The sequence below is a fragment of the Camelus bactrianus genome, chromosome 18 (genome assembly GCF_048773025.1).
Source record: "Camelus bactrianus isolate YW-2024 breed Bactrian camel chromosome 18, ASM4877302v1, whole genome shotgun sequence".
NCBI lineage: Eukaryota > Metazoa > Chordata > Mammalia > Artiodactyla > Camelidae > Camelus > Camelus bactrianus.
In genome coordinates this window covers 33538420-33606771 of record NC_133556.1, presented here as the reverse complement: position 1 = coordinate 33606771, position 68352 = coordinate 33538420, and the positions used below count along the sequence as shown (strand labels likewise).

The 68352-nt window shown below is 38.2% G+C and overlaps 1 protein-coding gene across 11 annotated transcripts; it reads right to left on the bottom strand.

Annotated features, from left to right (window-relative positions):
• Positions 1-13296: 13296 nt before the first annotated feature.
• ATF7IP2 (activating transcription factor 7 interacting protein 2) lies at positions 13297-64149 on the bottom strand. 11 transcript variants are annotated; one of them, XM_074346764.1, is made up of 13 exons: positions 63750-63889; positions 62770-62920; positions 62570-62685; positions 50380-51236; positions 49162-49286; positions 45296-45430; positions 44595-44693; positions 40784-40944; positions 26030-26103; positions 24862-24923; positions 24356-24422; positions 19615-19700; positions 13297-19014 (listed from the first exon to the last, which is right to left on the bottom strand). In XM_074346764.1, exons 4-13 carry the CDS (start codon positions 51224-51226, stop codon positions 18601-18603), a joined length of 2070 nt encoding a protein of 689 aa, XP_074202865.1. In that variant the 5' UTR covers positions 51227-51236; positions 62570-62685; positions 62770-62920; positions 63750-63889; the 3' UTR covers positions 13297-18600. The 11 variants fall into 11 exon arrangements, with proteins under 11 accessions (XP_074202865.1, XP_074202868.1, XP_074202871.1 ...); XM_074346767.1 differs by lacking the exon at positions 63750-63889 and adding an exon at positions 64064-64116 and having other exon boundaries at positions 62570-62920; XM_074346770.1 differs by having other exon boundaries at positions 50389-51236; positions 62570-62920.
• Between the last annotated feature and the right edge of the window lie 4203 nt (positions 64150-68352).

The following is a 68352-nucleotide window of genomic DNA, read 5'->3' as shown; positions in this document are numbered from 1 at the left end:
TAGGCTTTTTTTTTAGGAACAAGGAGAGATTTCCCAGAAGCCTTACAGCAAGTTCTTCCTCACGTCGCTGGCCTGAGGATTCCTGTTTTCACGCGCAACCCAGTCACTGGCAGATCAACCACATGCTTAGCATTGACCTCCGAGCCGGGGGTCAGATTCCTTCGGTGAGGGGTAGACTTATGAACCACGCGCTCTTAGGAGAGAAAAGAGGGGCTTGATTGAGTGAGGGAGGCAACCAAAGTGTCTGCGAAAGTCCACCCCTTCGCTGCCTGACATCCATGCACAACTCCTTCAGAAGTTTAAAAATTCTTATACATTCATAAGATGAGCTAACCCCTTCCCAGGAGGTACACACCCCGAAGTCACAACCACGCCAGGCTCGCTTGGTGATGAGCCAGCATCTTCTCTACCAGGGCCGGGGGCCGTGGCCCATCATGGCCCATCAACCTAAGGTAAGTCCTAGACTCCCAATGCACCCAGTATGGAATAGGCGGAGAGGAACAGGATGCCTCCAATATATGTCCCCTTTGGAACAACAGATGAGCAGAATGAGAGACAATGCCCAGTGGTCACAGCTTCACTGCTGGTTACAAATACCAAGAACACCCATCCCGCGATGAGATCAGTGGTGGTCAGTGCAGGGCCCTTGGTTCCACTCAACGGAATGATCTCTGGGCCACAGGCCTCCCAGGCCGTATCTAAGACGGGCAGTGGGGAGAAGGCCCTTCCCTCCTTCCTGTGGGCACGAAGCCTAGTGTCTCAGAAGCACCTCAGGGTTGGATGGTCAGGTAGGAGGTTCTGGGTTCCTTTGACCAAGCAAGGCCAAGTCAGCCAGAGATCTTATCTGGATTTTTTCTTTTTTAAACAACAAACATTTATTACCACACAGGTTTTGACAGTCAGGAAGGAATCCAGTAGTCATGTAGCTGGGTCGTTTTGCTTTACAGTCTTATATGAGGTGGACACCATCTTTGAGCCTGCGAATTCCTGTCTCCTGTCCTGTGCCTCTGTGTCTTCGAGCCCTCAGTCCAAGCTGCGTCCCCAGGCTTGTCCCTCTGTCTGGTGAAGAATGCGAGGGGATCTGGCGTATCCTTTCCTGTGATTCCATACATCTTCCCTTCTGCTCAGTTTTTGCCTCCACACCACTGATCCTTTCTAGAACAGGGCTTAGCAAACCACTGGCTTGCTGGCCAAAGCCTGGCCTTTTTTTATGGCCTTCAAGCCAGGAGCGCTTTTCCACTCTAAAAGAGTTACAAGAAAATTGCAAAGAAGAATACGCCACAAAGACCTTATGAGGCCTGTGGCGTCGAAAATATTTACTGGCCCTTACACCCAAAGTCCACCAGCCCCTGGCTCGGAATCTGGCTCTCATCCCTGCGCTTCTCCAAATCGCTGGGCTCTCCACCAATTTAGACTGCAGGCCTCAGGCAGAAGGAGGCTCAGGAAAGCCACATTTTCTTCCATTTTTGTGGTTAAATGGATAATCTTTGCCTTTTTTTTTTTGCCTTTTTCTTGCAGGAACCTACTGAAGACTTGAAGAAGCTGGACATGGTGACATCCTGACGTGTTTCTACAAGTTTTTCTGATATGACATCCACGGGTACGTGGTTGGTGTGAAATGGCTGACAGTTTGAACCGGAGCTAAACCGTGGCCCTCGGCGGGAATCCAGCCCACCACCTGATTTGGTAAACACAGCCACGCCCACTAATTTACATATCCTTCCAGGCTGCTTTCAAAGGCAGAGTCGAGTGGCTGCGGAAGGAGACCCTATGGACCACTGAGCAGTTCACCAGCTGGCCCTTTACAGAAAATTTTGCCAAATGTTTTGCCATCGCACTGCCGGGGCCGCTGCTTCCCAGCCCGGAACAACAGGTCCCCGCTGCCCTGTGCTCGGCCACCTGTGTCTGAAGCTTGTCCCACCCAAATTCCATATTTGTCCAAGGTTGTTAGTCACAAGCAACAGTGACTCTGGCTTGAGATAGAAAGGAATTTATTAAATTTATTATCTCTGATTGAGATAGAAAAGGAATTTATTAAAAGGAAATGAGGTAGCCCCCGCTCCCCCCCACCCCCACCACTGCCACGGATCCTTCCACAGGACACAGTTTGGTAAGGAAACCACGGTTGTCACCACAAGACGGTGCCACTTTTACCGAGAACTTGATCGTGGGTGCTGCCCCTACCTCTTCAGCCTCAGAGCCTGGCATGGTGCAGCTGATTGGTGAAGACGAGAGGTTAGGGAAAAATTAGCAGGCATCTTTCGGTTTCTATAGTGGGAGGTAAGTTCTGTAACCCACCAAGACGCAGAGGGAAGGCAGTGCGCCAAACAAAGGAAGGAAATTCAGATGCTGGGCAAACAGGCACATGCCTGCTCGGTTCCCAGCAGGAGCCCACAGGTGAGCTCGTGCTTCCCAAACGTTACTGATCCATATCCCAACGATGTGCTCTTTGCTTGTGCGTGTGTTAGTCATGGAACGTTTTTCCTTAAACGAACAATTTTTTTATATAAATACATTTACTCAAAAGAAAAAAAGTAAGTTTATAATTTATTTCAAACTTTGCATTTATACATGTTGAAGATCAGTATCAGCTGTTGTACGTGACCCAGTTAAAAACCAGATACGATTCAAACTAAGAATGTACTAAATGCATATTTCAAATGGTTGTTTGCAGGAGGTTTTAAGCCTGAGGACTGCTCTTTCCTAATTAAGAAAGGAGGTTAATAACAGGTGTGTAGGTGTTAAACGAAAAGGATTAGGGCCATAGCTGCTTGACGTAATCACCTCTTACATGATGTGACCGAACTCAGTCGGGTACCACTGGGAGATTTTGCCTTGTAGTTTCCTGTTGCTGCTTTAAGAGATCACCACAAACTTAGTGGTGATTTTTAATCTCACATTTCTGCAAGTCCAGAGTCTCAAATCAGTTTCAATGACTGTCAGCAGGGTTCCTCCTGGAGGCATCTGGGAAGAATCCATTTCATCTCTTTGGGAGCTTGTGCCTTGTCCCCTGTCTAGAGTCCACCTACATTCCTTGGTGTACGGCCCCCCCTCCATCTTCAAAGCATCTTCTCTTTTCTCTGAACTTCCGCCTCCCCATTGGAAGGACCCTGTGATTAGGCTGGGCTCACCCTGACAATTCAGGATAATCTTCCTATGGCAAGATTCTTCACTTAATCACCTCTTCAAAGTCCCTTTGCCATGTAAAGTAACATATTCAAAGCTCCTGGGGCTTAGAAGGTGGACATCTTTGGGGGGCCATGATTCCACCTACCACAACCCCCTCCAATCTCATCTTTCTACGAGTCCATTTGTGGGGCATATAAGTAACATAAGAAAGCATGACGCCTCATGTCCTCACTGGTGTAAGGGATTTCACACGTGTTTTTGTTCCTCCCTTGTCAGATTTGCCTGAATCTCCTCTCTCTGAGCTGGGTTTCTGCTCTCAAGCTGGCCTAGGAGGATGTCCCGATCCAACAGGAGATTAGAAATATGTATTTTGAATTATCCACACCTGGGTGTAAAATCAGATGCTTCCAGCCTCCAAGAAAGCCCATCACACCCCATATTCTGACCCGCTTCTGAGCACAATTCCTGCTCAAGCTTTTGGGCTTGCAGGGACCCAGGCAGAAGGGGCTGGCCCAGCCCCCGTGTGCAATCCAGCACAGATGGCCGGCGGGAGCCCTGTCTCTGCCAGGTGTCTGGAGCGCACTAATTACAGAGTCTGGCTTTAAGGAGCTGAGTTTTCTGAGTCATCGCCTGGAGGCCAGGAGCTTTCATTTGTCTCTTTCTGTTCTGATCACTGCATATCTTGCCTCCACCCAAGGCCAAGACCCAGTACATCTGCAACCCACCAAATCCTTCCTGGGAGGCAGTGTAAACCAGAGTTCCAAGCTGACTTTGCAATTAGGAGCCAAGAAGCTTGAGCAAGCTACTTAGACTCTTCAATCCTCATGTCCTGATCTGCAAAGCGGGGGTAACACTTATCTCTGAAGATGGTCCCTTGGTCTCCCAGTCACCCAATATTTGTTAAGCACCTACTGTGTGCCACACACCAGGCTAGGCACTGGAGACACAAGGATGTACCAGACAGAAAAGCCCCACGCGCTCTCGGCGCTTACACTGGAGTAGAGGAGGGCAGACATCAGCTAGAAAAAAGATAAATAAAATTATAAATTGGGACATAGTCTTTGAAGGAAATAGTGTAATGTAAAGGGAGCAACCCGGGCTGGGTGAGGACTCACTGATGAGATGACATTTAAGCTAAGACCTGTATTAGGAGAGCGGACAGGCTGAAAGGACTGGGGAGCGGAACCAGTTAATAAACACGGTTGTGAGGATTAAATGAGATAATACATATACAGGACTTGGCACGGTGTGGGGAACCTTGTGCTTCCAGAGATACCGAGAACTCCAGTTCACAAAGCACCTTCGTACCAATTGCGTCATTTAATTTGATTCTCAGGACAACCCATCAGAGAGAGAGGGCAGACACAGGAGTGCCCATTTGACTGGTGGGAAAGTGATGAGAAGACTAGTTAAGTACAGCAAGGAGGCAAAGCCATTCCCTTTGGTCTCTCTTCTCCCCCGAAAGCTGGCTCCTTTGATTGACTGTGGACACTTGCAAGATAGCAGTGGATGAGTTAGCTACTGCTGTGTAACAGCCATCATGCAAGGTGGCATACAACAATCAGTGTTTATTGTTCACGTGTCTAGGATCAGCTGGAGGCTGGATGGGCAGCTCTGCTGATCTTGGCTGGAGATGCTCACAAGTCTGGGTGTTGGCTGTTAATGCCCCTGTTAATGAGCTTGTTCATATGTCTCTTGTCCTATATCAGATTGACTCAGGTATAGTCTCACGGTGATGGCACAGATACAGGAGAGCGTGTGGAAACATCAGGCCTCTTAAGGACTAGGCTTAGAATTAAGATACCATCACTTCTCTTTCTTCTACTGACGAAGCAGTTTACAAATCTTTCCCAGGGTCAAGGGAGGGGAAATCACCTCCCTCCTTCGGTGAGAGGAATACAAGAATGAGGGTGGGGAGGTGAGGAGCAAAGAACTGGGGCCATTAATGTAATCTGTTACTTTAGGCTTCCAATTAGGACCCTAAAATAATTTTGTGTGTGTCCATGTGTGTGTGAAACATTTGAGCCATTTAGAGCACAGATGGAATAGATGCGAAAGTGCAGATTCCAGAGCTGTTAAGTCTCTAAGGGCATGACCCAGAATCTGAATTTTGTAAAGCCTTTTTATTTTATTCTGATGATCACAAAAGTTTGCAAACCATCATATATGTGTACATAGGTCAAGTGAGTTTTCATTTTACATTTGGAGGTAAATACCGGAACAAGAAATATTTTATATAATTACATGAATATGAATCTCTACTCCTCCCTCCAAAACAGAGGTATCCCAAAATTATCCTGCTTCCAATGCATTTGCTTTACGGACTCAGGGAGGCCAAGTGGCCAGAGTGGTAGAGCGGGTAATACTACCGCCCCCTAGTGGTGGTGTGTGGCATCACAGCGGCGCAATGAAAACTAGCAGATGCTTTGTTTCATAGCCAATTTAGCCAAATGCAAGACAGCTGATAAAAGCTAATGTGAGTTATTCCTCATGGCTTGACAGTCAAATCTGTTACTACCAGTACATTGCGATGTAGCTATTTTCATTGAGCTCAATTTATTAATTTCCAGCTCAACTGAAAAAATTTGTACTCTTGTTTTCAGTTAAGAGAATATTACATTGAGACAGATTTACACTTTGCAGCTGAATGTCAGTGTGGAATTTACTATTCTTACATGAGAAAAAGACTGTATCTTAAGTGCAAAACCACTTTGAAGTTATTTTGAACAACTCTGTTATGAAAAGTACTTGTGTTTTCTTTCAAAATTTTTCCTTGTGAGAGCGCCCTATTATATACCAGGGTTTCTCAACTTTGGCACAATTGACACTGGGGGCTAGAAAATTCTGTGTTGTTGGGGCTGTCCTGTGCATGTCAGATGTTTAGCATCAGCCCTGGCCTCCACCCACCAGATGCCAAGAGCACCCCTGCCCTCAATTGTAACAACCACAAATGTCTCCAGACATGGCCAGATGTCCCCTGGGGAGGGGAGGCAAGATTGCCCCCAGCTGGGAACCGTCCCCCACCACCCCTTCCACTGTAGGGCTTTACATACCAGGAAATACGGTGATTGGTAACCATAAGGCGGCTGTAAGCAGCCCTGGGAGTGGCTCTCATCATTGGGAGAGAAACGGGGGTGAAGCCAATGACAGCCTGCCCCACCATGGCCCCTGCCCGGTCTCTGAACCGCACAGGATGTTCCTGGTCCCAAAGCTTAAACTGCCCATTGGCTCAATATTTGTCATCGACTAGAACAAACAGAGACCAAAGGAACCAGGAAAGAATTGTCTCTCCATGTTTATAGAAGGACAACAATGTAACTTCACCAGGGACTTAGACACAGGCGAGGAAAGAGAGGTGTGACTTGACTTTGGCACAGGGTTCCCTTAAACAAATTTTTTTGTTTTTTGTTTTTTGTTTTGGCCAGGAGGGGAAGTTAAATTGCCATGACGTGCTGCTGCCTCATCCGGAGAGGAATGCTGCGGGAGAGGAGAGTCCAGCCAGAAGAGCATCCATGTTCCTGGTCTGACCTGAGCTGGTGGTGAGGGATGGGGATAACAAGGTGGCCACCATGCCTCTGTCCTCTTAGCTGTGCTTGGCTTTGCATTTTTCTGAAGCCTGCTTTTCCTCTTTGTCACCCTCTGTCATCCTATGGCAGCCTGGGACGGATGGTCTTTTGCTCCTTCCCCCAACCAAAAGGACCCTGAAAGGTCCCCAGCCCTTCTCACAATAAGGTGTGACATCTGGAAATACCTCACTAGGACCAATGAGACCTGTGCCCCAGGGCTAACTCTTCCCAGTGAGCTGGCTGCCTGTGTTCAAATCCCATCCCAGCGTTTCCCGCTGTGGGACCTCAGGCAAGCTGCTTGACTTCTCTGGGCCTCTGCAGCCTGTAAAATGGGAACAGCCATGCCAGCAACAGCCGGGGAGCCTACACGCAGGGCTCAGCGAGGGCTGTGAGTCTCATTATTTTCATCACTGGCCACGTACCAGGTGAATGGCAGATTCAAGGCTGGAAATCAGATTTTCCAACTCCAAATCCTGGGTTCTCAGCCTTGCTACATGCTGGGACTGCGTGGGAGACTTTGAAGCCTGGATCCCACAGAGGTTGTTGCCATTTCATTGGTCTGGGGAACAGCCGGGGTGTGAAAGTTGTTGAGACTCTACAGGTGATGCTCGTGCAGGTCCTCCAGGTACAGCCCAGCTCCTACCACCATATAACTCAGGTGCAGTCAACCGGCAGTCAGGCTTGGGCAGAATCTGACCTCCTGCAGGTGGCTTATCTCACTGAGCATAACGTCCTCCAGGCTCATCCACGCTGTAGCATAGGACAGGATCTCCTTTTTTATGCCTGAATAATATTCCATCCTGCATACAACCATATTTTCTTTATCCATTCATCTATCGATGGACATTCAGATTGTTTCTACCTTGGTACCACTTACATGAGGTATTTAAAAAAGTCAAACTCATAGGAATAGAAAGGAGAACGGTGGTCGCCAGGGGCTGGGGGAAGAGAATGGAGAATTGCTATTTAATGGGTACAGAGTTTCAGTCATGCAAGATGAGAAAGTTCTAGGGAGTGGCTGTGTAGCAGAGTGGAGTTAACAGTACTGTTCTGTACACTTAAAACTTTAAGAGGGTAGAGCTCATATTATATGGTTTTTGTTTTTGTTTTTTACCAACCACAACTTAAAAAAAAAAAAAAAGTCAAATGGACGGTTCAGGGATGTGCTGAAGTCTCCAGGGTGGGCAGAGGCCAAAAACAGCAGGACTGAATCGGTAGGGGCTTCCTGGAGGAGGTGGTGACTTTGCTCACATGGAAGATGGACCTTCTGGGAGGAGGAGTTCCAGGGAGAGCTGAAAAGTGTGGACCCAGGATGTGGAGCAGCTGCTGGAACTGGGATTACTGGGAAAGCATGGTTGCCAGAGTTCCAAGCAGGGATCTGGAGCCTCCAGCGGGAACTGCAGACCAGGATCTCTGAGAGTTGCTTTGCTTGTTAGCAAGGTGTGGCCTGCAGGCTCCTGCTGCCCAGCCTGTGGGTGAGTTGACGCAATGACCAGAGTGCTATTAAAGGTTGGATGACTCAGCCTCCAGTTCCAGGCTCCGTCTTGCTTGGCCTGTTTTCTGGCAACGGAGGCAGACAGCCAATGGGCAAAATGCGGCAAAATGTGCGACTTGCCAGATACCGCCAGCAGCTCAACTGATTTCAGATTTAGCCTAAATTTCTGTCTCACTGTACATGGAAAAGTCTTTATAATTTGCTGGCAGGAGAAAAGGGATTTCTTGAAGTCTGGTTCAAGGACTCGCCACCTTGGAATTCCCTGGGGAGCATGTAGATAATACAGGTTCCTGGGCATGTCCCAGACTTGTGGAGTGGGACCCTCAAGGGGTGGGGCCCTGGAATCTGCCAGCTGCATGAGCTCTCCAGGGGTTTGGACTGAATGATGTTGGTGGATCGCAATTGGGAATATTTCACGGGATGCTTAAAGCTGTAAACTAGGCCAGACAGCCCAAATTAGGTGGCCGTGGTCCATCCCACCTAAACCTCCTTTCTTCTCTGCTGGTTCTCGTCTTTGTCTCACTGAGCAGGATAAACAGTGTGGACCTCAGAGGTGGTTTGGAAGTGCAGTGACCTGACTTCAGTGTAGTCCAACCAAAAATGATAAATTGTAAAAAGAAAGGAAATCCACCCCCTGCTCATGGTCTATAGGTTTTCAAAATATCTATTAATCATGTTGACAGGGATTTTTTTTTTTTTTTTTTTGGCCGTCTAATATGCAGTTCCCCTTGCTTTGGTAACAACACCCTGAATTCCTTTTGGAATCATCTCTCCCTGCCTGTGGGCAATCTGATAGCAGGTTGATCAAGGTGTCTGGTGGCATGTGACCCAAGCCAGACCATTCAGTGTTTCTCTCCTAGACCCTCCTAAGCTCCGTGAGGGTGAAAAACGCAGCCCTCGAGCAGATTCGTCTTATTCTTTCCATCAGCCCCCGTCCCTCCAATTTTCTCTGGGCCCTTTTCTGAGCCTTCTCTAGCCTACAGCACAATTCTGTGTTACCCAGGTCCCTCCCACAAACCTCCCTGCTGCTTAAATTCTGATCTACTTAATCTATGGTTTCTTAATCTATGTCTTAAATTCTGGTCTCTTAATCTATGTCTGCACACTGCTGCAAAGTTCTGGAAAGCTTTGTCCTGTTCTGATTTATTATGGGGAGAGGGGAGGGGCCAGATGGGGACGATAAGGTAAGTTTCTATACTATTCATTTTGCCACTTTCAATCCAGTCCCTCAGAAAAGCTTTACATTATTTTCGTAGACAACATAGTGTAAATTGCTTCCATAGTCTCACTGAGATTTGAGTCTGTCTCAGCTTGCATTGTGTTTTCAGCTTAGACTAACTGCCTTTAATCTACATCAATTCCAATTTGACGCAATGAATCGAGGATGGTAGAATTCACCTGCAAGGGCTTTTGTCTCTCGGTAGAACGGAAGCGCCAGAGTGGAGAACACAGACAGGGAAGAGCTTCAGACCTTTAAGTTTAGAAAAGCAATTTCAGTTTAAAATTTTGCCTCAAAACTCAAAATCAACTGAGAATCAATGTGGAGGTCTGGGAGGAAAGGATCACATTGTACTTAGGTATTAGCTGAAGTCTTGCTACACTGGTACCATATTTCAAATTCGTTGTGTGGTAGTGTTATGACCGTCGATTGGGTTTCAACCCCAAGAAAGCCAAAAAGGTTTAATTTCAATTTCAGAAATGTGGAGAAGAGGCACTACTGCCACCTGGTGGCCACTTCCCAGATTGTTCGTTCAGGTCTTGAAGGGATGAAATTTGTGGCATTGAACGCAAAGCAGTAAACCGCGAACATTCCAAAGCCTCAACATTTGGTTATTGAGCTGGACTCTGTACATTTCTCTGTTCAATTAAAATATCAGTCATAAATCAAAACAATTTGTTTTCATCTGGTCAGATAAAATTTCCTTCCCCCAACCCCCAAATCAGATATTTCCCAGAGAAATCATCCCGGTGATTGCTTTTGTGGTCATTCTACATTTTCTTCTGCTATGTTATTTTTTTCCTGGAGGAAGAAGGGTGAGCACATTTATTCTGGCCTCCTTAGTGGCCTGGAGGCAGAATAACTGAACCCTGCGGTCTGGGGCTGGTATCTGCTTTGATGTTTCCCTGGGAAGTATTTATCCTTCAGTTCCCCTGCCCCTGGACATCACTTCCACAAACCCAGCCCCAGGGCTGCTGTCGTGTTGCCCTGACCACTGAGACAGACTTGTAATTCATCACCTGGGTTCCCCCTCCCCATCACCACCCCCACCTCCGCAGCCCATTTTGTACATGGCAACCTAAGTGATCACCACCTCCGGTCTGGTCCTGTCACCCATCTGGGTTGAGAGCTTCAGTGGCTCTCCGTGACTTCTGAGATTACTAAACTTCTTAACATGGACAACAGTCTCTGAAGTGTTCCAGATGCTGCTGCTTCTTCATAAACAAGCCCCAAACTTAGTGGCTTAAAATAACTTACATTTTTGCCCACAGCTTTGTGGGTCCAGAATTCAGACAGGAGTCAGTTGGGCTGTTCGTCTGCTCCACGTGGCTTTAGTTGGGGCATTTGCAACCCAGGATCTGCTCCAAGGATGGTTTTCTCACTCACCGGTCTGCCTCTTCACTGCTCCCTCTCTCCATGTGGCATCTTGTCCTCCAGGGTCTCATGGCCTGTGCTTCCCACAGCCTGGTGATCTCAGGGTGGTAGCACCTCCTACGTGGTGGCTGATGTCCTGAGAGGCTGCCTGGCCAGCCCCCAGAGATGGCACAGCATTGCTTCCATCGTCAGTTGGTCAAAGCAATCCTAGATTTCTCCAGAGCCAGGCAAGTGGAGAGACAGACTCCACCTCCAGGTAGGGGAGAGAGTCAAGGCCACGCAGAAGGATAAGTGGCTTGGGAGGTCCTCCGCATTCTGCTGTTCATGGTCTAGCCCCTGCCACAGCCCCCAGACCACAGACTGTCTTGAACCCACCTGCCTCTTGCAAATATGCTTCCCTGTGCTCTTAACCTGGTGAGTTCTACCCATTCTGCAGATTTCAGCTAAATCAGGATTTCCAGGGGTCTTACCTGACCCTCCACAGACCCTAAGAGTTCACAATCCATTGTTTTATCCCCCAACTGCTTATTTTGAAAATTTTCCACCTACAGAAATGTTGCAAGAATAAACTAATGGACAGTCATATACTTTCTACTTAGATTCACTGACTATTAACATTTTTGTCCCATTTGCTTTTATCTTTGTGTGTAAATATTTTATGAGCCATGTGCGAGTTAGTTGCAGACAGCAAGGCACGTTGCCTCCAAGGACTTGGGCAGTATCTCCCAAGAACAAGAGAATCCTCCCACTGAAGCCTAACACGACGATCATTTTCAGGTGATTTAACGTGGATGCAGCACTGTTATCTACACAGTCCGCAGTCAGACTCCACCAAGGTCTAAATAATGTCTTCTAAATCCAGGGTCTGCCAGGGTCATGCACTGCATTTCATTGTCCTGTGGGATCTCCTCTTTCAGCCAAATCCTCTTCCTTCAGGGGACTTTCCTGATGTGCATTAAGCTCCTCGGTCTGGTACAAGCCCTTCTTCCCCCAGACACTCAGGCCTTTCTCTTTATCATCCGTCAGGCCTCAGCTTAAGTGCCTCCTCTTCCAAGGAGCCCTCCTTGACTAGCCTGTCTCTCATAACCTCCCTCTACCCCCATCTCGCCTCACCAGATTTCCCTTATTTCCCCACGGACCATATGAATCGCTCTCCGAAAATCTCATGTGTACACTTTTTATTTGTTGAGCTCCTGTGTCCCCGACTAGCTCCAAGAGGGCAGGGACAGTGTTCGGTTCTATTCTCCATGTTAGTGCCTGGCACGGTGTCTGGCATCTGGTAGATTCTTTGATGAATGAACACATGAATATTTCATTGTGAAAATTTAACCAATGAGTTAAGATCGAGTTTTGGGTTGCCTGAGCTGCATGTCTTGACCAAGCCTTTGCCAAGTCATAAACCTTTTAACACTGCTGCTAAGAATGTCTCCTGTGTCTTGGGCTACAATCCAGCTTATCCAAGCCCGGCCTCTGTTTTGCTCAGAGGAATAACCCCTGCCCACAAATTTATCAAAAGATTCCACATATAAGTGATATCATATGGTATTTGTCTTTCTCTGCCTGACATACTTCACTTAGTATGATCATCTCCAGGTCCGTCCAGGCTGCTGCAAATGGCATCGTTTCATTCTAGGGAAGGACTTTTAAAGGCAACATGAGGGGTTAGGGTTGCAGGGTGCACGATCAGCTCATTGACATTCTTCTGATTGGTTGGTGGTGAGATTAGGGAAGGTGTTCAGGGAATCAGTCAACCTTCTGACTCCAACCAGTCTGGGGTCTGCTTGCTTGTGGTCAGCAGTTTCTATGCAGTGGGGCCCTGGTTTCTGTAAAACAACTCAAGGGTGTGTACCAGGCTGTTCTGTCTGTCCCTGGAGGAGGAACTGGGGTCCTGCGGCTGGTTCACGGCTGACCTGTTGTTTAAGCTGTCATTACCTTTCTTGCTTGACTGCTTTTCCTTTGTTTCTGGTTCCCTCATTTCTCTAATTAGTAACTGCTTGAGTCTGCTCTTTGGAACCTGGGGAAGGCCTAGAAGACCAAAGCGTTTTTTCCTACAAACAAGAAACAGGGGACCTGGAGGGTCTGCCACCAGAAACGCCCCATGGGGTCCTACTCGGTTTCAATCTCACAAACCCCCAGCCATAACTTTAAAATGATAAGAAATTGTTCCTTTCAAAGAAATTTGAGAAAAACATCTTGGTGTATAGATCATTATTTCATTGTCTGTGTGTAAGAGCTGTTGCTTGTTGACCGCTGATGGTTTGAGTTTTAGCTGAGTTTTGTCCTTTTCCACCATCTAAACAGCTTATCTGTTAAGACCTACCACCCATTGTCATGCCTGTGGCCACTGTCGTCTTAGACGCTGCCCATGCGTGTGGGTGCTCAGAGCCCAGCGAGTGGCGGTCTTTGCCCCAGCATAGTTCCACCACCCACAGTTCACTTTGTAGAGGAAGAAAACTTCCACTTCCCTTTTAGGGTCCATGAACGGAGCTTGCGAATTAAACTGACAAGAGACATTAACAGGAGAAAAGGAATACAAATTTTAATATTTTTTATAGGCACAAAGGTTTCAGAGAAAATAAGTGAAACTGAAGGAAGATAAATAAAATGGCCGCACTTAGGCTAACAGATTGCTGCTTCTTATGCTCGCCCTTAAAACGGTCAACTGACCTGACTGACCGGTCGCTACTCACAGTTCCAGGCCCACTGTTAAAACTAAAGCTGTTGATCTCACTGCTTCTACTTTATTCCAGTAATCAATAGCTATAATCATGCTTGGTCTCTGAGTCGATCTCCAAGGAGAAGGTCGCAGGACTGTAACCTTACAAAATAGCCTGAATTACCAAGAAGACCACACCTTAAGTGCTTACCAGATAAAGAGATCTAACCGCTGGCCTCTACAGAATTGGTCACCTGGAGGCATCATGACATCGTCCTGTCTTCTGATGGGAAAATGATTCTGTTGATGGTTATCGATGCTTTATTGTTTGAGCTGTGGCTGTATAACCACCCCACCCCATCCCCAAGGAGGGGGTCACAGTGTTGAAGGCACCAGCCTGCTGTGAGTCTCCTTTGCCCGCCGAAGAAATAAAATTGCCTTTTCTTCTAAGCTCCAAGACCTTGTCTCTGGGTTATTTGGCTCGTCAGGGACCGGGGCGGGGGGGGGGGGGGGGGGGGCGATCTTTCGGCAACAAAACCCAAAGAAGCGGTTGGACTGGAGGTCTTTAAATGAAGGGAGATAAATTATGGAGAAGTAACAAAGGAAAGGGATTTTGGGCTCCCAGGGGTGGTAACGTGTGGGTAGGTGACTAGGAAATATACAGTAAATATGGGTGGTTTAGTAGGGTCTGTTATGCAGGTTCATCCCACCTCATCCTGGTACTGGAGCAGACCTTTACAAAGGGAAATTTATGCCCTGATTTCAGGCAGAAAAGGGAAGGGGAGAGAGCTCCTTCCGTGTCTCTGGTTTTCTCGAATGACTTCAGCTCAACATAATCCTTATTGCCAAAGTGGCATATTTTGTGGTGGTAAATTCCGATCTCTCTCAACATGGATAAAAAAAATCGAGAAGCTGCAATCCTTCCCCGCAGAAAATCTCATGAGGCTGAAAGGTAGGAACTGAATTAGATTTGTCTGCATTATAGGACTCTCTTGTTTTTTAAAGTTCAATTATTTAACTCCATCCTCTGGATTTGTGGTAATAGGTAATGTGAGTGTATCTCGGGGCTTTTGCCACTTCAGCTGTGTCAAAGGAAAATCAGAATGGAGAGAGTATTGCTAAAAGAGCTCTCTGAAATGGAGCTGGGGGGCCTTTGAGGAAGTGGGACTTAGCAGGACTCAGCCTGGATGGAATCTGACTTTTTGACCACTTACTGTGTTAACACGGGCATCCAGAACATCTGCACAATGTTCCAGGAACTCAAGATATTTATTGGACCCTTACCCTAAATAACTCGTTACAGCCTATCCTTTAAGGGCAAATATCTCCCTTTTGTGTCAATCATAATTCTCGCCAGACAGCTTTAACAACCTTGTGGCTTTTGCCTTTATAAACCCCTGCCCCACCTCCTCCCTGAACACTCATTCGGTATCACCTGAATCTCTCCTGAATTGCAATTCTTAAGACCTCTAATAAGGCTCTTTGTTCTCTGAAGCCTCGATATGGATTATTGTTCAACAGCTGCCATCTGCCAGTTAAAGATAAAGCCTTCATCTGATGCCATGATGCTGGGCACATCTCGCTGAAGGAAGACACTGTGAAATGACCGACAAGGGCTTTGCCTCTTCCTTGTTGGGGGCGTACCACCACCTCCCAGCCAGTGTGCGTGTCTGGGGGCACCCGGATGCCCCACCTCCCCGGCACACTGGGTAGGGCCAGGAGTCATCGTTTTAAACATATCGTGGTCCCCAGTGAAGAGTGATTGTGTTAGCTTTCCTAGGGCTGCTGTAACAAATTACCGCAAACTTCGTGGCTTAAAACAGGAATCTGTTTTCTCACAGTTTCAGAGGCTAGAGGCCTGAAATCAGGATGTTAGCAGGGCTGTGCTCCCTCCAAAGTCTCCAGGGGAGAATCCTTCTCACCTCTTCCAGCTTCTGGAGGCTCCGGGCGTTCCTTGGCTTGTGGCTACATTCCTCCCGTCTCTGCCTCTGTCTTCACACTGGGACTGTGTTCACATTACGTTGAGTTTTAAAAGGATTTCCTTCTATCTCCATGGCCTCCTTTGACATGCCGTCTCCTGCTGACCCTCTTACCCCAGTAAATGAGCAGTTACCTGGGAAAAAAGGTATTTCCATTTTCTACTATTTACGAATAAGGCCTTGTTTTGTCCTAGGTATTCTATATTATCGTGTTAACTCCTTGCAATGACCCTGAATCTATCAGGGTTCTTGATCTCAGGCAGCAGAACCAGTTAAATAAGGAAAGAAAGAGAAAGGGAGACACGAGTCAGCACTGTCTTTGTTTTACACATTGAGAAAAAGGAGGCTCAGAGAGATGCCCACACCACAGTAAGCGCTGGAACTGGCTTTCAGACCCAAGGGCCTGTCTGTGAATTCCTTGTGCCATGAGGACAACGTACGAGACGTGCAGTTTCCAGGGCAGTTGGACAAGCTACTGTCCTGCTCAGCTCCCAGGGTCAGGCCTTGCTCGCCTCCTGGGTTGGGGGCCCCCACGGTCTTGGTGAGGGGACCACTGAAGCTGCAGACCTAGACTCATCCCAGTGTGGGGGAGCCAGCTGAGAAGCCTATGCAGACTGCTCCCTCTGGTTCTAGTGTCGAGTCTGAAGTCGCCAGCAGTCAGCTGGGTGCTGTCAGAAAGGACGGACGTGGACAAGAGGAGGTACAAACTGGAAGCGTGTCTGTGTGTCACTGCCTCTGGCCTCGAAGCCACAGGAATCACGGATGCGCCCTGTGCTTGGACAGGCTCCAGCAGAGGATGGAAGTAGCCACGGTGATGCACCGTATCCATCTTCAGAATGTAAAGCAGAGAACTGCTGTTTCACTTCTGCTCCGAATCTCATGCCATGTCTCGTGACCAATGTTAAACTTGAACCAGCCAGGGGAGGACATCCTGGGGACAGGTAGTTCCAGCGTAGGGACATGGACATGATCCAGAGCTAACAGACCCACGCTGAGTGTCAAGAGAAGCTGGCTACACCTCCCGTTGACCAAAAGTGCCAGAGGCTTGCTTTCTTGTTCACCTTGCAGCTTTGACACATGCTCTAGGATAAGCCAATCAGATGTGTCTGGGATTTCGATTCTGGATCCACAAGGCAGCAAGGCTGGTGGGAAGGTTTTCTTGTTCGCCCGTCGTCCCCACGAGGCAGCACCGCTGGTGGAGCCCGGGACCAGGGCGCTGTGTTTCAACAAGCGGATCTCCGTGACTTGGGCAAGCCGCCTAAGCTCCCTGGGCCTGTCTGCACGTCTTTAAAACGGGCAGAAAACATCTAAACATATCATCATGTGGTAGACTGTACATTGCATCAACTGTCTCAGGTTTGAGACCTCATGAGAATTTGTTGCAAAGGGTCTTTTTTTTCCTTTCTGTTTTCCAAGCCCGAGTCGCTCAGCTCCCTGGTGATTCCATGAACTGCCCCATTGCCTTTTCTCAATATAGTCAATTTTAGCTCATCAGAGTTTGGTTCTGTTGCTTAAAGGAGGTATAAAGTTTTCCCACCAAAAGCATGTGAAATGTTTCCTGGGTGGAGGTGCAGGGTTTTGCTCGGTACTGTGTGACTGTGCCACGTCCTGGGTCTTGTCCCCAGACTGCTCTCTTCTGGTGTCCCTGATGGGTAACAGCTGAGGATCTTGCCCTGTCCCTCCAAAAGGCAAGGAACATTAATGCTTTCTGGAGCCACCAGCTCTAAGATGCTATCAGCATTCCTCCTCCTCCTATTACCATGAAAAGTACTTTTGCTTAAGACCAGTGCACCCATCGACACTCCAGAAGATCTGCTGGTTGGGATGCAATTTGACTCCGGTAGTTCACACCCAAGTCTTACTTACAGTGTCAAGTCTCCGGGCTTTGCTTAATGAGTGAGCATCTCATCTATGCCAACCCAAGCGTGCAGCTGTCCCCAAACTGACGCCCTCCACTGCTCTGAGCCTGAAATGGGACCTCACAGAGGGCAGCTCATTTCGGCAAATTCAGTTCAGAATCTGGCTGTTTCAGTCATCATGTTTTAAAAGGTAAGGACACAGGAGACTGAAAAATAACAGCTTTATTTATGACTGAAGATGTGAAGGCATTCACAAAATGCCAAGGAAAACCATTTGCTGTTCAACCTCACGGTCTCTGAGGCCCGACCTTTCACTGTGTACCAGGAAAGAGTGCCTCTTATGAACAGAAGCTCACACTAATGGTTTTCTTTTTTCTCAGTGTCCTAGAGCTGCTCATCCACAGTTGTCCCACTGGGTCCTGACTGACTTCCGTCGAGTGAGTTTCCTGGGCTCCTTGTCGAGCCACAGCTCACGTCAGCGCTCCCTCAGACGGAGGTAAGCAGGACGCGTCTGCGGGAGCCCCTGAGCATTATGCTCCTTCTCCAAGTAGTGAGGCAGCCAGGAAATGAGCAAAGGGTCGCACCACGGTGTCAGCAAAGTAAAGCCTTAAATCTAAGGCAGACAACTCCACTTTCCAACTGAAATAGTAGGCTAGATTTTTTATTTCTGTATTTTTTGTGTACCCAGCACACAATTTTTAACTAATTTTATTACATATGTAAGTAGACAAACCAATTCAGGGAAACCTCTAGACTACTTATTTCCCCAAATGACTGACATGGCCCAAAGCAAGAGGGGGGGGGATGGGGAGGGGGCACAGATTAATAGCCCTCAGAATTTGAACAGAATGGGAAGACATCTATTTTCATAACTTCTTGGTGGATATGCACCCCGCGGATGATCTGGCTTCAGTAAAGAGCTGAATATTCCTGTACCTACACTGACCACAAGCAAGTCACTAAAAGCTGATTGTCAACAGAGGAAATGGTGGCTACCTGCATCTAGCGCTTCTGACATAAGCAGCAACTCCATACACAGTCAGTCACCAAACGTAGTGTACCTAACACAGCTTAGTGACACAGGTCCATGATAGTGTATGTCTTAGAACAGATCCACTGGAAGGACTTCCTGAATGCAAATCATGAAACTAGAGGCCACTTACAACATAGGGAAGAGGACTGTCCCTGTACAAAGGGTTCACAATCTGAACTGTCCCTTTAAGACATCAATAGTTTTAAAGAAACATTGTAAACAAACAACTCAAATATGAAACAAAACAAAACAAAATGTAGTACAATATATAACTATTGAATACTCTTCCCTTAGGTAAGATTTTCAGAAAATCCAGGAATAGATTTTATATCACAAAAGGGTCCATATCGCCCAAAAATGTCTTTTGATCGGACAGTAAAATAATATTTGTTGGAAGATAAAAACTGAGATAAAGTACAGGCCATTGGGAGTGGTAAAGCTTTAATTTCTCCAATTTTCTTCCAAATCAGCTTATTATTAGGGTTCTCATGGCACAGGAAGAGGTGGTAGCTATCCACGGGGGCACACTTGGGATTGATTTTGGCAATGTTCCAAGTCAAGGCAATGCCCCTGGGTCTCAGGACCCGTTTTACTTTGAGCTCGGGCTTCTGGGGAGGAAGTGTGTCTCGGATTTTGTCTACCAGTTCAGGTAACAGCGGTGGTGATTCTGGGAGAGGTGGCAGGTGTTCAAAGGAGTCAAGAACCTAAAACACATTTATAAAACAATTTAGCAAGCTGAATTGGTGGGTTCTGTTTTCAAGTGGTCAACCGCAGTTCTACAATATACATTTCCCATTCCTCAATCCATTTATCAAAATTCTAAGAACAAAAGGATGCTTCCAGGCTGGATGTAGTCTTTTTTAAGCATAAGCGTCTCCTGAAGGTAAGATCTCTACACTCTGGAATATCACTAATCCAGAATGGGTTAGGTCCCAGACATTCTGGAGAAACATTCCATCTCAATTTCAAACTGTGTTCCCAAACATTGTGCTAATTTACATGAGAAGTGTGAGGGTGCGAGAGTACCCATTTCTGTCCACTGTCATCAGCAATGACTATTACTCTTAAAAATCTTTCTGAATTTGTTGGATTAAAAATGTATTTGTTTTAACTTCTGTAGTTCTGGAAAATTTATTAAAGTATTTTAATCGAGTAAGTAAGTAGACTCACAATAACGTATTTAAAAAAGTGTATCAAAGCACTTTCTAAGCTGAAATGTGACTCAAATGTTTCTTCATGAGTAAAATGGGTACTTGCACTCAATTTGGAATGCACATCCCTTACAGAGCATTTAATATTAGTACCTGGGCTGCACTTTGCACCACTGGGGTTGTCTCTTTTGAGACTGAAACAGCTTTTGTAGGCGACTCAACGGTAGATGTGGGACTTTCTGTGAACAACACAAGGTTTAAAAGTAAAATTTATCTGCAATAATCAATCCCATAGCCTTTAAGCAAGCAGCAGTTTATGTCTTAGGTAGTAATTACACATGCACTAAAATTATAAAACTGTGATTATTTCAAAAGATAAACTTTTGATAAAAGCTCAAGACCCAAAGGTATAAAACATATAGAGAATCTTCCTCTAATGTGACAAAAAGTCCCCATTTAAGGTAAAACACTTAAGTCATGATGCAACTGGGAACTAAAATTACCCATGGGAGAGGGATTCCCACAGTACTGTTAGAGGCAGAATTCTGCTATTAGGTCAATGAGGATGTTTGCAAACACAGAGCCATTTACAATCCTGTATGAATGTGTGATACACACAAGACCTGGGAATTCAAACTAAAAATCACGCAGGCTGGGGCTGAAGGTATCTCAACTGCTGAGATCCACGGTAGCTAGCGGGAATTAGCTACAAACTGTGGACTGCTGAAAGGGAGAGGAGAGGGAGGAGAGATAGAAGAGAGACTGAAAGAAAGAGAGATGGTTAGAAGAAGAAAGAAAAGGAGGAAAATAGAGAAAATGTGGGTGTGAGAGAGAGAAAGCAGGTGTAGTAGGTGCAAGGATGGTTTGAGAAGAACCAGAGGGAGTATTATGGGGATGGTAAGAAATGGGGCTCCATGCTGGAAAGTGGTAGGGCTGGGTAGCTAAAAATTTCAGAAGTCTGAATGCAGCTAATAAGCAGTAAAAACCATTTTAGATCCATTGTATGTACAGTGATACAGCTGTTTAATATACTTTATGAATCTCCCCAAATCAAATTTACTTGTATTTTTCTTTTAACTGACAAGGATAATTAAGATTGCACTGTTTTTCAAAGTTAACTTATTAGTCACTTTGCTTACTGATGTTTAAAAACCTTTTTAGAAGAGGTAATGATTTTATGGTTTTAATTTAAAGAGAATCTGTAATGCCTTTTTAACTAGTTTAATTAATTAGAACTAGATTTGTGAAATCATAATCTGCAGGTTCATCAGTGTAGAAGAGCTGATACAAATAACCCCCTTCAAATTTTCAAGTGAACAGTTTCATACAAAAAAAAATTCTACTATAACTTCCCATAACTAACATCCTTTCTTTCAAGGTAAGTAAGTCAGGCTAAGACAGAAACTCAACTTTATGATGACAAGATGAGACAAAACAGGACTTTTGTCCCAAACCAGTTAATGTCTACATCCTTTGTGTCATCAATGTCAATGTCTTGTAGATACTCTGCAGCTTTTATCCTTACCTGTATAAAAATGAGTAATGGTTACTTTAGCAATTTGTATTCTCAAAGCAACAGTAGCTAGTACCCCATTATTTATTTTAAGGTTCCTCCTCATTAAACTGCTATGTGAGAATTTAGACTTGTGGCCTCAAGTTTCAACTTAACCCTTTGGTGTTTGACCTTCCAGGACCTTTGCTGCATATGTATGCATATGTAAACAAACATTCACTCATGAAAATATTTTTATCATAGACATGCTTTTTAAAGCCTGCATTTTAAAAGTAACTATTCAGATATAATTTACATACAATAAAGTGCATTCATTTAAAATGTGCAATTCTTTGAGTTTTGACAAAGGTACAACTGTGTAATCATCACCAAAATCAAGACAGTTTTTATTACCCCAAATAGGGTCCCTTCCTGTAATTGGGAAGAATAAATCTGACTCCATAATGGATCTGTTTACTTCAACCACTGTATTCTACTGCTTTTGCTACAAGAATGTTGCCTTATATTCTAAAATAAACAGGGCAGCCCATTCTCAAGGCCCTGATGTTTAAAGGTATAACACTTTTCCATTCTTATAGAGATAAAAGGCTGCAGAACAGAGAGTAACATTTATCTTGTTGGAGGTTTATAGGAACTTGTGACTGGACATGGACCTACGTGGACAGCTACAAGACCAAAGGATTCTGGCACCAGGAAGTCTGCAGCAACCAACCACACGCCCTGCCATTTTAGTATAAACAAAGCCTGAATTCTAACTCGGAGAAGATGGTTCTTTGGGACACTGGTCCACCATCTTGGTCTGCTAGATTTCTGAATAAAGCACTATTCCTTACCCTAACAACTCATCTCGATCTATTGGCTCATTGTGTGGCCAGCAGTAAGAGCTTGGACTCGAAACATTCTCAGTCAATCCCCCTCTCACCGCTGGCCCATGAAACCACAGGTCTGTTGCCACTGAAGATCAGACTGGTCTTTTGTAGAATCTGACATAAATCAAGTCACCTAGTATGCAGAATTCTTTTGCCCAGCATTTTGTTTCTGAGATTCACCCATGTTGTATACAATAATATTTTGTTCATTTTTATTATTGAGTAGTACTTCACTGTACAGATAGATACGCCACAACCTATTTATCCATTTTTCTGTTGATGGACAATTGGGCTGTTTCTAGTTTGGGTCTATTATGAATAAAGTTACCATGAACATTTGTGTAGATGCAGGCTTTCATTTCTCTTGGGTAAATACCTAAGAGTGGAATAACAGTGTCATTTGGTAAGAGTACAGTTAATGTTTTGAGAAACTGCCAAACCATTTCCAAAGTGGTTTCACCATTTTACACTCCTACCAGCAAAACAGGAGAATTCTAGGTCTCTCCACATCCTCACCAACACTTTGCCTATTTTTAGTTGTTTTCATTTTAGTGGATGTGTTGTATCTCATTATGGTCTTAACTCCTCTAAGGAATAACACTGTTGAGGATGTCTTCTTGTGTTTAACTGCCATCCCCACATCTTCTCTACTGAAGTGTCATCTACTTGCTTTGGGTTTAATTTGTTATTTTTAATCCTAGCATTTTAAGGCAGAAGCTTAAATTGTTCATTCTAGACTTTCCACTTCTAATATAAACATTTAATGCTAGTAATTTCCTTCTGAGTCCTACTTTAGCTGCATCCCTCAGATTTTGATATGCTTGTTTTCATTTTCATTTAGTTCAAAATATTTTTAAAACATTTAATATTTTAAACATAAACAGACATAAATATGGTTATATTGCCATAGACAAGGCTAAAGATGATATAATTCTGAAATAAGGAAATAAATGGACTAGATCTGTTAGCTTTTCAGGGGACAAGAACTGATGGACTTGAAAACTGACCAGACAGTGGCATGAGGAATATTGATGAGTCAAAAGGGACTCTTCCTCTTCTGACCTGGGAAACTGTGTGAGCTGGTGATACCATTCATGAAGCCTGGGAATATGGGAAACAATCCAAGACTGATCTAACTATATACCCTTATTCAGAACTGAATATTTTACAAGATAGATTCACACTGACCATGAGTAAGCATCATGAATTAGCATGATCCTTCTTTCTAACTGCTTGATTTCAAACTGAAGCCGCACCCCACCCCCAGTTACAGGTATGACTTATTAAGCACTGAATGGGGGGAGAGTACAGCTCAGTGGTAGAGTGCATGCTTAGCATGCACAAGGTCCTGGGTTCAATCCCCAGTACCTCTGTTAAAACAATAAATAAGCCTAATTTACCACCCCCCAAAATATTTTTAAAAAACCCATAAAGTATGGAATGAATCTGTGTTCTTTTTATTTTACTGCATCTCAAATTCTGTATCATGTAGTTTAAAGAAATATTTAGTAATCTTAATGATTAAAGTTAATGTTAAAATTGTTAATTTTAATCTATTAATGATTACTTCATCATGGACTTCAATTCATTTTTCAGATTTATAATTCTAATCTTCATCATGAAATTGGAAACTAAAGTGTTTTTGATTCTATTATGAGGTGCCTGAAGATCCCAATGGTTTCAACCTTTGGATCCACAGTTGAGACAGGAGAAAGAACTGGACTATGTAGTTGCTACCATAATCTCCATTTTTTTAATATTACAGAATTTACTGATGTTAGTAAGTGAATTCAAGTATTTCATCAAAAGAGCACAGCAAACACTCAAGCGCCAGTAGTAAGAGATGAGACCTTACATAACTGATCGTCAGCCCCAGAGACTGTATTTCATTTCTTTTTGTTTAAATATGAGAAGGAGGGCACTGTTGTGACTCTCCCTCTACACACGTTATGCCCTAGACTCCTCTCACAGCCACTATTGTTATGGTTAAGGAAAAAGGTGTGTCTCACAGGCAGGAAAGAGATTTCTAATAGTCTCAAGCAACACACATCTTTCAGTGAAAGAAGAGATAAACTATTACACATCCACATCATGGAATACTACTCAGCAATAAAAAGGAATACTTATACAACGACTTGGATGACCCTTGGGAGAAATGCTAAGTAAAAGAAGCCAATTTCAGAAGGATGCATATTATGTCACATTTATATAAAATTCATGAAATAACTTAATTATAATGGTGAGGAACAAATTAATGGTTGCCAGGATACAGGGACTGAGGGAAACCCCTAAAAATCCTATAAAGGGATAGCATGAGGGAATCTTGTAGTGATGAAACAGTTGTGTAATTTGATTGCAGTGGCAGTTATACAAATCTACACATGTGATAAAAGTACATAGAGCTATTAACATACACACAACTAACACACAAAGTTAAACTTCAAAAATGGGTCAAATGTATTTTAAGTTGTTACCTTTCCCTCTGTCTTGAAAAAGAAAGACAATCCTTTACCTTTGTTGCGGTTTGACAAGCCTTCTTTTGTCAGATCAATCACAGAATCAAGTTTCTTCTCTATAACCTGAAAAGTTGTTAAGGATTATGATTTTGCCTTAACAGAAAATGTTTTTAAAAAATAGAACACATATCTTTTAAAATTACCATTTAGAAGCTAGAGATTGAAAATTCTCTAAGTCTTATGGTTTAATTTTACTCCACTATGAAAGAGAAGCTCATGCAATACTGTATATGGTTTCTGAGAATATGATTAAGCAGAGTCTAAATGAGTTATTTGGTAATAACTATGGTTGTGAAATATGTTTATCATTAGCTGTTTGCTTTTTAATGTTTAAGCTGGACTGGAACTTGGTCATCTTAACTAGTCAGACATTAGTTTCTCAGAGAATGAATCTCTCAAAGAATGAATGACAAGATAAGTCATCCAACATGTAGCAACACTCAAGATCCTACATCTAACATATTCAAATAAACAACATTCAGAGGCAATATTTAGGACCTACCACAGCTTCAGTTTCAGCATCAGGTGAAATGTTAGAATTTCCTGATGTAACTTTTCCGTTATCTGGAAGAATATTATTAAAATATGAACATTTGACAAGTTTATTAACTATTAAATATTTATAGACATTACAATATATGAAATGCTGAGGACACAATAATGGGGATGCTCATTAACCATTATATAATTATAAACAGTAACTTAACTGACTTTACCTATTCCAAAGATCAATGAATCAGTCCAAAAAAAATGCAAAATCTAATTTTGGTTCAAAAGATTTTGTCCTTATGTAACTTCATAACAATATTAGTAACTCTTCTTTTAAAAAAAAATCTGTAAATTACTACAGCATTTGAGGAAATAAACTTGGAAATGTACATTTTACTTGTAGCATCTTTAGACCACCTGAGATAGCTAAGGAGGCTTCTTCATAGAACCAGTTAAAGCCTCAGATAAATGCTTAATATCCCTTAATTATTTGATTTACAATCTTAACAGCCCAAATCATGGGGTCAATTAAGTAGCTATATAAGTGGAGACAAAGTTTTTTGAAATTAAGATGCAAATTAAATTCTCTAATATATAGTAAAAATGAAAATGAAATGGGGAATTTTGAATAAGAAATTATGGGCCAACAAGATAGCTATTTTAAGAGAAAGGAAACTTATTGGAAAGCTAAGGTTAAAAATTTTTACATAAGTGTAATGAGAAAAACTCTAAAGAGTAACAAAGTATTGTTTTTAAAAGTTAAAAAAAATTAAAGATACTAAAGATTAACCAAACTTTAAATCTTAATAGACTATAAGATAACTCAAAGACAAAACAAAAAGACAAATAATAAACCACCACTACCATCAACAAGACCAGAGCAAAAAAGTAAAAACGGATAAGAAAAGTAAGTAGTCTTAGAATTTACAAAGCCATTAAACAAACGTGGTAAAGAGACAAAAGGCCATAAATTGATAAATACAAGGTTAAAAAGAAACCTCAATTTTATTAAGGAATCACTGATTTATTCAGGTAGTATTAATCACAGATATAAAATAACTCTGAGAGTAGAATTAAAATTTTTATTGTATTAAAAGATAATATTCAATTTTCAATTTTAAACAAATACTGATTAGAGGCTTTCTAATTTGACAGGTCACATTTTAATCAACTTAGGATACCTGTTGGATTTGATGTAATTGGAGTTGTCAAATCAGGACTTTCCACAGAAACCAATATGACATCATCACTGTTACTAAAATGATTTAAAAAAACAAAAAATAAACTAAGCATGCATTATTAGGCTGAAACATGCAATCTATGGTTAGAATTATTCTAATTTAATATTTCATAATTGATATGTTTTAATCTTACAATTGGTGGGGGTGGATGAAGATGATAAAACCAAATACCCAAGAAACTCCATGTATTACCAATTAATTATATGGCTAAAAGTTCATGATATCCAATAACAACAGGTCCTTAAAACTTAATAGAGATCCATTTACAATGAACCCAAATGTACAATCTGTAAGTATACAATATACATAAATGTAGAAAATATACAGAAGTCACTCTAGCACATATACTAGCCTTCACGAAAATGAAACAATGATAACTAAAAGAAACCCATTAAAACTCTTTTGACTCTTACAGATATAGAACTGTAAAAAATAAAGATATTAAAAAATTAATTCTGCCCTTACTCTATATTATATCACTATAGCAGCAATATTTACCACACATTTACTAAACTGAGGCAATGATGATAAGTGATGCTGATCATGGTTACAGATTATTCTGAGTCAGAAGATTGTCTCTGCTCCCATTTGACTCCGATTCCAATAGGAGTTTGACATTTAAAATCAGAATTTTTGTTAAGAAAATCTTGACATAAATTTCAGTAAGTCCATAAATTTGCTGCATGAATTTTCTATACACAGGGATGTACCATTTTTTATTAGGTGTTTTAAATTTTTTAGCTTTTGTATTTTTTTTGGAATGGTGTATGATCCATTCCAAGTTATTTTTGTATACGGTGTGAGGTAAAAGTTGAGGTTCACTATTCCCCTCTGGTTATTCCAGGAGCATTGTTTGAAAAGACTATCTTTTCCCATTAAATTACCTTCACATCTTTGTTGAAAACCAGCAGACTATACCCATACTCTCTAATTTGTCTGCTGATCTACACGTCTATCCTTACACCAGCACCATTGTCTTAATTACCACAGCTTTATGGTAAGTCTTGAACTCAGGTAGTGTATGTCTTCCAGCATTGTTTTCATATTCTAAGTCTTTTGCATTTCACACAAGTTTTTGATCAGTTTGTTACCTTCTACAGAAAAGGATGCTGGATTTTGATTAAGATTGCTTTAAATATACAGAACAATTTGAGTGAAGTGACACTAACAGTGAATTTTCTGATTTGTAAACATGGCATATCTCACCATATATTTATGTCTCCTTTAATTTCTCTCAGCAATATTTTCTACTTTGTAAAATTATTAATAAACTATTTTTAGAGAAGTTTTGGGTTTACTGCAAAATTGAGCAGAAAGTAGTTTTCTCATATACCCCCTTATCCTCTCCCACACACAACCTCCCATAAAATCCTGTACCACAGTGGTACTCTTGCTGTAACTAATGAAACTACACTGACAACATCATTATCCCCAAAGTCCATAGTTTACAACAGGATTCACTCTCAGTGTTAGACAGTCTATGGATTTTGACAAATGTATGACATGTGTCCACCATTACAGTATCATACAGAATAATTCCACTGCCCTAAATATCCCCAGTGCTCAGTCTATTCATCCCTCCCTACTAACCTCTGATAACATTTGATCTTTTTACTATCTCCATAGTTCTGCCTTTTCTAGAATGTCATATAGTTGAAATCATACAGCATGTAGCCTTCTCAGATTGGCTTCTTTCACTTAGTAATATGCACTTAAGTTTCTTACATGTCTTTTCATGGCTTGAGAGCACATTTCTTTTTTAGCACTAAATAGTATTCCACTGTCTGAATGTACTACAGATTATTTACCCATTCACTTACTGAAGAATATCCTGGTGCTTCCAAGTTTTGGCAATTAAGGATAAAATTACAGTTTATATGATTCCATTTTCTCTCCTTTCTTAGCACATCAATTACACTTGGTTTTAGTGGTGCCTTAGGGTTTGCAATATACATTTACATTTACAACTAATCCAAGTCAATTTTCAAATAATACTATACTGCCTCACAAGTAGTACAAGTACCTTATAATAACAAAATATTTCTAATTCCTCTTTCCTGTTCCTTGAATTATTGCTACCGTTCATTTCACTTATACACAAGTGCACGAGTGTGGGTGTGCACACACAAGCATCCATAACCAAATACACTATTGCTATTAATTTGAACAAACTCATCAGCTAAATCAACTAATAAGAAAAATAAAAGGTTCTATTTTATCTTCACTCATTCCTTCTCTGATGAGCTTTTCTTTATATAGATCTGATTTTCTGATGTATTTTCCTTTTCTGTGAAGAATTTTTAACATTTTTTACATGGTAGGTCTACTGGCAACAAATACTCTAAATTTTTGTTTGAGAATGTATTTCTTCACTTCTGAAGAATAGTTCCGCAGCATACAGAATTTTAGGTTGGTAGTTTTGTTCTTTCAATACTTTGAATATTTCAAGCCAGTCTCTTCTTCTTCGCATAGTTTCTAAGAAGTTGGATGTGAGTCTTACCTTTGTTCCTCTATACTGTATAGGTAAGGCGTTTTTACCCTTGGCTTCTTTCAAGACATTATCTTTTGATTTTCTGAGGTTTAAATATGATATGCCTCAGTGTACGTTTTTTAATATTTATCCTTCTTGGTGTTCTCCGAGTTTCCTGGATCTATGGCTTGATGTCTAAATTAATTTTAGGGAAATTCTTTGTCATTGTTACTTCAAATACTGCTTTTGTTCCTTTCTTTTTTCCTTCTGGTATTCCACTTATGCATATGTTACTCCCTTTGCAGTTGTCCTAAGTTCTTGGATATTCTGGGTTTCTGTGTTGTCTTTTTTTTTTATTTGCTTTTCCATTTTAGAAATTTCTATTGTCATATTCTCAAGCTCAGTGATTGTTTCCTCAGCCAGATCTATTCTACAATGAGTCCATCAAAGGCATTCTTCAATTCTGTTAGTGTTTTTGACCTCAAGTAGTTCTTTTTTTTTTTTTAAAGAATGTCCATATTTCTGCTTATATTACCCACCAGTTTTTGCATTTTTGACTACTTTTTCCATTAAAGCATGTAAGTCATAGTTTTAAAAAACAATTTCTGGTCTGATAATTTGAACATTCCAGTCATATCTGACTCTGGTTCTGGTGCTTGTTCAGTCTCTTCAAGTTGTGTTTTTTGCTTTTTAGTATGTCCTGTAATTTTTTGTTGAAAGGTAGACATGATGCACTGAGTAAAAAGAACTACGGTAAACAGGCTTTTAGCGAAGAAGTGGTAAAATGTGGGGGGAGGGAAGCAATCTACCAGTCCTATGATTAAGTGTCAGTCTTTTAGGGAGTCTGTGCCCCTTCAGTGTGAAATTCACTGATGCATCTCAGTCCTCACACCTTACTTAGGTGGGACAGGATAGCCAGAGGCAGCCAGAATTGGGTATTTCTCTTCCTCCTTGTAGAAGGCTAGAGGGAGCAGGTGTTGGGTATTTCTTTTCCCACAGGTAGGTTAATCTCTGGTAACAGTTTCTCCTGAGGGCAGGCTTTGTTAAGACTGCTCTGGTGTATTTCAAAAGGTTCTTTTTACCCTGCCTCCTGCTGGAAGCATGAGGGGATTTTTCTCCAATATTCACTGTGAAGATCAGTGGAGCTCCTAGAGGTAAAGCTCACAAAATTGCGCCCCCCTCCATAACAGGGCACCCCCCTACCCTGGAGTTTCTAACTCTCAGATGTATCTACTCTGATAAATTACAATGTAGGTTTACCTACCCAGCAGTGGTTGCCATTGAGGTTTCTGCTACAGTTCCAGGATGTTTTAATTCTTTGTTTCTGCTTGTTTCTCTCTTCAACTTGGGGGGCGGTAATTTGCTCTATGACCTTACTTCTCTGGTGGATCAAAGAAAAGTTGATTTTTCAGTTTGTTCAGCTTTTCACTTGTTGTTAGTATGGAGTGACGACATCTTACATGCTGGACTAGAAATCTGAAGTCAACTTTGTAGTTTTGAAGTTAAGTCATATATATTTTGGTAATTTTACCTCTAGGAATATCATATTCGTTGATATTATTGTAAACGGCATTAATCTAAAATTTAAAATTCCAACTGTTTGTTGCCCATACATAGAAATAGTATGGAGAAATAATATTTTATATATATAACATACACCCACCACATAGCACAGAGGATATACATATATATATATATATATACCTCTATATAGGGCACATATATATGCCCTATATAGAAATACAGTAAAATATTTTATGTTTATCCACATGTTTATAATTTCCAGCACTCTTCATTACTTTACCTTTGCAAAGATCTAAATTTCCGTCTGGTATAATTTTCCTTCTGCGTGAAGAAACTTCTTAAATATTCATTGTAGTGCAGGTCTGCTGCGGATGTACTCTTTCACTTTTTTAGTGTGAAAAAGTTGTCTTCTCGTACATGTCTGAAAGATACTTTCACTGAGTGTAGAACTGTAGACACTGTAGACAGTTTCTCTTTCAACGATACAGAGATGTCTCTCCATTTCAGTACTTTAGAGATGTCTTCTCTTCGACATCTCTAAAGTTTAACAGTTTACAGTGAGAATTCTCATCTTATTTTTTGTTCATTTCTATGGAATGTGTCTTTTCTCTCTGGCTGCTTTTAAGATTCTCTTGTCACCATTGACTTTTAACAACATAACATTTGGTTATGATGTACTTTTCCTTTATGCTTCTTCTGCTTAGGTTTGTTAAGCTTTTTGTCTATCTTTCTATTTATGGATATTTTAGAATTTTCATCAAATTTGGAAAAATTTTAGATGTCATAGTTTCCTGTTCTCCTCCCTGCCCCCTGCCTACTGATGACTTCAATGATATATACATATATTATATATATCAGACTGCTTGATACTGTTCTACAGGTCTCTGATGCTCTGTTCATTTTTTGTTAATCTTTTTTCTCCACATGTTCTGTCTCAAGTTTTTATTGCTATTTCACTAATTTTTAAAAAAGCCAGTAATTATCTGTTATTAATCCTGTCCAATGTACTTTTCGCTTTAGTCACTGTCTCATCTCTAGAAGTTTAATTTGGGTCTTTTTTTTTTTTAATCTTCCATTTCTCTCATCATGTTGACATTTTCCTCTATACTGTGGACATGAAGAGTTTTATGCTATTGTCTGCTAAGTCCATCAACCATAGTAATTCCAGGTCAGTTTCTATCATTTCAGTTTTCTCCTTGTTACGGGTTATATTTTTCATACTTTGCACGCATAATTTTTTATTAGATGTTGGACATTGTAAAATTTACACTGTTGGATGATGTTTCATTTCTTCAGAGAGTGCTGGACTTTGTCCTGGCGTGCAGTTAAATCACCCAGGATTAGTTTAACTCCTTTGAGTCCTTTTAGTTTTGTGGGGTAGGTCCACTGCAGTCTTTAGTCTAGGACTAATTTAGCCCCACTACAGCAATACCCATCTAAGGAATCCACTTGTCGTTCCATGATAAGTCTCGTCTTATAGCCAGTGAGAAAGCAAAATGCTCCTGTGCAACCTCCAAGAAATGTTTGGCCGCCTTCTTTTCAATGGTTCTTACCCCAGTCTCTTGCAGTTTCATCCTTTGCACGTATAGATCTATATTCAGCCAATGATACAAGGGGTTCCCTTTGTAAACCTTCAGAGCTCTACCTTTATGCAATTGCCTCTCTTCATTGCTCTGCCTCACAAATTCTAGATAACTCAGACTCCACAATATCTGATCTAAACACAGCAAGACCACCAGGCTGTTCGGGCTCCTCCCACCCCTGCTCTTCAACCTGGGAAATGCCTCCAGGCAGTAAGCTGGATGATGGCAGGGTGTATTTCATTTGTTTCCTTTCTCATAGGGATCATAGTCTAGTGCTCCCTGTTGAACAATGTTTAAACATAATTCTTTTTTTTAAGTCTCGTTTTCTGGTTGTTTACAGCAAAAGAACAACTCCTATAGCAGTTAAGACTTCATGAACAGAAGATGACATTTCCTACACACTGATTTCCATTTTGTGAAATCAATTGTTTTCATGTACATTTTTTAACAAATATTTAATTCAATCATTTTCTCATATCAAATTTATCAATAAGAGATTCTAACAAAAGCTATTATGTCTAAGTTTAATAAACAAAAAAGGTTCAGATCTAATTTTTATCAATAGTATTTTATTCTTCTGCTCATTTTTGGTCTCTAACAAAACTTACAAAGTTTATTTGTATATACTTTTTTCTACTAGTAATAGTCACATAATGGATGAAAGATTGATACCTATATTTATTTTGTTGCTAAAGTACAAGAAAACTATAACAATTCTTTTCACATGTTCATTATACTATAGTCAAAATCTTTTATCAATCTCAAAATTCATCATTTAATACTTCTATAGTTCTAATGTTTTTAATATTTTTGTTTGCTGCTATAGTACATCAACTATAATGATATTTAGGAGTCTAAGACATTAAGCAGAAAGACTTAAAAAAGCAGAGTTGAATTTTTGGCAATCTCATTGGAATTATGGGCTGAGGAGGTAAGGATTAAGATTTAGAAGCCACCAAGATGGAGAGGCCCAGGTGAGTACTTCAAGCTTTCAGCTAGAATCCATTGAGGGCTACATCTTAAGAGCCAGTGTGAACTAGAGACAAAAGGAGACTTTTCAACAAGCTTCAATTTATATCACTCCCTGAGCAGATTAGGTGACCAGGCCCTTCTCTATCTGCCAGAGGACAGAATAGTATAAATCTTGTCTATAGGAAGATACTATTCAGAGCCTCACTAATTCTTCAAAAATTATCAAGCATGCTAACAAACAGAATCAAATGACTGGAAACTGAGAGAAAAAAAAACATATGTACATATAATCAAGATACTGGAGTTATAAAACAAGGATATTAGAAAAAAACTATGACAAAGTTTTAAGAATATTGAGGGAAAATGGAGAAAATTGTTAAAACCAGATGAAACATTCATCAGAAAAGTATAATCTATAAAAAAAAAAAAGACTACACTGAAATTAAGAAGAGTCAATTCATATAAAGGCACTATTCATATAAAGGCACTATTATGAAGTTGAAAGACTTGGAATGGGAAAAGATGTTTGTAGTAAATATATCTGACAAAAAAAAAAAACAACAAAAAACACTGGCAGTGCAAAAGTAAAACATTCAAAAGTCTTAGAGAAACTTTATGAAAAAAGATACCCAAATGACTAACAAACGTTGCTTAATTTCATTAGTAGAAAGAAATACAAATGGTAACCAATGAAGCATTCCTCAGAGATATTGTGGGTTCAATTCCAGACTACCACAATATTAAGTGAGTATCTCAACAGAGTGAGTTACATAAATTTTTTGATTTCCTAGTGCATACAGAAATTACGTTTACTATACATACTGTACTGTATGCTATACTACAGTCTATTAAGTGTATAGCAGCATTATTTTTAAAAGAGAGTGTACATACCTTAATTAAAACATAATTATTGCTAAAAAAATATTAACCATCACCCAAGCTTTCAGTAAATTGTACCTAATTGTTTTGCTAGTATATGGCCTTGTGTCGATGTTGACAGTTGGTAACTGATCAGGGTGGTGGTTGTAGAAGGCTGGGGTGGTTGTGGCAATTTATTAAAATAAGATAATGAAATTTGCTGCAGAGATGACTTGTCCTTTCACAAGTGATTGATTTTTCGGTAGTATTCAATGCTGTCTGATAACATTTTACCTACTATAAAACTTCTTTCAAAGTTCGAGTCAATCTTCTCAAGCCCAGCCTCTGCTTTATCAACTAAGTTGATGCTAATATTCTAAATCCTTTGTTGTCATCTCAACAGTCTTCACAGCATCTTCATCAAGAATAGATTCCATCTCAAGAAACCACTCTCTTGGCTTATCTGTTAAAATATTATCATGAGACTACAACAATTCAGTCACATCTTCAGGCTCCACTTCTAATTCTAGTTCTCTTGCTATTTCCACCACATATGCAGTTACTTGAACCCCTCAAAGTCATCCATGAGGGTTAGAATCAATTTCTTCCAAAGTCCTGTTAATGCTGCTATTTTTAACCTCTTCCCATGAATCATGAATGTTCTTCATGGAACCAGATGGTGAATCCTTTCCAAAAGGTTTTCAATTTACTTTGCTCAGAGATCCATTGGAGGAATCACTATCTATGGCAGCTATAGCTTTACAAAATACCTAAAAGAAAGAACTTGAAAGTTGAAATTATCCTTTGATCCATCAGCTGCTGAATGGATGTTGTGTTAGCAGACATGAAAACAACATTAATCTCACTGTACATCTCCATCAGAGCTCTTGGATGACCAGGTACATTGTCAATGAACAGTAAAACTTCGAAAGGAATCTTTTCTGAGCAGAAAGTCTCAACATTCATTTGCGTAAAATATTAGTAATTCAAGCCTGGATGTGCTGTCAGCCAGGCTCTGTGGTTCCATTTATAGAGCACGAAGTAGAGTTAGCATAATTCTTAAGGGCCCTAAGATTTTGTTACAGTAAATGACCACTGGCTTCAACTTAAAAGTCACCAGCTGCATTAACCTCCAGAAAGAGAGTCGGTCTGTCCTTTGAAGTTTTGAAGCCAGCCATTAACTTCTCCTCTGTAGCTACCAGTCCTAGATGGCATCTTCCTGCAATATAAGGTTGTTTCATCTACACTGAAAATCTACTGTTCAGTGCAACCCCTTCATTAACCACCTTTGCTAGATCTTCTGGATAGCTTGCTGCAGCTTCTACATCAGCACTTGCGGTAACTGTCATGTTACCGCTTTTGTATTCTATTTGCTGTCACTAAGTATAGCCCAAGTCAGGAATTAGGCTCCACCTTTTAACAGGAGGAGAACTTATGGGCATATTTTAAAACCATCAACAAAAGAGGCTGTGTGCCTCTCTCTGCTGCCTGCCAGAATATAGGGTGTATTCACTCTGATAAAAGCTAGTATCATTTACAGCCTCCACAATTTTCAATACACAATGTCTAAGATTCAAAGAAAAAATCAGTAGGTGTAAGAAACAGTGCAAAGATGAAAAAGAGTGAACAGACACAGAGCTCAAAGTGACCCAGATATAAGAGTCGTAAGAAATAAATCAGAAAATAACAGTGATTAAAATGTTCAACATGTGGATGACAAGGTGAAGAATTTCACCAGGAGACTTGAATCTATAAAAATGAATCTAATGGGAAGAGGAGACTGGAAAATTTAACAGACTGAAACTAAGAACTCAATACATGAGTTTAACATTTGGATCCAGCTGAAGAGAGAATTAATAAATAGTTTAGTAAAAAATATCCAGACAAAAGCATGAAGAACAAAAAAGACAGAGTGTACAGAGAAGTGTGTAATGGGAATATCAGAAGGAGGAGATAGAATGGTGCAGGAGTATCTAAAAAGATAATAGTGAAGAATTTTCCAAAGATAATGAAACATACAAAGTAACAGATTCAAGAAAAACTATAAGCCCCAATCAGGATGAATTAACTACCCCTGAGCATCATACAGTATACTGGAGAAAACCAAAGATAAGTAGACTATCTTGAAAGCAGTCAGAGAACTACAACCACTATCCTCAAAGAAGGAACAATAAGATCCATCTAACTTTTTAACAGAAATTATAAAAGTCAGAAGACAACATAATGACATCTTGAAAGTGCTGAAAATAACTTCCAACCTATAATTCACTATCCATGTTAAAGACAAAATGAAGTTATTTCCAGACAAACAGAATTTATCCAGAGAACTAAAACAAACAAACAAACAAATAAATGGAGTTCTTCAGAGAGAAGAAAAATTATCCCAGATGGAAATACAGGAAGAAATGAAGAGCAAAAGAAAGAGTAAATACAGTTGACCCTTGCACACTGAGGGAGTTGGGGTGCCCAACCCCATCACAGTTGAAAATCGAAGTGTAACTTTTGACTCCCCCCAAATCTACTAATAGCCTACTGTTGACCAGAAGCCTTCCTGGTAAGATAAACAGACGATTAACACATATTTTGTATGTTATATGTATTATATACTGTATTCATATAATAAAGTAAGCTAGAGAAAAGAAAATCCTAAGGACGAGAAAATACATTTACAGTACTGTCCTGTATGTATTGATACTGTAAGTTTACATTGTCTGTCAACACGACGAATTGTCTGTCAGTGCCTACCTCAATGTTGTCCTATATGATACAAAATACCATAGATGCTACATGTGTTATTAAGAGTAGACATCAAAAATGAAAAGAAAATGTGAAAGAACCTGTTTTTATTTAGAGGTACTGTATTTATTGGAAAAAATCCATGTATAAGTGGATCCGAGCAGTTCAAATCTTTGTTATTCAAGTGTCAACTGTATTTGGGTAACACTAAATGAGTGACTGTACAAAGTTATGATATTGTCTTACGAGATTTAAAATAATGTAAAATTTTAAATGCATGAAACAATGCAGAGGAGCAGTAAATAGTTAAAAGTGTTCTAATGTCAAAATTGCCTATAAAATGCTAAAAGCAGCAATTCATATTAGACTCTAATATTAGAGTCAAGAATCTATATCATGATCTTTAGGATAACTTCTAAAGGTACAATAAGAAAGGTATAATTAATGAGGTAATAGAGAATGGGGAAAAAAATCCCAAAAAAGGCTAAAAATGAGTAGAGAGACAGACAGATAAGGGAAAAGGACCATAAAATAATGGGACAAACAGAAAACAAGTATTAAGATTATAATTATGAAACCACATATATCAGTAAGATTAGACAAACAATCTAAAATTTCTGATTAATAATTATTTTCAAATTGGATTAAAAATACATGTTCAGCCGAATAATTACAAACCTAGCATCCATGTAGCCACTACTCAGACAAATACATTTTAAATTATCAGCACTTCAGAAACCCATGTGCCTCTATCCTGAATCATAAATCCCCTCCATAAATAGCATTTATGGTAATAATTTCCTTGTTTTACTCTTTAGATTGATGATGTAGCTTTGAATTCCTAAATGATACACTTTTTGCTGGCTATTTTTAAACTTCCTTGGAATAGAATCATAGTATTCCTTGCATCTGCTTTTCAATGATATTTTTTGTGGGAGTAACTTATACTGTCACATATAACTGTAGTTCTTTTGTTTTCATTAACATACAGAATTCCACTGTATGGATTTACAGCAATTATTTTTCTTTTCCACATGGATGGACAGCTTTTTCCTTCTGGTTTTCGGCTATTATGAAAAATGCTGCTAATAAACTTTCCTATATATATGTCCTACTGCACATGTGTACATGTCTCTAGCTAGGGTACATATCAAGGAATGAAACTGCTAGGTCAAAGGATATTTAGATCTTCAATTATTTCTAGGTAATACCAAATTTTTCTAAACTACTATGCCAATTTACTCACCCAACAACAAAATATTAAATAAAACCAATTCCCTTTATTTCAAAACCTCACCAATACCTGGTATTGTCAGATTTTTTAAATGTTTTACTTTTCCTTACCTGATATGAAATGGTATCTCACTGTGGTTTTAATTTGCATTTCCCTGATTACTAGTGAAGATGAGCACCTTTTCATATGTTTACTGGCCATTTGGAATTCCTCTTTTGAGAAGTAGATGTACTTTGGCCCATTTTTCTTTTGCATTATCTGGCTTTTACTCATTGATTTGTTGAAGTTCTTTATATTTACTCTGGGTACTAGTCCTTTATAGGTTATATGTGCTGTGAGTATCTTCTCCCATTCCATGGCCTGTCTTCCACTATCTTTATAGTGCCTTTTGAGAAAAGAAGTTTCTAATTTTAATGTGGTAAAATTGATCAGTTTTTTCTTTTATGGCAAGGGCATTTGTGTCTTAATAAATCTTTCTTTATCCGAAGTTCATGAAGACATTCTGTGTTACCTTCTGAGAGCTTTATAATTTCCCTCTAGATATTTAGTTCCTTAATTCACAAAAGACTGATGTATAGCCTGACACAGGGATCCAATTCTTTCATATTTCCCCCAATATGAATAGCACCATTTACTAAAAGTCAATTATTTCCCAAATGATCTGCCATACAGTCTTCAACACACATCACATATGCATATATGCATGGGTTTCTGGACTCTCTGTTACACGGCTCTATTTGTCTAGCACTTGCCAATATCACATGATCCTAATTACTGCAGTTTCATAATGTCCTGACATATGATGGTACATTCCTTCCATCTTGTTTCTCTACCTAAAGGGTATCTTGGCCTCTCAACCCACAGTATTTACATATACATTTTAGAATCAAATCAGCTTGTCAAGTTCCATAAAATTATATACCGGGAAACTGACTGAAATTGTACTCTATAAATTAATTTGAACAAAAGTAAAAACATTTTCTAATATTGCATTGTCCAAACCATATACATAGTACGTTTCTCCAATGAATTCTTCTTTGATATCTCAAAGTTTTGTTATTTTCTTCAGTTATTACATGCCTTGTTAATTGTATTTCTAGGTACTTGATATGTCTGATGCTATCACAACACTATTAGATGTTTATAAATTTCTTATTTCCTAATTGCTCGTATCTCGTATATAGGAATACAACTGATTCCTTATATATTTGAGTTTGGCAATCTTGCTGAACTCTTATCAATCCTAATAATTTATCTGTAAGTTCCTTTGGATTTCCTACATACATGCCCCCAATCAGCTAAGAATAGTAATATTTACTGCTCCTTCTTTTCGACTCTTTTACATTTTTCTTTTTTTAATTTTTATTTTTTTGCATTAGCCAAGATATCCAGTATAGCATTAAAGTGGCAACAGCAGGTATCCTTCCATTTTTATCTCAGAGGGAATATTTCCAATATTTCACTATCAAATTCTTTTTTAGGGCTTTTGCAGATATTCTTTATCAGATTAAGGAAGTCACCGCCTATTCCAAGTCTGCTAAAAATTGTGCTTTTAATCATAAACAGATACTTTATCAGATCCTACATCTATGTTGAGCTGATGATGATTCTTCTCCTCGCACATTACGTAAGTTGACTTTTTCTTGTAAACTAACATGGCAGCATTCTTGGAACAAACTCAGCTTTTATAGATTGTTGAATTTGGTTTACGAGTTTCTTGTTTAGGATATCTGCATCTATTCCATGGGTAAAACTGTAATTTTCCATTTCTGTAAAGGTTTTAAATTGATTTTATTATCAGAGTATCATTTTTACTAAATTTCAGTATCTAGCCTCATAAAATGAGGAATAATCCCTCTTTTTTTATTCTTTGGGATAGTTTATTTAAAATTGGTATTGTTTCTTCCTTAAATGTTTTATAAAACTCACCACTGAACCTACCCATCAGGGTCAAGTTACACAGTTGTGACACATATTCTCACACTCACCAGGGGCTGACAGTGCTGCCTGAAATGGTTTCATAAATTGCACATTCTTCCTTCATTACAGAGCACAAGGTGAACTGTTCATGTTACAGATATAAGCCACTGATATTAACATAGCAGTCTATAAATTACTCTTTTAATCATGTCTTCACTTTTTCACTTCCATCAACAATATTTTATTTTTCTTTTTTGTTACTTTATGAGTTTCAGCACAAGTATCAATAAGTGGTAACAACAAACACTCACTGAAATGTGATTCTTCTCTTTGACAACTAAGTAAATGCCTTCTTCATAACAGCTTCCTGTTCAAAACTAAAATGCAGGCCTCAGTATCATGGAATATTAGGATTTCTTCTGAAGAGTCAGCACTGCACGTAAATTCCCAAATACCAAGAATCTCCTATAAATGGTGAGGATTCGTAATGCTTCTCCTTTGTTTTATAGCATCCTTGAGCATGCGTAGTGATTTGGGGGAAAGGGTGGTGTTCTTCAAACAATGACCACCGTTTAATTCACTTGTTTTTGGCTACATATTTTATATATATATATATATTATATATATATGTATATATATATAGCCTCTTTTTAAAAGCTGAGGTATAATTTAACATATAAAAGCAAAATCATAGGACATTTTAATGAGTGAGTGTTAAGAATAAATAAATAATACTATAAAGCTCCAAAACTGTTGAGAATCACCAGTGAAAAGAATTCATTAAAATTTCTCCCATCCCCACACCCCCTGACCCTTGAATATCAATCCAGGCTAGGATTTATCAATCATGTTTCTTTGTTAAACTAAACTACTTCTTCCCTGTCAGCCCCAAATCTTTTACTAGACTAGATTGGAGGTTAGGTGCCTCAGCTGCTTTGTGATCAACTAGACGAATAAGTTAACCTGTTCACCGTAATTTGAAGTTATCATGATACTACTTTCAACATGCAGGGAACTAATTTTAGACACCTTTTTCCTAGTCTTACTCTTCTGTGTAGTTTTTTAAAACCACTGTTTCATAGGGCTGTGAGTCTTCCATGTATAGAAGTAGAAACTACTGGAGTGATCTAGTTGATCAAACCAAAGATGGAAAGCATCACAGTGAAAAACCTGATCACCTAACCAACTTAAAATTTTATTTAGTACTGTTAAAACGACAATAAAAGCTTTAGAGAACCAATTCCATTCCTCCATAATGGACAAAATAGTGTTCATATAAATATGAAGCTTTAAGCTATTTTAATTTAAGCTTTAAGCTTAATTGAGAAAAAGAGTATCTGTGTTTACAAACATATATTTAGATTAGTAAGTTTATGCATTTCTATAGAAAAGCCTACCTTTCAGAAACAGCCTCATTATGATCCTGTGATAAATTAATCTTTTCACTTGCTTTTTCTGAAGAGTTAGAAGGTTCAGAGTTCACAGAAGTCTTTCTTTCCTGTGGACTATTAACTGACTCTGGATTCTTATTCAAATTCATAGTCTCTGAATTTGCAACCTGTTAATTGAGTGAGGAAAAAGCAGTTGAGGGGAAGATTACCAACTGTGCTCTTCCACACAAAATTGCTGACAGGTAGAATTTCATTTGGAAAATATTCTCGCATACATATGGCAAAACATATATTAAATTCTATCTGTTTCAATGGCTGATGATCATGTTTACAGTTACTCTGCCAAAATGAATTTTTTAAAATATTTCAAAGAAATGAAAATAATGATAGCACAAATCAACTTCCTGGCTTAAAAGGAAAGAAGGAAAAACAAATACCTAAGTAGTTACGAGACAGGAGGGAAGGGGGCAGGGCACAACCATGAAAAGAATGACATAGCCATTGAGGATAGGACATAAACTGATTAGAACCAACTAGGCCCAAGATGGTGGAAGGTTTGACTTCCAGGAGCACGCGAGCCTCATTACAGGCTCACTGTAATACATGAGCACACTAAATGGCACACCCACTGGCACCATAAAAGGCTGAAAAGTGGGCAATGGCCCAATTCCTGGAAATCCTTGTTCCTTCCCCAAAATAGCTGGAATAATCCACTTGTTAGTGAATGAAATTACCTAGTGATAAAAACTAACCCACTCCCACAACCTGGGGCCACTCTCCCTTCCGAGATAGATCACTTTCTATTCATGGAATGTGTATGTCTCTAAATAAACTTGTCCTCACTTTACTATGGCTCGCTCTTTAATTCTTTTCTGCAGGAAGCCAAAGACCCTCACTTGGCTAGGTGAGTCCCAGGGACTCACCCGAGACATGGGACATAAACATCGTCTTGTGCCCCATTTTCCTGCAACTCTTCAACAACATTTTAATCCTATTATACTAAGTTTTAGGAACTAAAAAATATTAGACTTTAACAAGGAGACTTTCACTTTTGCTATACTTTTAATAAGACTGAAGACCAGAAATGAATCAATTTTCCAACTTGCTCTTCTAGTTGATGAGTTTTGGACAGCTTCAGAATTTCCCAAATGAAATCCTGGTTCCTTTGAATAGTTTCTCCTTCAATTTACTTCTTCTCCCTCACATTTTACTATAATAAGCACGAAATCAAGCCAAACCTCCAACACTGCTCAAAATTCTCATCAACCTTATAAAAATCCAAGTTTGTCACTTACAAATTCTGCTCACTGCTGGTCACATTTCAGCTAAGCTTCCTGCCACTGTGTAACAAGAATCTCCTTTCCTCCCCAATTTCCAGTAGCACATTCCTCATTTGAGTCCTCACCAACAATGCTTTTAAATGTCCATATTTCTACCAACAGTCTGTTTATGAAGATTTAGGTATTCTCTTAGACTATATAGTGTTTCTCTAAGGTGTTCTGCATTTCTGAGCCCTCACCTGCAGTCTTTAACATCTATATTTCAACTAAGCCTGTTCAAGGCAATCTAGGCTTTTGAAAATCATGCTCCTCAATATTCTACCAGCCTCTACCATTCCAAATCCACTTGCACATTTTTTAGGTATTTGTTACAGCTACACCCCATACTTTCTGGTACCACATTCTGTATCAGTTTCTTGATGCTGCTATAACAAATTACTACAAACTGGGTGGTTTAAAACAACAGAAATTAATTTTGTCATACTTCTGGGAAGCCATAAGTTTGAAACCAATTTCATTAAGATCACATTGTCAACAGGGCTGCATCCTTTCTGGAGGCTTCAGGGGAGAATCTGTTTCCTTTTTTTCCAGCTTCTAGAAGCTGCCAGCATTCCTTGGCTCATAGCTGCTGCCTCCATCTTCAGTGTAATCATTCCAACCTCTGCTTTCATTGCCCTATTTCCATTTTCTGTCTTTGACTTTGTTGACCCTTTTAATAAAGCCCCTGTGATTATATTGAGCCTACCAGGATAATCTTCCCATCTACAAGCTTCTTTTACCATGTAAAGTAAAATACTCACAGGTTCTAAGCATTAGAACATGGACATCTTTGGGGCCATGATTTACCACCACCAATCTTGACACATTTAGCATAGAAGTATTATTTATAGAATACTACACCCAATACTCTTGTCAAGTGTACAGGGAACGTTCACCAAGGGAAAGCTTATCTTGGGCTATAAAGTAAGTATTAATAATTCTCAAGACTAAAATTTTACACAGTATGTTCTCTGACCAAAATTAAATTAGATATCAATAAAAATACGATACCTAGAAAAATGTTTGAAAATTAAACATACACTTCCAAATAACCCATTTGGGGTCAAAGAACACCACCACAACGAAAGTTAGAAATTATTTTGAACTGATGGAAAACAAAAATACTATATAATACAGATTATATTAAGAAGATGCTTAGAAGGTACTTAGAAAAAGCAGTGCTTAGAAGGATATTTATAGCGTTAAATGTTTTCTAGAAGAAAAGGTTAAAAATCAATGCTGCTTCTCACTTAAGAAGCTGGAAAAAGAAAAAATTGAATCCAAAGCCTGATTAAGAGAAAAAGGAAACATAGATTATACTAGTATCAGAAATGAAATAGAGATCAATGAAATGAAATTTATTGATCACTACAGATCAATAAATATTAAAAGGACAAGGGAATTTTTATCAATAACTGTATGCCAAAAAATTCAACAACCTAGATAGAATGGACAAATTCCTTGCTAAGATAACTTACAAAATTAATACACAAAGTGAAGTAGAAAAATTGCTATATACCTAATAAAGAATTACATTTTCAGGAAAAAGTCTTTCTACAAAGAAAGCCCCTTGCCCAGAAAGTTTTCAGAGGTGGATTCTATCAAACATTTAAGGAAATAATAAAAACCTTAACACAAATTTTCAAAGAACAGGGAAGGAAATGCTTCTCAAATGATTTTTTGAGGCTAGCACAAATATGATAACAAAACGGTATAAGGACACTACAAGAAAAAAATTCAGTAAATGTACACTGAAGATTATTTTAAATGTTATATAAAAATATAAACAGATACTAAACTCTGTTTAATGATACTCATGCTGAAATATTTTGAAAGTGTACACTGCAAAGTGTATTTCGATACAAAATACATTAGTACTTATGAATGTACCCAATATAAAGATGACTTAGGACAAGACTAGACTGACAGATATATGACAAAAATAAATATATTAAAACAGTAAAGGAGGAGAGGGCATAGCTTAGTGGTAGAGTGTGTGCCTAGCATGCACAGGGTCCAAGGTTCAATCCCCAGTACCTCCATAAAAAAATCCAAAACCTAATTATCTCTCCCCCCAAAGTAAAAAATTAAATTAAAAAAAAAGAATCTGCATAAGCAAGTACAGATGTAGAACACTTTGGGAAAAAAAAGCAATAAAGGTCGTCTAGGCACTGATGATACAAGTGTTCACTGTAAAATTCTTTCAGCTTTCCTATGTGTGTCCGAAACTTTTCATCACAACAAAATGGTGGGAAGAGAGGCAGTCCAGGCAATCACAAATCATTTCTCTACTCACTTAATAAAAGAAATACAAATGGTATTTACTTTTTGCTACCTGAGGGTATCTTCTCCAGAGATAAGAGTAATAGAAATGTTCCAAGTATAAGTTTATTGTCTTTTAAACTTCCTATCTTTGGAAATACATTCCATCCTTACAATCCAACTACTTACAATGTGAGTCAAGTAAGTTATTAAAACTCCTATATGTTTATACTAACCTTACAGGCTATGTTACTGGATACCACGTTTGGTTCCAAACAATTCCTTTGTGACAACAATACCCTTTTAATACGTCTTTGAAGTTTTGTTATTTTTGCCTAGAAGAGAAAAGCAAATAAATACAAAGCCAGAGTACCAAATAATATGTCATACAGAGATGGAGAGAAAGCTAGTTGCCAATGTAGTTTTGTGAGACTTAGGTATCCACCCAAATAAATGAGAAATTCTTATGTAAGCCAAATATTTAAATCAGGTTTTATGCTAGTATAAGACATTCAAGAATGGAAGATAAAACAATTAAATTTCTAACTGGTCTACAATAAACTGAATGTTGGTAGAAACACCAATCAGCAAGTAACTCTAGAAGGGTAAAACAAAACAAAAAACTTTGGGAAAAAACAAGCACTTGAAACAGGTTGTACAAGCTCTAATACAGAATACATTTTGAATGAAAAGAAACTGCTTATATAATCAAGCCTGTCAATTGACACAGAATGGCTGATAGTTCTACAATTATTTCTCAAGGGCCAATATTGCTGAGATATAATAAATTCTATTACCTATTGTATAGCACATCAAGCTTGTGGCCAGAGATCAGATGTGGTCCACTTTTATTGTTTTTTTCTTTCCTAACATGTAAAATATTAAATTCTACTTTTTAAAAGGACTCACATGAAATCAAATGAATTTAGAAACTTACGAAGAGTTCACCAGCTATTGCTTCATGTTTATTCCTGCACTGTGTCTTCCCAATGCGTTCAGTCAGTTCTTTCAGTTTGTTATCAAATAGTTTGTAATTTATACTACAGATCTCCTGTTGAATCAAATGTCTGACCTAGAATTTTAAAATAAAAACCAAAACACCCCATGTTTCAAATTTAAAAGAAATTTTATCTCCTACTTCTTAAAAACAGCTTTGCTCTTTTTTTGGATTTACTGTAATCAATAAAATATACTTTATGTTTTTATGTTTATATTTATGTTACTATACCAGTAAGCTTTATAAAAGTTAAATATCAAATTCAACAGAACACATCTAACATTTAAATAAATAGGTAAGTTAGAAATTAAATTTATTCTCCTAGTGCTAATTTTAGTTTCCTATAGTTTCAGTTGAATTCCATAATACAAATTAAAGGAACAATAAAAGCCTATATATACCCCATTTATAGTTTCTAAAGACCGTAACTGAAACCTAGTATTCCATAAAAAGAAATTTCACTCATCTGAAAACCAGAACCCATTGAAAACAGCTGGTTGATCTGCAGTAGTTATACAGCAATTTTGAAAATTTGAGACTTGACCCTGTCATTAACAAGCTATATGATCTCTGGGAAGTCACAACACCTCTGGAGCTTCATTTTCCTTGCGCACAAATCGGCAGATGTCATACAATGTTGCACAATGACGCTCATAGGATTTTTATAAGAACATGAAAAGATAACATGCATAAAAGCTCCATAAAATGGAAAACACTGAATTGTAGGAAATAAATATGTACGGTTATCTCCTTTACTTTAGTTTTTTTGGGGTGGGGAGGGTGTCTCCTTTATTGTTAAAACTGAAGAAGCCAGGGACAATTATGTGACTAATGCTATCTGGCACAATGCAAGCTGTTCTATTAGACTGCAGAAGTTAGCACATGAAACATTAATGCATTTCATTATCTGGCTGGTTTTTTTAAGATAGACTGGCCTATTTTCAGGGAGCATAATTCATCTCAATGCCCACTGATATGAACAGCTCTGCTGAGGGATACATTCAGAAATATCCACTGTAGTTTTTTGCTCAATGTGTATCCTCCTTTAAGCAACTTTCATAACAGACTAGACAGTCTCTCTTAATAATAAAACCTGTCATGATATATTTATTTATTAATATTTACATCTTTCCCCTAATATCTTCCTTCTTGGTGCTCAAAATTGGAACACACAGATTCTATGATAAACTCTTTTTATACTGATATCATCTGGATGATTAGTCCTATTCAGTAATTTGATAATCCCCAAGGTTTTTCCTTTTCATTCCCAATTGATCGTGCTCTTCAACATTATCATCTACTTATTCTTTCTGCAATGCTTCAGTATTTCTTCACTGGTTTCTCAACATTATTAGATTATGGTTGTCATTTTTACTCTCATAATTTTCAAGCAATTGATTAAGTCAATAACTGCTCAACATATATGTATTATGTAAATAAATGCTCAGACACTCATACTATTTTTACTGACAGCTATTACCTGTCACCCATGTGTGGTTTTTATGGATCACTGCATGTTTGCCGGTCCACTGCCTGGGGTCAATATGTGAAGCTCATACCCAGATGAACCTTGGAAAAACAAATCTAACTGTTTTGAATGGAAATAGTTTTGCTAACAAGAAAAAGCCACACAGTGTTCATCAAACTTCTCTGGTGAGGAAGAATCACATGGGATACTTGTTAAAATCACGAATTCCTAGGCCCTACCCTGGATTTGCCAAACAATTTCCTGGAAGGGGACCTGGAAAGTGGCGTATTTAACAGGCACCACTAAGGATTCTTATCAGGTAAGTCTGAGAAAAAAAGAAGTCTAAAACAACAGTCTTCAACTGCTACTGAGCTCAAGAAACTACAATTTAAACAAGTACGCCTGGTGATTCAGATGGAGGCAGGCTCTCAAAACTTATTTTGGATTAACTGCCCATCAAGGGGTGATTCCTCTAGTGTAGAGTAGACATTTGTTCTCATTTAGTGCTGATGTTCTTTATACAGAAGGAAGACACAATAATCTCCACCAAATACCTCATACATATCTTCTGCTGATGGTAATGTGTCTAAAATTATAGAATCAGATGAAGTCCTAGCTACAACTTGCAGATGGCAACCAAAGTGGCCTAAAGATTGGAGAAAGACTGGCAATTATACATATACAATACATACATATACCCAACTACCTAAGATGATGGGTAGCCTGAATAACTTGGACTTTACAAGAAGAACTCCTCCACTTCAGTAATTTAATTGGAATCAACTAGGCCAAGATGCTTATGAAACCTCAAAGGTAAGAGTCAACAGCTCTGCGACTCTCTCTATAGGGAAGAATAATGTCAGAATGGGAGGCCCTATTTCACTGGGCTTCAAATAAGAAAAACAGATGTGGTTTAGAGAGTTAACTGTTTGGACAGGAATTAAAACATCAAGTGAGGGAAAGCTAATTACTGAGAGAGATAAATGACAGGAATTAGCTAAACCTAATCTTGTCTCTGAACAATGTGCAAGAAACCTCCAGTGGTAGTGAAGAGGGAGGATAACAAACTGCATTGTCTAAACCTCACCGGGGAGGATCACTCTGTGTCAACTTGGACCAAGTATTCTGTGAGGTAGATAATAGCAGTAAATGAAAATCCCGATTTTTCTATGCCAGTGAAATTAAAATGTTCATAAATTAAATTTTATCCATATTAGAACTTATTTCTGAATTCAGCTACTAATCACTGAGAAAAAGACACAGCTGGAATCCTCAACCTCTTAAGTTATATCCATGTTTAACATAAACCTGCAACCGCTTCGCTGCAAACAATATAATATTTACATATTTTTTATTAGTGTCTCCTTTGGTCTTTATAGAAGAAATTAAGAAGGTGAAAGGGAAAATTGTTGACTCATCTTTTAAGCTGATTCTGCATGAGTCTTTCATAAGGTTTCCCTTTATTATGCAAATATACGTTCATATAATATGTAACAATATAACTGTAACGGCCTGTTTTAGAAACAGTCGTGGTTTGGTTCCTGAAATAGCAGAATAGTTTGGTTTGCGCCATTTTGGTCCATTACAGCTGATGACAGACAATCTACCACATAGTGACTTCTACTTATGGCATTTCAATGGTTAATAAAATAGCAAAACAAGATGATCAAAACAAGTCCTGATTATAGGACCTACTAAAATTGAAGCTCGTTACACTTAAACTCAGAGTTGATCAGACATGTATGGAAAACTGTAGTCTAAAGAGATGAAACGGGGAAAAAAAAAGAAAACGTGCATTTAATGATATAAAGCAAAACATTGGATAATGCAATGTATCTGTGTAAACTTGGAAATGAGGGCAATTAGGCCTGAACACAGCAGGACTTTGCAACGGACTTCAGGGTTGCCTCATCTGCAAAGTAGTGGTCAGTTTGATAAGGTCTACAAACAGCTATAGCTGCAGATCAAAGAACCCAGTGACCAGTACAAAAGAGAATGGACTGTTTTCAAAGCTCAAGATCATGCTTGTCCGACTGGAAGAGATTAGAACATAATACTGACTGAAAAGCCCATTCTCTTTCTACCATAGCACTCTATCCCACACATGATTCCGTGGGTTATCCTGCATTGGCTCATTTTCAAGAATCTAGAGATGTTTTGGTAATGAAAACAACTATCTTTCTCTAAAACCTCCATCTGCTAATTCAGTTTTCATATACCAGCTCTGCATCAAGTGAAAGTCGTCTGTACTCATTGTGTAGATCAATTAACTTTTATCATTTTTTACTAATCAAAAGTAAAATTTTCTGAAGCAAATATTTAGGCTCCAATATTTTACCTGTTCCAGCAATGCTGTTTGCCTTTCCAGAACTACACAAATATTTTCATTAATTTGCTCTGAAGTTTTCACCCGCTTAACATTTTCTTTGTTTTCTGAAAACATCCTCTTCTTTTGATTATGGCCTTGGGGAGATGGAAAGATCAGAGATAAAAATATTCCTTCTAATGAAGGAAACAGGGGAATTCTCTATTTTAGGGACCCCTAAGCAAATAAAAAAAACTAAAATGTGACCATGGCAGCATTTTTTAGAAAATGTAATTATACAAAAAATTCTGACAAACCAATCCTTAAAAAAAAGAGTCTCTTAGATAGGGTCCTGGTCTCAGATACATTTTCCCTTCAACCTTATTTAATACACATTTACTATTTATTCAGTACCAACAAAAACTGAATAAATTAATAGCATTTGATCTTCTTTTTACAATTACTTAAATGGTATTACATTATTTTTATAAAGTTACTTAGGCAGTCCTATGTGTTTTTGACAGGTGACCCTAAATTATTTTTAAGCAATTTAAAATTCATCTTGTTAAATGACCACTCTGTAGCCTACGCAAGAAAACAAATACAACTTATCCTATGAAATCAATTTTTTCCTATATTTCATTAACCTACAAAAACATCCTGTTTTAATGAAATTTACTTTTGCTATTTTAATTATTTTTATAACCCTAGAACTTCATTGGTTATTTATTTATTATTTAATTATTAACAGTTATTTGATGTGTTTCTCTCATTCTACACACATACCTATATGTATGTACACGTGTATATATTCTTACTATCTATCAGCTAATACTCGGCATGTGATATACAGGTCAATTCTATGGAAAGAAATGGATTCACTAACAATTAAAAAAACCCACTTTCTCAACTAGGCTCCTTATTAATCTAATAAATAAAACTTCAAAAAAAGAGAGAGAAAAGATATAAATGAAATAAACCAAACAATTGCCATAAACCACACTTGGATTCTGCTGTACTTTCAAAGGAAAGTAATTGATTCCTTCTTTGCCAGAATTTACTTCCCTTTGGACATGGAGGATACCATTCCCCTTCTCTGCCAAGAATGGTTCAGAAACAAGATGCTCTGAAATAATTATCATTTACTTTTTTCCTGTCAATATGTACTGTTTCTATATCTGAGATTATAAACTCCCCCAAAAGAAAATAACTATTTTAATTTCTCAAAGAGTTGCATAAGTATACACTTACTGTTATTACCATCAGTGTCAAGTGAGGACAGCCATGTTGCATCTGTATTTTCACAATTTAAAATGCTGGAATGACAGGTTCTACAGGATTCTTCACTTTTCAAAATGTCAGCAGCACAGTTACTGGAAATGACTGAATTCACCAACTGAGGTATTTTATCAACAGGCACTAAAGGGGTATCTGAACTTAAAATTAAAATGTCATTCTGCCTTTTATCATGTGACTGAGAATTGGAGTTTGTTTCTAAATGAGAAACTATCTTGTCCATTCTCTTACCATCCAAGGCATTGGTTATTGTACGCTGTGGCATTTGAACTACATCACTCAACACACTGGATGGACGGAAAATAGATTTCAGATTACAATTCTCTTCATGTTCAAAAGAAGATCTTGTTACATTTGCCTGACAGTCAAAATGGTTTTCAGAAGTATTTTGTGACTTTTTTGCCTCTTGTTTTAAGAGTTTCCTGGGAGATTCTGTTGCTTTACTTGGCTTTTCATAGGGGTGCACAATTTGTTCTTCAGTATGTTCCAATCTTGTTTCTGAATCAACAATTTCTAGTGGTTTTATTAAATTCTGAGAAAATACTTTACTTTTTGGTGCACATACTGAATTTTTCATAGAGTCCAATGAGGAAGCATCATTTTCAGAATGCCTACATTTGCTACTTATGGCACCAGTACTTGAATTCTGATTACCACTTGACACGTTATTCCCAGTTACTGCTGTTTTCAGTGCTTCAACATTCTTTGATTTATTCAGGAGCTCCATTTGCTTCCGGCAACTTGCAGGCATTGTTTTTTTGGCTTTTAATATCTTCCGTTTACTTCTATCTGGGCTTGCCATCTTTCACACCCTAGAATTTAAGATACTACATTTAAATGCATTTCTCTAGCAGACAAAGTCTAACTTATTTATTTACAATATTAAAATGTTGAAACTATCTTTCCAGATTTAGATAATTATTTCAATTAAAAATTACATTCATTTTCATCTGTCACTGATAATTTTAATTCTGTTCTACAACTCTAGTTATACAGATTCAAAATTTGTACTGCTAGTAAGCCTCTACCTGAAACTAAGTCTGATAATTTATCCGGCCACTTTTTGTTATATAACCTCACTGCTATAACCATTAGGTTCTCACTTAAATAATCCAAGCAGGCCAAACTTTAGACAATCTAAAGATTAAGTTGTATTTCTTCAAAAAAAGAAAACCACAAAAAACAATGTTTTGTATGGAACATTCCAATTTCTACATACAGTGGCACCTTTTTAGAGCTTTCCTAATCTTCAAATTTCCAAAATTAATGGTACTACAGGAGTAATTCCCAGCAGTCACAGTAGAAAATGAGCACTAAGATACACCACATGATGCCAGTTCAAATAAGAAAGCCAAATTAGGTTTTAATACATTCTTAATTATTTCTGATAACATAAGAAAAATCTACTACATAACAAAGAAAAATATTTTAGTATTTATCTCTCAGTATCCACATCAAGTTTTCTGAACTACAGGTAGGTAAATGGTTTAAAAAAAAAAAGGAACACTGCCAAATTACAAGACAATCAAAGGCATAATATAAGCAAAAAAAAATTACATCAATACATGATAGACCACTTACCTAACAAAATATAGAGTATTTTTTAAACTCAAAGACTGATCTAAGCCCTTTTAAGGCACAAATAACCCCATCAAAGCTATCTGAATAATCTTTTGATTTATCATTACCTATTTTCTTCCTTGAAACTTTCATTTACTATATTCTTTTTATTCAATATATCATTTTATGAGGAACAGTTCCAGGATTTGTGAGACCTGAAGGTTGAGGTGACTATTTACTTAGAATGACAAAAAATCCCCCACAAATTCAAACTGAAAAACCTGTCATGTATAAACATCAGAAAATCCAGAAAAACTGCACACGTTCATTAATTAAGGGCCTGAAACAATAAATATGTTTTCCCTATATGACTACATATTTGATTGCCTTATGATTACAATTTTTGTAATGTTCCCCATAGAGAGAATGGACAAAGTCTTTTTTCTATCAAGGTTGATCAATTTTTAATTTAATTTTTTTTTATTTGTTGGTTTTCTTTTCAAACTTTTTCTTGAAGTAAAATACACATACAGAAAAGTACGCAAGTCATATGTGTTCAGTTAAAAGAATTTTCATAAACTGAACACATCTATTTAACTAGACTCTAGATCAACAAGAGAATGATCTTTAGGTTCATCAATTATAACAAATATACCACTCTGGTGGGGGATGTTGATAATGGGAGAGGCAATGCATGCAGAGCAGGGGATATATGGGAAATCTCTGTATCTTCCTCTTAATTTTGCTATGAGTCTAAAACTATTCTAAAAAAATATTCTGGGGGGAAAAAAGACCTATAAAAACAAAAAAAATTTCAAAGAAAGAGAGAATAGTTCCACTCCCACAGAAGTCCCCTCATACTCTTCCTTCTAGTCTCTGGCTCTCCTTCTCCCAGGGGTGATTACTCTCCTGCCTTCTAACAGCATAGATGAGGTTAAGCCTGTTTTTCATACTTGATAGAAATGAAATTATAAAATACTTTAATATCTGGCTTCTTTCACTCTTCCTTATGTTTGTGAGATTCATGCACATTGTGTGTGACTGTGGATCATTCTTTCTGTAAAGCATTGTTGCCGTACAGTGTTCCATCATTTGAATATGCCATAATTTATCTATCTGCTCTGGGTTGATTAATTTTTAAATTGATAATCAGGGTGCACAAAACAATCAACTTCACCTAAAGACACAAATTCTTATCGGTATTGCTATAGCTTCGTGTCCTATAAAAATGAAGAATTAATAAAATGGCTGCACTTAGGCTAACAGATTGCTTTTTCTTATGCTTGCCCTTAAAACGGTCAACTAACCTGACTGACTGGTTGCTTCTCACAACTCCAGGCCCATTGTTAAAACTAAAGCTATTAATTCTTCTACTTTGTTGCAGTAATTGAAAGTAATAATCATGCTTGGTCTCTGAGTCGTTCTCCAGGGAGAAGGTCACAGGACTGTAACCTTACAAAATAGCCTTAATTACCAAGAAGACCAAGCCTTGGTTACTAATAAAATAAAGAGATTGAAAGAGTGACAACCAGTAGCCTCTATAGAACTGGTCACCTGAAGACACCATGATGCCACTCTGAGTCTCACGAGAAGAAAATAATTCTGTTGATTGTTATCAATGCTTTATTGTTTAAAAGCTATGGCTATATAATCACCCTGCCCCTTCCCCAAGATGGGCTCACAGTTTTGAAGGCACTAGCCTGTTGTGAGTCCCCTTTGCCCAGCAAAGCAATAAAGCTGCCTCTTTTCTTCTAAGCTCTAAGACCCTGTCTCTGAGTTTCAATTTAGATCATCAGGGATGGGGGGCCAATCTTTTGGCAACAAAAACACAAAAATTTTAATTTTATTTCAAAGGTACAAATCCTATCAAAAAGGAGAACAGTGTATGGTGAATTTCTAACTGAATATGCTATGTTACGGAGTACCTTTCTAACAAGGGAAAAGTTCTCTTTTGACTGGAAATCTATGAGAACTAAACCCCTTACTTACAATTTTAAAAATCAAATAACTGGAAAAAAGTTTCCTATCTTCTGGCTTCATAAATTTCAACCCTTGACTTCTTCACTACTCACATATTTCAGGTGCCAGGTACCACAGAACACATTCTCATTACAATCAGACTGATAGTCAATAACTGCCTACGTTCAAAAGTGACTGAATCACAAATGTATCCTATTAAACCCACACTAAGTATTTAATCCCCAATCACAAAATGCCCGAAGTCATTTACTGCCAGGTGATGCAAAGGTAAGGAGAAATCAAGATGAAGAGAGACAGCAGTCTTACATGATTACAGTTAAAATACCTTACTTTTTTTTGTTTTTTGTTTTTAAATCTTACAAAAATATCCAGTCGCGTAAACACATTGCTATGGTCCTTCTCAGGGCCTCTCAAAAAGGCCCAAAGTAGGAAAAAGCTCTGAAAACTTTGAGATAAATATGCCCCTATGCTTGATGGATTAAAAAGAAAGACATGTAATATACATTAATTACGAAGTCTAAAAACATACTGAAAATACTGAATATCTTTGAACCACCCATCATTCAAACAAATACTACGAGTTACTTGCATTTGCCTATGTTTCCCCATACCATGCCACTCCCAGCTCTTCCCCGTCCTGAGGTAATCTGTATTCTGATTGTTGTTAGTTGGAGGAAGGGCTCTAATTCCATTTTTCCCTCAGATACATACAGGCACACCTAGGAGACAGTGCGGGTTTGGTTCCCCATCACCACGAATATTGCAGTAAACAAGTCACACAAACTTTTTGTTTCCCAGTGCATATAAAAGATGTTTACACTATACTGTAATTTCCTAAGTGTGTAACAGTACGTTAAGCTATTAAGAACAATGTACATACCTGAATTCTAAAATACTTTATTGCTAAAAAATGCCAAAACAACTCCAATGGGAATGTCAAAGATTACTGATTACAGATCACCATAATAATGAAAAGGTTTGAAATATTTTAAGAATTACCAAAATGTGACAAAGTGAGCAAATTTGCCCTACAGACTTGCTCAACACAAGGTTGCCACAACCCTTCAATTAGTGAAATCACAGTATCTGCAAAGCACAATAAAACAAGGTATGCCTGTAACTGGCAGCATCGTGCTAATTTTAAACTTTAAAAACCTTAATCTAATCTGGCCCTTTTATTCTATTTTATCTGATGAAGTAACTCATGCTGAATATATTGTTGCCCATCCCACGAATTTGTTTTAGATGTCTCTTGTGAACTTACTGAAAATATTTTAAACTAATGAATCTATCTTTTAATAGGAGAATTTAATCCAATTATATTTATTATAAATGATATATTAAAGCTTCAACTTACATTTGGTTTTAAATCCTCTGATTTTTACAACCTGTTGCTGTTATGTTTTACTTGTTATTTGTAAACTCCATGTCATTTTAATATGAAAATGTCCTATTTTTTAAGGTCTCCATATGCTTTACAATTCCATGGAGCTTAGTATATTTAAAGATTTCTTTAAAAGCATTCTTCAGCCAACATTTCATTAACTTTTGAGGTCAAGAGTGAAGCAATATAATTTGAGTATACTTTTTAAAGTTAACATTCCCTTACTTTATTCATTACCCCTTTTAGTATCTCTTTTCATTGAATTTAGAATTTTATAACCCAGGTTTTACCTTTTACTTTATACACACACACACACACACACACACACATACAGTTGATCCCTGAACAGAGAGGTTAGGAGCACCAACTCTTCGTGCAGTTGAAAATCCACATATAACTTAGTTGGCCCCCTGTGTAAGCAGTTGCAATTCCTTTGTATCTGCAGATTCAACAAATGCCAATCATGTAGTACTACAGTATTTACTATTGAAAAATATCTGCATAAGTAAACCTGTATAGTTCAAACTTGTGCTGTTCAAGGGTAAACTGTACTTTCAAGAATAACTCTGGATATTTACATCCTGTTAAAGAGACAAATTTAGGTATTATGAATAATGCTATGAACATTCATGTACAAGGTTTTCTGTGGACAGGCTTTCATTTCTCTTGGGTATGTGCCTAAGGATGGAATTGCTGAGTCATACAGTAAGTAACTCTACATTTAACCTTTCGAGAAACAGACTGTTTTCCAAAAGGTCTGGACCAATTTACATTCACACAAGGAATGTATGAGAGATCCAATTTTAACATCACCTCATCTGTCAACACTCATTATCTGTTTTAGTATAGCCATCTTGGTGTGAGTGATGACCTCATTTTCACTTTAATTTGCATTGTCCTCATGGCTAATGATGACAAGTATCTTTTATGAGTTTATTGGCATAACTTTTTTGGAGAGGTATCTATTCAGATCATCTGCCCACATTAAAACTGGGTTGACTTTTCATTGTTGACCTTTAAGAGATATTTATATATTCTAGATTTAAGTCCCTATCAGCTATGATTTACCAATTTTTCTCACATTTTTGTGGGTGTCTTTTCAATTTCTGAATGGTATGCCTTGAGAAACTAAAGTTTTCTTTTTTTTTAAACATTTTTATTGATTTATAATCATTTTACAATATTGTGTCAAATTCCAATGTAGAGCACAATTTTTCAGTTATACATGAACATATGTGTTCATTGTCACATTTTTTTCTGTGAGCTACCATAAGATCTTGTATATATTTCCCTATGCTATACAGTATAATCTTGTTTATCTATTCTACAATTTTGAAATCCCACTCTATCTCTTTCCACCCCCTGCCCCCTTGGCAACCACAAGTTTGTATTCTATGTCTGTGAGTCTATTTCTGTTTTGTATTTATGCTTTTTTTTTTTCTTTCTTTTTTTTTTTTAATTCCACATAGGAGCGATCTCATATGGTATTTTTCTTTCTCTTTCTGGCTTACTTCACTTAGAATGACATTCTCCAGGAGCATCCATGTTGCTGCAAATGGCGTTATGTTGTCGGTTTTTATGGCTGAGTAGTATTCCATTGTATAAATATACCACTTCTTCTTTATCCAGTCATCTGTTGATGGACATTTAGGCTGTTTCCATGTCTTGGCTATTGTAAATAATGCTGCTATGAACATTGGGATGCAGGTGTCATCCTGAAGTAGGGTTCCTTCTGGATATATGCCCAGGAGCAGGATTCTTGGGTCATATGATAAGTCTATTCCTAGTCTTTTGAGGAATCTCCATACTGTTTTCCACAGTGCCTGCACCAAACTGCATTCCCACCAGCAGTGAAGGAGGGTTCCCTTTTCTCCACAGCCTCTCCAGCATTTGTCATTTGTGGATTTTTGAATGATGGCCATTCTGACTGGTGTGAGGTGATACCTCATTGTAGTTTTCATTTGCATTTCTCTGATAATTAGTGATATTGAGCATTTTTTCATGTGCCTATTGAAAATTTGAGAAACTTTTAAATTTTGATAGTCTTATTTTCATTTGTTGCATGTGCTTTTGGTGTATATATATATATGATATATATATATATGATTGGTATCTTAAAATGTTTACGTAGAAAACGTACGTAAATTTGGTAGAATTCAACAATAAAACCATTTGATATTGGGCTTTCTTTTTTTTTTCTAATTAAATCTCTTTACTTGCTATAAGCCTATTCAGATTTTCTATTTCTTCTTGAGTCAGTTTTGTTCATTTGGGTCATTAAGAATTTCTCTATTTCATCTATTTAACTGATTGGTATGTAAGTGAATTGTTCTATAAAAGTCTCAATCTTTCTAACTTCCAGAAGATGAGTAGTAATGCGCCCTTTCATTCCAGATTTCAGTAATTTGATTCTTTTTCATAGTCATTCTAAGTAAAGATTTGTCAATTTCATTGATTTAAAAAAAAGCTACTTTTGAATTTTTTTCTATTTTTTCTCAATTTTATTTATTTTCACTCAAATTCTCATCATTTCCTTTATTTTGCTGACTTACGTTTTCCTCTTTTTGTATTAAGGTTAAAAGGTTTTTTTGTTCTGGAATCCTCTTTTTAAATATAGGCATTTATCACTACAAATTTCCTTCTATAAAAAGCTTTAACCACACCCAAAATGTTTTGTATGCCTTCATTTCCATTTATCTCAAAGCACTTTCTAATTTCCCTCATGATTTCTACTTTGACCCACTGGTTATTTAGGAGTGTGTTGTTTAACTTCCACACAGTTGTGAATTTCTCAAACTTCTTGTTATTAATTCTAATTTCATTTCCACTGTGGTCAGAGAATGTACTTTGTTATGATTTCAGTCTTTTTAAATTTGTTGAGCTTTGTCTTATGGCCTAGCATAATGTACATGTTGGAAAATGTTCTATGTACATTTAAGGATATATTCTGCTGTTGTTTGGTTGAGTAAAGATATTTCTTAGGTCTAGTTGTTCACAGCATTATTCATGTTTTTTCTTATTGATCTTCCACCTAGTTTTCCATTATTGAAGTGCTGTATTGAAGTTTCCAACCATTATTGTTGAATGTTCTATTTCTCCCTTCAATTTTTGTCAATATTTGCTTCACACGTATTTTTTTTTTATTGAAGTACCATCAGGTACAATGTGTCAATTTCTGGTGTACAGCACAATGTCCCAGTCATGCTTCATATATTTTGGTACTGTTACTACATACATGTGTTTTTAATTCTTATAACTTCTTGAGGGACTGCACCAAAAATACTATAAAATGCAATACATAAGTTTTACAGTATTATAAAATGTCCCCCTTTCCCTCTAACATTTCTTATTTTAAAGTCTATTTTCTCTGAAATTAGTATAGCAACTCTAGTTTCCTTATGGTTGCTGTTCACATGATTGTTTAATCCATTTGCACTTGACATTAACATTGACGTACCTGCCTTTATGTCTGCCATTTTACCTTCTGTTTGGTATGCCCCATATCTTTTTTCCTTTATTCCTTTATTCCTTTACTGCGATAGGTATCCATTTTTTTTAATGCTTTGTATGTAGTATCATTTTTCTGCCTGCTATCATATAAAAATATAATCAATGCTTTTTTATTGATCACATCTCCAACTAATTCATTGAATTCACTTATTATATCTAATAAATTCTTTTGAACTTCCTATGTAATGTCAATTTTCTTGCTAATCCTTATTTCATTAGTTTTCTTATTGCACTAGTTGGAACCTCCAGTATGCTATGAATAGGTATGCTATTAGTGGGCATCCTTCTCTTATTACCAACCCTGGAGAGGGTGCAGTGTGTCACTAACCACTGAATATGACTTTTGCTATAATTTTTATAGATGCTCTGTATTGGATTAATGAAACACCCTTCTATTCCCGGCTAATATTTTATCATTAATGCCTTTTCAATTTTATCCTTTTCATATCTACCTAATCATATCTCATTTATTCAATTAATTTATATTATACTAATTGATCTCTTAAAATATTAAACATAGCTCATTCGTGAAATAAACCTGTCAATCATAATATGCCTTTTTTCTTTTTCATGTTCTTGTATTCACTTTGCTAACATTTTGTTTAGGTCTTTGTATCAATGTTATGAGTCATATTTTTCCTTTATCAGATTTTGAAATCAAGGTTATTCTGGCTTCATATAAAAACTACAAAGTCTTTTTCTATTCTCTAAAGAGTTTGTTTGCAAATGGTATTACTCCTTCCTTAAATATTAGAAATAATTCATCATAATGCCATTGGGGCCTGGAGTTAACTTAGTGATAAAGGTTTTCAACCGTAATTGAATTTCTAAAAATAAACACAGGACCATTCATATTTTCTATCTTTTCCTTTTAATTTTGTTTTTCCACTCAAAATTTCAAAACTTTCAACAGAATTTCAAGTTTATTAAGTTCTTCATACTATTCTCTAATTACATTTATAATATGTGCGAGATCTGTAGTGATGTCTCTTTTCACTCTTGATGCTAGTGATATGCTTTGTTTTTCTTTTTAACACTCTTACCAGAAGTTTATCCATTTAATCAATAGTTTCAAAGCACTGACTTCTGGCTTTGACTTTCTGTTGTATGTAGTGTTCCATTTCATCATTTCCTATTAGTTTTATGATTCAGTTTTCCTCAGGCTTGATTTTTGTTCCAGCTTGAGACGAAAACTCAGATCTTTAATTTTCAGTCCTCCTTCTCCATTTTTTGCATTTAAAGCCCACAAATTTTCCTCTGAGTCCTGCTTAAGTTGAGTCTCACAAATCCTGATAAACTCTCTTATCATTTGGTTCAAAATACTTTCTAATTTCCCTTGTAATTCCTTCTGTGACCTGTGTATTCTTTAGAAATACATTAATTTCCAGGCAATTGCAGCTTTCCAAGTTACATTTTTGTTGTTGAAGGCTAGCTTAATTCCACTGTAATCAGAGAATATCCTCTGAATAATTTCAATCCAGTAGTATTTGTTGAGGCTAGTTTCATGACCAATTTTTCCAAAAGCTCCATATGTATTTGAGCAGAACATGTATTCTAACACTGTTGGGTGCAGTGTTTTTCTATGTCAATGCCAACTAGTTCAAATTTCTTAGTTAATGCTATTCACAATCTTCCAGGTATTAAAACAGGAATGTGTTCAGAGTGGTCCACTATGATTGCGGATTTTTTCTATTTCTTTTAATTAAATCATTGCCTTTTCTCCTTATATAGTTTGAAGCTTTGGATACATACTGATTGAGTTTCTCTGTTCTGGTGGTGGATTGATTTTCCTCGTTACAAAATGTCTCTATCTCTAGTAGTGCTTTTTGCTGAGAAAGTACCTTAATACATTATAAATACTATATAAAGGGCAATTATTGTTACATTTTTCAAAAATCCACTGAACCAAAGCTTTTGTTACCTTTGCTTTTTCTAAAAAGTAAAAACCTTAAAAAAATAAAAAACCCCAAATGAATTTAAGCTAGGTTGTATAACTTGTTCAGGGAAACACAGTTCAGAGCCAGCATTTAAACCCAGGATCTCAAGACTCAAAGAAATCTTGTATCACAAGTATAAATCAGATAAGGTATTATGAAGAGACAAGATTATCTTAAGGGATATGTAGTGGTCAATAAAATGACAAGACATGGCCAACTTGTGCCAAGTGACAATCTCATATGAACATGAACTTATTACTTATCTCCTTATTACTCTAAGTATAGTCCACTGATCAGCAGCATTTGCATCCTCTAAGTGCTAGCAGAATTTTGTTTCTACTTAAAAATTTTTTTATCAACAGCATAAAATGAGGCAGTATAAAATGCTCAAAATAAAGTAGTTGCTTTTTAGCATTCAATGCCTAGTTGCAATCACTTTTAACTAATTAACTTTTTTTTTTTAAATCTCAGTGTAAGATATGTTCACAGTAGTATTTCTTGAGTTACAAACTTTAGCCATTAACTATCAAGGTCCCATAATTACAGATGAGGATCTAGCACTTTTCTAGATGCTATACACCTTTTCATCACATTTATATTTAAATCAATACTTGTTACAGGCAAATGTTCCCTGTATAACCAGATAATCATGATTGCATTATCTTTCTTATATTTCCTTTTTCTCGAAGCTATCAAATTTTATCTCCAAATATCTATATGCTTATCCTTCACTTTTTCCCAAATTCATCAGAACTATCATATATCAATGTTTTCTCTTATGCCCCACTCCTTCAAGGTCACGTTTAAAGAACATCTCTTTAGAGAAAGCCTTCCCCCAAGAGAATAACTTTCTTATCTGAATTTCCTATTACAGATATATATTTTTAGTCATGATCTTTGAAGCCAGAGATGTCTCTTATTTTTATATCCTCAGTGAGATGCCTTTCATATAGAAGCTTTATTAAACGCTCCTTAAATGAATACTCAACTTACAAAACCAAACTTCTGGAAAGACACCTACGGTTATTTTTTTCTTAATAAAGAGTACCAGAACAGGCTTCAGCAACCTTTGCCATAGCTTTATCATAAGCTATTTCATATCAGCAGCACTATACAAAGTAGAGCCTCAAAAGTATACTAATAGTACCACATTTAGTAGACATACTGCCTCTATATAATTAACGGTTAAATTTAGTGAGGTCTGTATACAAATGTTCCTAATTATCCCTAGAAATTTAATCAGTTCAAAAATTCAAATTATATCCAATTATACCCTCTGTCCAAAGAGTAATGGTTATTTCCCTTTAAATACTGCCTGACTACAATCCTTCTGTCCTACTTGGACTGGCAAAGCTAGAGAAGAATGCGAAGTACCTGAGCCTCTAGTAGTGCATTTTAAAGGTAGGGGTTGAGGTTTAATTAAGCCTCAGAGAGTAGAGAATTTTAGTGATACTAAGAATATGGTTTCTTGTATTTTATATTTAATACAATCTCACTCAACTTAATGAAAATACTCTTGTGCATTTAAAATTAAGTTTATTTTTAACAACTATCCAATATATTATTTAAAATGTAATTACATCAAATGAAATACATCTGTACACACCCACTATAAGAGAACTACATGATATGCACAGGCAAAGATGCAGGGTTCATGCAATATTTTCATACTAGAATTGAAGACATTAAGTAGCAAGGAAATACAGCGGAATTGAAGGCTGAGGTGAAGTACGAGAGTCGATAAGGTAAGCAGAGCAGAAAATTCAAGATGTACCTAGATAAATCAGTTCTTAAAAGATGCAAATCATTTCCAGTAAGACATTGTTCATGCTTTTCTGTTGAGGCAGAAATCAATCTTAGGATGTGGTCTGTACAAATCTGCAGATAAGACTGAGAGTTAAGTAGATTAATTTGATTTGGGTCAGACTCAACATTTCCAAAAAAAGAACTGAAGGATAAACTACGTAGACATACTTCGCAGGAGCTGAATTCAGTGTAATTAGTCCTTCAGGCAGACGCTTCATTTTTCTATTTTCAATAGCTTTCCTGTGATATAAATTATCTTTATCTTGAACGTTCTTCCCGATTTGTTTTGCAAATAGTTATGTCGCAGGTCATTTACTGGCTACAAGTAAATATATGATAAAATCATAATGAGAGTATTAAATCCCAGTCTAGAATAACAGTCTGTTTAAGCGGATTTCATATAATTCTTCTAATTAAAAACGTTTTATTTCTAATGGCTGCTTCAGTACGATCATCTTTTTCTAGGCCTTCATCAATTGTGAGTCTTCAGAGCCGTAAAAACCAGCTAGCTCATCATAGAAGAAGCCACACGTGCTGGCTTATATTGAAAATTTCATCTTCAACATAGTAACACGGAAAGGTGGAAGTCAGTTTTCTAAGCGCAGCAAGGTTTTAGACAAAGTAAAGTAACTGCTTACTCTATACAGGACACATTCTCCAACTTGCAAAATTGGAGAAAAGTAGGTGGGGAAGGGGCGATACGCAGGAGATACATACATATATATGTATAATACATACACATATATATATATATAAATTTTTTAAAATAAAAATTAACTGTGTTAAAGAATCATCTCTGCCCGCACACAGATTTCATCAATCACAGCATCCCTACCCTGGTGAGCTCCACAGGTGTACCTGACACGTTTGTGCTCCAGGTTCTTTGATGGAAAAAGGGCACCTGGGAATAATATTCAGAATTGTACATTTTCGCTGATGTTCTACTGCCTTCTTTCAAGCAACTAAAGCCTCCCCGCCGCAAGTATACCAAAACCCGTGAACGGTTTGGCAGCTGGTTTCTTCAGATAAATTATGACTAAAACAACTCCTGAAAATTTGGTCCCGGAATCCCAAAGTTAGAGCGGGGGACTACATTTTATCCGTTAGTTTCTAAAAGTAGTCCGGTCGGACCCAACGCTCGTACTTACTCGGCGGTACAAACCCGAGGCAACGTCCCTCCGCGGCGCCGCCTCACCGCCGGGCCGCCCACGACTCCCGCTTCGCCCGCCACCCGCTCTGAAAGCGAGTGGAGACGCGTCCTTTCGCCCTTCGGTCTTCCCAGCCGAATCAGAGCTCCAGCGATTCCGCGGACACCTTTCAGTCGGCCCTGCCGCAACTGCCCGGCGGGGGCGGCGCTCCGAGGCTTCCGAGGGCCGGCCCTCAGAGAGGCGCGCGGCGCCCGAGCAACCGCCGTCCCGGCCAACCGCCGCTCGCGGGGGGCTCTCGCCCGGCCCCAACGTACCTAGAGCGGCGCCGCGCCCGCCGCTTCTCTCCCCACAGCCTCTGCGAGCCGCTACCGCCGTGCACAATAACGCCCCCGCGCTGGCCCGCTGAGGTAAGTTTCCCTGAGCCCACCCCCGACGGACTCCGGCCAATGGCAGCGCGCACTTGCGGCCTCTCAGCCAATCAGAGACGATCGGGTGGACGGGGTGGGGAGAAGAGCGCTGGAGAAGTGGAAGTCGGCTGAGGGGCGCTGCAAGTTCGCCTGTCTTCGTGCGTCTTTCTGTCAGACGGTTGGGCTTACCCGTCAGTCGCGCGACCAGGCGCTGAGCCTGGTCCTTCTTTTGAGTGACTTGTGCGAAGATTTGCAAAAATTTCCGAAAATCACTATTAATAAATCTGGCTTTACAAAAACAGGAGGCGATATGCAGGCATTGGCTAACCCATTTGAATTTTTAAAAAATACCTCAATAAAATATCACTGATTTTGATTATGGAGTTTTGTGACAACTCCTTAAGTTTTGCGACCCAGGCGAGTGGTCCTGGTCCCGTTGTGTTTTCTTGAGTTTCCCAAATCGGCCCAGGGACCTGGCACCTTAGGCTGTGTCAGACTTTGTGAGATCTACCCTGATGCCGGATAATCGCCCTCTTGGTGATTATCCCGAGATCACTGAATAGTATTAAGCACCCTCACTGTGCTCTGTGGAGGAAATACAACCGTCAGCCATTTCAGTTGAGGCCCCCGCGTTATGGAGGGCAGAGCGGCTTGCCTTATACTAGCAACTACTGGCCACGAGAAAAATGAGACAACGTGGAACAATCTAGAACTCGGTCATTCATGAAATAACATACTCTAAACCAGTATCTTGCCAAGATATGGTCCAGGGATCCTGGTGGTCTGCAGGGTCAATACTATTTTCATAACAATGGGAAGGTGTTATTTGCCTTTTTCATTCTCATAGTGTCAGAAGTGTTCAATAGAACTTTCCAGAAGCTTCTAGAAAATTGGCATGTATTTTGCAACAGATGGAATGCAGAAAGAGATGTGAGAATCCAGGTGCTTTATATCATACACCAAGGAAATTGGCAAAAATGTAAAGCAGTGCCAATCTTTACACAATTTTTTTGTTTCGGGAAGTAACACTTTTTTTCTTCGAGTTTTATTGAGATAGAACACTGTTTAAGTCTAGGGTGTGTAGCATAATGGTTTGACTTACATACATCTTGAAATGATTATCACAGTAAGTTTAGTGAACATCCATCATACATAAATACAAAATTAAAGAAATAACAGATTTAGGGGAGAGGGGATGAGAACTCAGGGTTTACTCTCTTAACTTTCATATATAAAATACAACAATATTTATCATGTTGTACTTTACACCCCTAGAACCTATTTATCTTACAACTGGAAGTTTGTACCTTTTAACTGGCTTCATCTGATTCTCCTAATCCCTCCTCCCTCACCCCTTCTCTGGTAATCACAAATCTGATCTCTTCAGAAAATACAATTTTGAATATAATTGAAGGGTATAGATGGGGTTGCAGAGATAGAAGGATGGTGTGGGAAGGAGTGCAAGGCAAGCAAATTGGAGCCAGATAAGGAATTTAGACTTAATTCAGTTCATAATAAGTAGCCATGTCCTGTCTATTTAGGGTAATTGAATATCTGTGTGCCTTTTAACAACGATTGATATTCACTAGGCATTATGTCAATCAAGTTCATTACATGCTCTGTTTTCCATTTACTTCCACATTTTAAGTTGGACAATCTGTATTCAAAACTATGCTGGGTCTCTTATTAGTTATATAGTCTTGGGCAAGTTAGGTCACCTCTCAGAGCCACAGTGATCTTATCTCTAAAATGGGAATAACAATAATAAATGACTTACTGAGTTCTTAATTGTTTCAGGCACTGTGCTAAGCACTTATCCATGTTATTTAAGTTAATTCTTATAGAACGGTATATGAATACCCTGAAGTCTCTCAACTTGCCATTTGATTAAAAAAGAAAAGAAATACGTAGGATAATAGGGATTCATCTTCTTGTATAGGTTCAGACTTTTAGTAGACACTTGGTACATTGTAAATATGATTATTGAAATTGATAATGCTGGGTAACATGAATGATATTGAGCAAATCTCTTAGCCTTTTGTGTTGGAATGTTTTTTCTTTGTTGTTTACTCTAATGACTGTGGTAGACAGAATTTTGACCCTAGTGATCTGTCCCCTTATGTTCTTCTCGTGGTTATGTTACGTTACATGGCAAAGGGACTTTGCAAATGTAATTAAGGTTACTCATCAACTCACCTTAAGTTAGAAGGATTAGCCTGGATTTTCCAGGTGAGCCCAGTGTAATCACGTGAACATCCTTAATGTAAAATAGCAGGTCAGAGAGGTGCAGCAGAAAGGAAATTCATAATGATTTGAAACAGGAGAAGGACTCAACCCACAAGTGCTGGATTGCAGATAGAAGGAACCACAGTACAGAAATGAATTCCAGGGGTGAAAAATGGGCGACAGTATGGCTCAGTGGTAGAGTGCACACTTAGCATGCATGAGGTCCTGGGTTCAATCCCTAGTACCTCTATTAAAAAAGTAAAGAAAGAAAGCTAATTACCACTCCCCACACACGAAAAGAACAAACAAAACAAACAAAAAGGAATGAATTCTGCCCACAACCTGAAACAGCCCGGCAGCAGATTCTTCCCCCAGAGACTTGTCTAGCCAACATCTTGATTGCAGCCTTATGAAACCCTAAACAGAGTTCCCAGCTGAGTCCACTAGGCTTCCAACTTACAGAACTGACAATAATAAGTGGGTGTTGTTTTAAGCCACGAAGTTTGTAGTAATTGTTTATGGTGACAAATAGAGAACTAACACTAGCGTTCATTCTTATACCCGTCAGCTCTCCCCAAGGCATTCTGGAATGCTGGGAGCTGCATTCCCCAGATGCCCTTACCGCCAGTGTTCTGGATTCACTTTACATTTTGTCAAGTGAAATGTACTTCCTGAGATCTGGGAAGTGGCAGAAAGGCATAAATTACTGTGCAGTGTTTTTTTTACTTGGGCTTTGACTTGCTTCCCTGCCAGTCCTTGCCTCAGTGATATAATTTAGCTGTGACAATCAACAGTGGTTTTCTGAACTTTTTTGGCTTCTGAGTGGCAGCAGCAACAACTTTTCTATTCTCTGGACTGACCATGGAAGCACTGGCACAAATATGACAGTAGCTCCTTCAGCCCTTCCAAAGACTTAACACCATATTTCTGTGCTGAATACTATTATGCTCGAAATATCTGGAGCAGTTTCTATTTTCATGATTGCACCGTACTGATAGATCTTCTCCATGCCTCAGTTTCCTCATCTGTAAAGTGAAATTACCAATAATGGATGACACGAAGTAAAAAGTAACCTCTTAGAATTATTGTGCAGATTAAACCACATAGATTAAATCCACATAAAGTGCTTCATATTTAACACACAGTAGGTGCTGAATAAATGTTTGTTACTATTTTTTCTTAAGTGTTATTCATGTGATTACTAAATTGACACTGCCAAATGCCAATTTATTCTGCCTTTTTCCTAATCATCAACATTCCTACCTTGAAAACACATACACATTATTACTACTTTATCTGTTGGGGTGTCTTAGCAGCTATTGTACTTTATAACATAAAAGGTCAGGATTATATGTGGTTTGCAGCACTGTCAACTGTGAAAAACAATTCTGGGATTAGACAGTTTGTTTTACACCAGTCTTTATTGGATGTTTTTCAAAAGCCATAGGAGAAGTCTGGAAATACAGCAATTGTAGAGAGAAAAAAACACTTTAGTGGTAACTTTCCTGAAAAGTAACCTCTGCCTAGCTTACCATTCTTATTTCTAGCCCCTTGATCTCCACTCTTTCCAGAGGCTCTATTATTATTGAGATAATGATACTGTATTATATCAAGACTTGGGAATTTGCATTTGTTACTACAACTGCTTAGAAAATCTTTTTCCTCTTCTTCACCTGGCTGATGTCTATTCACAGTTTAAGTGGTTTGACCTTTATCCACACCATAATGCTTACTACACTGTGTTGTCTCCTTTTTCATTTGTCTCTTCCCACTGATGATGAGCATCTTGAGGTCAGTGACTGATCTTTTATGTATTATGTTAAATAAGGTGTGCCTGACCCATAGTAAGTACTTAATAAAAGTTTATAACTTCTACTACTAATAAAATCGTCATTGCCACCCTCTCATTATCATTATATATTCTTAATTCCATTATCTGATACATAATAAGTGCTCATTGAAAATCCATA

Coding starts and splice junctions, on each gene's coding strand:
- ATF7IP2 (XM_074346769.1), bottom strand. CDS start 51,226: ATGGCAAGCCCAGATAGAAGTAAACGGAAGATATTAAAAGCCAAAAAA. Junction 44,694..45,295: donor CAATAGCTGGTGAACTCTTC/GTAAGTTTCTAA, acceptor TTTCTCTTCTAG/GCAAAAATAACAAAACTTCA. Junction 24,423..24,861: donor ATGCTGAAACTGAAGCTGTG/GTAGGTCCTAAA, acceptor ACAACTTTTCAG/GTTATAGAGAAGAAACTTGA.